General features: G+C 40.4%; 1 pseudogene across 3 annotated transcripts; it reads left to right on the forward strand.

Moving 5' to 3' along the window:
- Nucleotides 1-4,331: 4,331 nt before the first annotated feature.
- On the forward strand, nucleotides 4,332-54,603 carry LOC148031623 (mitochondrial import receptor subunit TOM7-1 pseudogene; annotated as a pseudogene). 3 transcript variants are annotated; one of them, XR_015692001.1, is made up of 3 exons: nucleotides 4,364-4,488; nucleotides 4,556-4,729; nucleotides 54,066-54,603. The product of XR_015692001.1 is annotated as a mitochondrial import receptor subunit TOM7-1 pseudogene, transcript variant X2 (transcript). The 3 variants fall into 3 exon arrangements; XR_015692002.1 differs by lacking the exon at nucleotides 4,556-4,729 and adding an exon at nucleotides 4,781-4,858 and having other exon boundaries at nucleotides 4,420-4,488; XR_015692000.1 differs by lacking the exon at nucleotides 4,556-4,729 and having other exon boundaries at nucleotides 4,332-4,488.
- Nucleotides 54,604-72,089: the final 17,486 nt, after the last annotated feature.

The raw sequence follows: 72,089 nt of genomic DNA on the forward strand, positions 1-72,089 counted from the left end.
TATTGCACATTTAGGAGGTTAGGAATTAATCATGAGTATCCCTTAAAGGACGTAACTACTAGAGGTAAAGGTAGATAGATGCCTTACTCATGCGTGCTAAAGTTTTGCATGCTAACGTGTTATATCATTTAAAGGAAAGCTTATGAGCTTTGAAAAGTATGAAGAGGGCTTGAGAAGTATCATACCCTAAACACTAGGGGACCTATCATGTATCACTTTATATGGTTGTACTGTCAAGAGAAATAAGTTGTGGGGATTGTATCTTCTCTTGTGAGATATTCAAAGGAAACTATTTTGTTTTTGATGAAATGTTTTAAGATTGTTGCTTGAAAAAGAGATGATTTCCTAGTTGGGAATAAGCTGAGATTGCCTTGTTTGTGGATTTTGAAAAATAGATATTGTGCCCACATGGGTGAATTCTTGGATATGCCCTAGGCCTCCCCCAAGGCTAGTGGTGGAGTCCTTCACCAAGGGGCTTAATTTGTCTGTTGCTAGGATTGGCCCCGAATGCAAGAGATCTCTGCTTTGGGAGAACGTTAAGCTAGGAGGCAACAAGGGTTCCAAGGAAATTGTGGCTATATATTACTTGGGCATTGAGGACTAGCCTAATCCCTATGAGGTCAAAATAGTATTCCTGAAGACCTTAATGCTAAATAAGGGTGGATTGGTGAATTGTGTCCATGGTGGTTGGATATGGATATCCAAATACTTTGGATATGGGTCTTAGTGTAAGGGATAGAATGTCTATATGACATTGCATCTTAGAGAAGGTGTGGATAAATATACCACTTGCAATTGTTTTCAAAAGATAGTTTGAAATTCTATTTGTGTTCGTGCCTAATTCACATGAATTAACATTGTTTAAATAGATTAAATAATAAAAGCTAATTTTTATTTAAATTGTGCTAGATTAATTAGATAACTAAAGAAACTATTTGAGGGAAGTGGGAGATTAGGTTCTTAATGGCATGTCTTTCCAATGACAGGGTGATATTAGTTTACCTGGAGGCTTCCATCACAACTCAAACATTAGATTACGTAAGTCTAGGAAGAGCCAAACTTTGACTATCCTAGCATATTGTCATTAGAACCCAACCAATGATATTTTAGGGGGCCAAGTTAAGACTCTACCCTATGGGTAGATCTACCCTATGGGTAGAGGGGTTGATCACTTCGCTTCCCCTTATCTCTTACTCTCTGTGGTTTGCTTCAGCTTGAGGGACGATAGCAATGTAGTCACCTTAGAAGCTGAAGTTAGATGGCTAATAGGAGACTACAACATTTAATTTAGGTTTCTGTTTTCAAGTCGATCCCTGTGGGTTTGAGGTGAATCTTTTCTTAAAAGGTAGGCTCAAATAGTTCAAGATTACAAATGTTTGATTATTCTAACAAGTTCCCAGTTGTAGTTATCTTGATTAGTTCTTGATGGGCTACTAAAATACATGCTATCGGAGTTTGTTTAGATAGGCATGTTACATTCTCCTAGATGTCCTCAAATGCTTCTCTAACTGGAGTTTCCTCTCACTCACTACACAAGCAATCTTGCTTTTCTTTCTCAAATCAATCTCACTATTGTGGTTGTCAGTGAAATTGAAAGGTGGTTATCCTTCCTAATAGAGGACTAAAGGTTAGTTTTTCCTCACTATGCTTGAATTTTAATGCCCTTGTGTGTTTCAATTAACGATTTGTCCTCTCACCACATTAGTTTCCTCCTCTCGCCTTGATTGGATACAACTTCCCCCACTAGAGTGCTTTCTTGCCCCAAAATGCCTCGAGTCCCATGCGGTAGTCCAGAGAGTTGAACTCCCACCAAAACTTCATCTCCACCCTTCTATTCAATATTGATCCAAGCACAAAATAGTAATCCATTCTTGTTCATTGTCATACCCACTCATTACTAATTCTTAGTAATCCCTTCTCATTCTATTTATCATGCATGTCATGGACACCAATAAAATATAGCATCTTCTAGAAACTTTTAGAATATGCAAGGAAGCCCTAAACAATTCTAACAAGGTTCTGGAATATTTCCTAGAGGATACTAGAAGGGCACTTGCATCAACACTTACATTAACATTACTTATGTGACCACTTATATCAATAATGCTTATGTCATCATGCTCATATCAATACTTATGTCATCTTAGATGAAGCTTCTCCTTAACCTACTCTAATATAAATAGGGATCTCGGGCTAGAAACCCTTTAGTCTTGCCAACACCAATTGTAAGGCTCTTGCAAGTCCTCCAATTCTAGTTTAAGCCTTGTATCTCTAGTTCTTGTCTTGTCTTTATCAATATCTTGCCTTGTCTTGTATCGTGAACCCAATCTTATTGCAAACATCATTGTTTTAAATATTTATCAATAAATATATTATTGTGCTATGTCATCTTAGAATAAATAATCAAGTTGTTGTTGTTGTTGATGTTGATGTTAATCCCTTGTAAGTCATGAGGCAACAATCCTTATCCTTTTCAAGTTCTTGTCACCCTCATAAGAGTTTGGCATGATTCCATACTTTGATCTTGACTTTTTGTGATGGATATGGTAATCAAAAGTGTCATGACCACCTTGCACATTTGAGAGCTTTGTAAAAGTAATGCACAAATACAAGTAGATAAGCCATGAGCCTTGAGTTAGCCATCAGAGATCTTCTAGATCAATTCTAAGAAGTTTGAGAGGCAAGTCTAAATTATGAAGGCCCTTCAACATCCTATAGTCACCCTCCTTGCTATAAAGAGGAGCCAAAGATTAGCCTACCTAATAAGTTTGATGGGACTAGATCAAGGTTCGAAGGTTTTTTGTAGGAGGTATAGTTGTTCATTTACATGTAGCCCAAGAGCTATCTAGATGATGCTTCTCAAGTGGACTTATTGGCATACTCCTCTTAGGCACAACCCTCTCCTGGTTTTGACTCTTAATTGAGAAGGGATCTCCTCCACCTCATGTTTTGAAAACTTTTGTGTAAGAATTCACAACTACCTTGGAGATACTAATAGACCTATTGCCAAGGCCAAAATAAAAAGTCACCTCAAGGATCTCAACCAACATCACTATATGCGTTTGAATTTTGGTAACTCACTTGTGATTTGACTTGGCATGAGGATTATTTTATTAGCCAATTTTGTTAGGGAGTGTGGAGGATCTCCTACTAACAATGCCAAAGGTTCACACATTAAGTGACTTCATTTCACAAACAATAGAATGTGACAATTGGCTATTTAACATGTGCCAAGAAAAACACCATGAGGCTTTGTTAAGTCTAGATACCATGACAACAATGGCTTTCCAAGGGAAACAATAACCGATTTCAAGCCTATGTAGATCACTTCAGCTCAATTCAAACCATTGACAACTGAAGAGAAGCAATGACAATGCTCTCATGGGTTAAGTTTATGTTACTCAATATTATCCCAATAAGAAGTTGCAAGTACATAGCTCTAAAGTGCCCTCACTTTTGAGAAACATGGATGCCTATCCATAGCAGGGACTATGTATTTGGATGAAAACCAAGAGTTCTTGGAAGGGCCCTTCTTTTTTGCTGAGGCTACTTCAAGCTTTATATTATCAGTAAGGGTTTATGCACCACATTGATAATTAGATGTTAAAGCATGTTTAGACTTTGGAGCATTTGCATGCTCTATGGATGCGAAGTTTGCAAGGTGACATCGTATCACAATCATGGAGAAATCTATCTATAGAAGTCATAAACGATTGTTCTACTTCAAGAGATGTCTAATATGAAACCCATCTTCTAAAAGTAACTTCAAATTGTACCTCACACTCCCGCACTTGCTCTCTCCAAGTGAATGGAATTACCTATTCTACCATCAAGGTATTTTACAATTTGTAGAGAATGAGCCAACTCTCACATGCACATTTACAAAATAATATTCATATCTCTTATAAAAAATATTTTGCATTGCACAAAGTGGATGGATAGTGCCTAAGATGATTATTCACTCCAAATTGTGTTCTAGTACTCAACTTTGCTTTTGAGGGCTAACAAATCTGTATCGATTGAATGTCATCTCATAAATCAAGACTTATAATTGAGGGGTGCTAGACCCTTGACTACCACTCAACAGGTGATCTCGTTACTACATCCATCAAGTCCATGCCATCCCAAGAATTCTCATGGAGAATTAAGATCCTTCCTTCATTACTGAAAATACATATTAGAATTGAAAGGACTCATATTAATTGAATGTCATGGTTGACATCAAGCCTTATAGTAGTGGAGGCGTGTCTAAACCCTTGACTGCCAACTCAACACATGGTCTTGTTACAATGTTCATCTTGGTGATTAGTCAAGTGGAGCCATAATCTCTTTTTTACTGAACATGTTTATGAATTGTTCATGTAGGCTTTAAATTAGATGGGATGGTTTGGGGGTTTATACTATGTTATGTGTGCTGGATAGTGCTCAATTCAGGACACCAACAACGATTCACGAGGAGTTTCAGAGTCGCCGGATTGACACGACAAGGTATCGCTCGACCTCCCTGCTCGAATTTCTGCTCTAAGTGACCTAAGCAATGGCTTCGGTGAGGCAGGTTTCCTCCTAGGTTTGCCTGCCTTTTCATGTTCATAGTTGCCTGTGTGCAACGCTTTTCTGGCGCTCTTCCTGAACAAACTATGGCGACAAACTGATAATCGTGCACAGACACCAGCTTATGCTATAGAGCATCGTTTTATTTGCCAGAATGCGAATTGCGCAGCGACATCAGGTGGTTTCTCTATGATAAATGAAGTCTGATTTTCTGCATGGTTGTTTCCAGCATAAGAACGTCGCACGTTTGGATGGATTCACCACGCTATAATGCGCTGCATTCTTGATGCTCTCGGAGATAAATGAAGTCAGTTTTTTTCGCACGGTTGTTTCCAGTATAAGAATATCGCACAGTTGGATTGGTTCTCTATGCTGTAATTCGCCGTATTGTTGATGTATTCTGCGAGGCGTTTCAATATAGAAACGATGCGTTGGCTTTACTCTGGACCATAGAAGACTTTATCAGCTTCAGAAAGAGGAACAGGACTAGAGAGAGGCATTCTGCAGTTATTTGTTTTGATTAAACCTTATCTTTGCTCGATATATGTTAGTTCGAGGTTTTCGAAGCAGAATTGCTTTAAGTATCTTTTCTTCCCAGAATGGATTCATTACAAAGGCCAGCTATTTGTGGTGGCGATGGCTTGTCCCAGAGGAAGACTAGCTTGAGGATTTCTGTTCGAAATGATCTTTGGCATATATTTTGTGCATTGAAAATGGTGAAAATGGTCATCTGCTGAAGATGCTATGCTGTTTGATGAACAGGATATCTAGCTTGAAGACAAAACGGAGCTATTTGTTGAGTAGGGCATCTAGCTTGAAGACAAAATGAAGCAACATACTTTCTAGTTATACATATAATGATCATTTGCCATGATTACATACTTTTGAGTTATACATACACTGAATCATTTGGCATGATTTGCGGATGCTCAGGTTTGGATAAGGTAGATTTGGGCATCCCGGCCATACAGCATCAACCATAATGGGCAGATTAGACAGGTTCAGAAATTAGAGTTAAACAATAATAATCACTGTACTAGGGAAAAAAGGATAGAGTGATGTGCATTGTGCAATCAAGTAGGAAACATGGGCAAAAGAGCATGGGCTAGGGGACAAAGGATGATGTGGTAGTGGGATAGAGGGGTGATGTGGTAACCGGAGGTGCTGAAGATGTGGGAAATTTGGGCATAGGTGGCCAAAATGTAGATGTGGCAGTGGTGATGTGATAGTTGGAGGGATGCCATGAGGTATACTGTGAGCTGAACTGATTGGCTGGTCAGCAAGTTCCCTAACCACCCAGACCCATCCTTTGCTCCTCCTCCCTTAAAAGGGCCACTCATCCTCCTCATCGAGATCAGTAGTTTCCCCAGCACTTATCCTCACGTTTGCTTAATGTAGGGAGTGAGTTTGTGGATTGTGGTTTGGAGATCACAAACATGAAGGTTTGTAGCTGATCTTGGACACATCTTGGACAAAACAGTTGGTCCATTCTGCAGAGATGGAGCATGGGACTGCAGGATTACATATAATTTAGAGTGTGTAATTCCCCCTTGTACAAATAGTAGTGACTAAGTAGATCTTATTCATGGTATTTTGGCTAAACCAAATCCAAAAGGATCAGGAGCTGGCTCCAATTTATACACTTTTTGGGTAAAAAGCACATGTTTCAAGTTAGCTACTCATTAGGACAAGGGGTGGGTGTATATGTGTGTAGGATAGAGATTATTAAGAGAATCTCCATTGCTCTCACCTTTTAGTATCCAATGGTCTCAATTCACCAACTTACTTGACAATCCACCTTACAATTCGCCTTTGGAGAATTTTGGCAACGTTGATTTGGGACAAGTTGGAATGTTCTCTCTTATTCTCTATGCTTGCGGGCTGGATTGTTAGTCCAAGAGCTATACAAGGATGATGTTAAGAACAACACATAAGAAAGTAACTTGAAGCTTGGTACCAAATGCTTATTTCTATTGTTGGGATACCCTTAATTGTAGAGATACCTTTAGCCAAGTCACAAAAGTAAATTGTCTAGTTGTATATGTAGCCACTCTACTTTTAATATGATGCAATACATGTATTACCATGCATGGATACTAGTAATTAATACTTGGTTAAGAAGTGTTTGTATTTACATTTTTTATCTTTGATAAGTAGGACATATAAAATTATGTAGTCATATGGTTGGTCACCCACAACATTACCTACAACATGTTGTTTTGTAATATATAAAGGGGTAATTGAAGGATTTCCCCTTGGAATTGAGGCTATGCTTGTGGAAACCAAGGTGGTGGACATGAATTGAGAGTTTTTAAGACACATTTTTGTCAAATTAGAGTGGAAGGCTTTTCATGATGCTATAGTTATAGTGAGTGAATGAATCATTAAATAATAACCATTTTTAATTTGTATTATGCTTCCAAGAAGAAATGATGGTTTTATTTTGGAGGATCAAACACATCTTTCTAATCATAAAATTTTAAATAAATTATTTTAGTTTTGAATTTCATTCCGAGTAAGCAATTGTGCAAGGCTCTAGCTTGTAGAGATAAACTCTATATACCATTTGTTGCAACTTGCAATGTAGCTTGGTGTGAACAATTTCCTTGAGCAAGTAGAGTAGTACAACCTTTATCAAGAGGAATTCCTCCATATCATCCATTGTATGTTGGTGGAGGTATTGGGAATTGTACTAAAGTTCATTAGCTTGATGTGATTCTAGTCTAAGGTTGTGATTGATGATGAATTTAGAAGGAGAAAGACAAAGATGCTAAAATAAAAGAGTTTGGCATTTATAGCTTGGTCTTGGTTAGCAACAATGAAAACTCATTTTACAATGAACTATAGGATATTGTTTGTTTTCTACAAAGGGTTTGTTTTTTCAAGAAGTAGTGTATCTCTATTGACTTGTAATGGCCATTGGTAAAATTTGGCTTAATCAAACCTCTCTTTTGTAGGAAAAGAGAGAATTTTGAGAGGAAAGTTAGTGATTGTCTTCTCAAATCTCACACCAGTTGGAGCTTGAAATTTCCTCATAGCACTTCAAAAAGTAGAAAACATGGAACTTGCAAGACTTGGAAGTTGCCGTTTTCAAGATTTAATCCGTTATTGCTACAAAAGATTGTCATGTATAAATTTCCTATTGAAGATACATTGAGCAAAGTCCAAAAATAACTCACCTCCCTCTGTGTTGTATTAAAGAAACAATTATATGCTAAGCCTCATTTTCATTCAGAAGCATGTTTGAAACTCCCTTATTTATTGGGAACCACCTACTAGTTTTAGGCAAATAAGTGTGTAACTAGCCTATCTCCTCAGATAGGGTGGTAAGTAACTTGATTAAGCACTATTTACAGTAATGAACAAATTCACAAAACTGAAAAGTACATGTGACCCATATAATCTTTGACATTGGACGTCTTGTTGGCCCCAAAATTGGCGCCCCTTTCGGTATTTATTTAACTTAGTTGAAAAAGAAGTTGATGTACATTGGGATTCCCTTTTGGTATTTCAACTCCCCTTGCTACTCAAAATGACCAGCAAGTGCACCATCTTTGACCATGAGATTAACGTTAGGTACCATTAAGTGCCAGTTCTCTAGTGTCACCAATTGACACTTATGGCCAAATGAATGACCTAAGCCAACAATTGGCACTAGATACCACCAAGTACCTGTGCAGCATAACTTATAGCAACTTTTGCCTTTGACATCCTGTGATTTCCTCGGGTCCAGGTTTAGCCTCTTTTGGCCATATATAGCTCACCTTAGCTTGGTGGGCGGATTGTCTCTTCTTTTGCAGGTTGCACACTAACATTTGCCTCATTGATGCTTTGGGCTGCATACAAGGACTGATTAGTCCATCATTATATTTAGAATTCATTTCAGATTCTGTATTGATTTCTCTTCCGTTCTTGCTGTCTCTCTCTTCTCTCTATCTCTCTGTGTTTGTGTTTCTCTTTTCTTGCACACTCTCACATGGTATCAGAGCATAAGTGAGGACTACAAGTGCTTTTGACAAAAGCAGGACATCCACAACTAATCTTTTGCAGATGTAGTTGATTCTTCTTGCTGTTTGGGCGCTTCTACAGCAAAAGGCAGCAGACTTAGTGTATTTGTAGGTCTATAGACATGAAAATCATGGGTTTCAAGGTTTTGATGACTCAGACGAGGAGTCTATTTATACATTGTGAACATTGCAAAGCACCTGATTAGTAGGTGTGGTTTTCAACTTCTCCCATATTGCCTTACCAATATCTAAGCGCTTAATGTCTGTCAAAATGTCATTAGTGGCACCCATCTTTATATAAGCCACAGCCTTTTTGTTGACTCTGGCCCAATTTGCATTAGACATTTGTGTGGGTTTATCTTCTTGCAAAGTATCCTGACAATCCTTCAAGAACAATATGCCCTGCATACGGTCTTTTCAAAGGTCAAAGCCTTGACCATCGAACCGTTTGATTTCCATCAATCTCTTAATGTCAGAACTGGAAGAAGTTGCAGCCATTTTTATAACAAACACAAGTGTTAGTGCACTAAACTGCAAGAGCACAAGCTGAACTAGCAAATACACTGCTGTTCTTGCCCAACCCGAAATAAACCTCTTCTGTTTTTACATAAACCAGCCACTTGCAGAAATTTACCAAAATCTGCACAAAATCCCAAATTTCCAGGTCCAACGGCATGTAAATGTTAGCCAATCTGACCCAACTGAGCAAAAATTCATCAGTATGAAAAGCCCCAATTTTTCAGGGTCCAATGTTAGGAAATTTTACTCGAATGATCAAAATTCCAACAAATTTGGTGAAATCCCCAATATGACTGAGGTCAACACGCAAAATGTTTGCAATTTCTGACACAAATGTCACTATCAAGCATAAACAACATCAAATTTGGGAAAAGCCCCAAATTTTCCGAAGCAGATTTGCACAGATTTGAAGACTGTGCTTCCACTTGCGAACTCTTGAAAGAGGAAAAAATAAAAGTAACTTGGAATTTTTGAAACAAAAAAACCAGAAAATTGGAGGGGGAAGGGGCCGCTGACCTGCCGTCACAACCCGTCGCGCTAGTCATGCAACATGGTGTGTCGCCACTGTCCTGTTGTGTCCCGTTGCCGCGTGCGCCTACCCGCTAGTGTCATGCTGGACCCCATTGCCACGCGCTAGCGCCTCCACGCTAGTCCCCTGCCTGGTTGTCGTGATTGACACTTTCCCGTCTTGACGTCGCTCGTCACCTGTCCCCGTTGGACTTGCCGTCTAGTCATGAGCACCCGCGCTAGTTCCGCTGGACTTGCCTTTGGTTGCCAGTGACATAGAGAGAGTATGATATAATTTTGGGTGTACCAACAATGTGTTGGTACACAAAGAATAAAATGTATTTATACTTAGGGCACGTAAGGGTGCATTCACATGTACAACATAATAATACACGTGTACAATACACGGAGGTTAATAAAGGACCTTTACATCCCAACACTTTTGGCCCTTGGATGAATGCCTATGATGACACCCTTTGTTCATGTGTTTATTCTTCCTTCTCTACCTTCCAGCCATTATTTGCTTATTGAAACCCTAATTTAGAGTAGCAATTAGGGTTTCTTAGCCACCTTGGAATCCATGCCTAATAATTGAAAACCTCATGCTTAGAGTAGCAACTGTGAATTGACAATCTACAGTTGATGTGAGGGATGAGCCCATTCCCATTTGATTTGGCTCGTATGCAAGAGCCTAAGAATTATTTTGGGCTCAATCTCCAGTCAAAATTATTGGGGCCAGTTTGGTGATGGGTGTTCAAGCTTTAATGGTAAATTTTACATTTCAGAATTTGTGGATTTCATTTCTTGCTGTAATAAGTGTTAAATCAGGTTATCTATCACCCTATATAAGAAGGCAAGCTGGTTTGAAGGTTCTATTGCTGGGATCACCTCAACTCTTGAGTAGGTGAGTGCAGCATGTCATCATACACTAGCGAAATGGGTTGAAGTCGCAATGATGCTTCACAAAACATCGAGGGAAATGCAATGCTTAATCTTGGAATGGGCATGGGCACAGGCAGCATATTGAGAATGTTGGTTTTGACCAAGAAATAGATCCCGCAAGGCCTCAAAATGTTGATGATTAGCAAGAAGAAGAAGAAGAGGATGATGATTAGTTTAAAGCACAGTCAAGGACAACAGCTGATCTTTTTGCACAATTGGGGAAAAATCCTTGATTTGTGCGATTCTTTAATGTTGCTTCTAAGGATAGCAAGGGCAAGAAGAAGAAGTCATCTTGCAGAGCTTTGGGACAACATGAGGTTTTGAAAGAAAAGCCACTTCAGCCACAAGATGCACACAATGTTGGTAATGACCAAAAGCAAATGATGCCAGTTGGGCAAGTACTGCAATTGCAAGGCCAACTTGGTAGTGCCAGTCCAATGAGTTTTGGACAGCATGGGGCACTTGAGATACTTTGGTGTGTAAAGAAACGATAGGGATTGCAAGGAGAAACACAGTGTATGGCAAACATAGTGACAAAGAAACTCGGAAACACAACAATAAGAAGAAGAGTGAAGAATGATGAACATTGAATCATGTTGAATAAATCATGCTGATACAATGGAGCAAAGCCCTAAGTTGACTCCACTATCCTAGCCAATCAGGCAGCAGCACCTGTAGGGAGTCTACATTGTGAAGGGAGTGAAATGCAGTCCTTTTGGCGATAGGATATCAAAGTAGATGCTGTAGAAGGAAGGATAGCCAGTTGTAGAGGGAGCAAAACAGTCCTCAAGGGCTGTTAGAGTGGAGAAGATGATCAACAGTAGTTGCTGTGTCCTCTTGGAGGTGAAAAACATCAGGACAGGCCACTATGACAGCAAACCTAAATCTAACAGGGTCTACATCAGCAAAACGCAGATTTGCCTGTTGGAATTGATTAGGCATGGAGATCGAGGCAGACAATCATTACGTGCAGTGAGAGAGACAGAGTGCGAGTGAGCAGAGTAGAGAGTGAACACGTTTTTCGGTACAATGACGAGTGTATCACTTTAGGTTTTTAGATAGATATATGTATGAAAGTACAATGTGCTAAGAGTGTGTTCACATCCGTGCACATATAAAAGGCACGATGGCCCTTTATTCCCAACAACCTTCCCTAAAGGCAATGTGCTTTAAGAGGAGAAAAGAATCAGCTAAGTCGAGGTATGTACAAAGCTGAAATAAATATATTTATCCAACTCCCATCATCTATCGGCAATGAGCAAACCGTTCTGCTGGAAGACCCTTCGTGAGAAGGTTTGCGGGATTATCATCTGTATGCATTTTGACAAGCTCAATGCTCTTACTCTTTGTGCCTTTGAGGTATCTCATAATACCTTTCACTGCATCCCAATGCTTTTTGCTAGGGGTTGCCATGTATCTACTAACCACTCCCACTGCAAAGGCAATATCAGGACGTGTAGCAACCATAGCATACATCAAACTACCAACAACTGAAGCATATGGTATCTTGGCCATTTCAGCCTTCTCATCATCAGATGTGGGGCTGTCTTTTGCACTAAGTTTCACATATGGAGGCAATGGAACCCCAATTGTTTTCCCCTCCTCCATATTGAAACGTTACAAAACTTTGGGGATATACTCTTGCTGAGATAGATAGAGTAAGCCTTTCGATATATCTCTAAGTATTCGCATGCCAAGAATGTGATTTGCATCACCAAGATCCTTCATGTCAAAGCTGCCATGAAGACTTTGCTTCAGTGAATCCAAGGCATGAGTATCCCTGCCAGCAATCAGTATGTCATCTACATACAAAACCAAGATAATCAGGCTGCCATCTGTTGCCTTCTTGGTGTACAAGCAGTGATCCACTTGACTTCTATGAAAGCCTTGGGACTGCATGAATGTATCAAACTTATGATACCATTCTCTTGGTGCTTGTTTCAGCCCATACAAACTCCTTTTGAGTTTACATACCATTTTTTCCTTCCCTTATTCAACAAACCCTTTAGGCTGTTGCATATATATGCCTTCATGTAGATCACCATGTAAAAACGTAGTCTTTACATCCATCTGTATGAGTTCCATATCCTCAACTGCAACCAAGCCCAAAATGGTTCTCAATGTAGTCATCTTGACTACAAGAGAGAAAATCTCATCAAAGCAATTCCATACTTCTGCTTCTATCCGTTTGCAACCAATCTTGCTTTGTACTTCGGTGAGGAACCAGAAGTGACCTTCATTTTGTAAACCCATTTGCATGGAAGGGTTTTCTGCCCTTTAGGCAACTGCACCAAGTCCCAAGTGCCATTTTTTTCAAGAGATTCCATCTCTCACAGCATGGCTTTATACCATTTCTTGTTGTCCTGTCTGTCCATTGCTTCCTTGAAGCAAGACGGTTCACCACAGTTTGTCAACACGACATACTCAGCCACATTAATTGCACCAGGAACAAATCTATCAGGTTGTCTAGTAGCCTTAGACGATCTCCTAACCCAATGGTCATGGTTTGCTGGTTGTTCCTGCAAATTTCCATTTTCAGCATGCTTTCCTAGCATTTCAGCTTGCAAATCAGCATTAACAGCTTGCTGTCCTGGCTGTTCCTGCACATGTAATTGCTCGTTTTCATGGGCAATAGCTGGCTGATCATTTCCAGCATCATTTCCTGCATTTACAGGTTCATTTACAGCAGGTATTTGCTGCTGTACAGCGGGCACATTTTGCTGTCCAAAAGGTATTTCTTCCCGGAATACAACCCTACGGACCTTTTGAGTCTTTTTGGGCTGTTTGTGCATGCGATCTTCCCGGAAGATAACGTCATTGCTGCGTACTACTTTCCTTTTATCGGGATCCCACAATTTATACCCCATTTCACCCTCGTCACCATATCCTAGGAAAATGCATTTACAGGACTATGGCTCAAGTTTGTTGCGTTTTTCTTTACGAATGTGCACTAAAGCCTTGCAGCCAAACACTTTCAGATGAGCATATGAAGGTAGCTTGCCTGACCACGCTTCTTGGGGAACCCCCTCACACCCCCCCCACACAACCCCTCCCCCTCCCCCCCCCCCCCCCAACACCCAAAAGACCTCTTTGGTGACCGATTAATTAAGTGAAGGGCTGTCATAACAGCCTCTATTCAAAAACCATGGGGTAATGCAGCATGAGACAGCATCGTACGGACCTTATCCTGTATGGTCCGATTCATACGCTCTGCAACTCCATTTTGGGGTGGATTATGAGGGATAGTGAGCTCCCTCTTTATCCCTTTGCTATCACAAAATGCCTGAAAGGCTTTGGACACATATTCCCCACAATTGTGAGAGCGAAGACATTTAAGTATCTTATCTGTCTGATTTTCAGCCAATGCCAATAATATTTTAAACTTGTCAAGCACTTCATCCTTGCTACGAATAGGGTAAACCCATACTTTCCTTGTAGCATCATCGACAAAGGTGACAAAATATTTATTTCTCCCAAAAGATAATCCTGGCATTTGACATACATCTGAATGTACTAACTCTAGAGGAGAAGATTTCAAAGAAAGAGACTTTTTGTGAGAAGTCTGTGCATGTTTGCCTTAAATGCAATGATCACAATGCTCAAAATCAGCATAATGAAGACAAGTCAAGTAACCCAAACGAGAAAGCACTTTCATTCCTGTTTGACTCATGTGTCCCAATCGGCCATGCCACAAAGAAACGCTTGGCTGCTCGGTCACGGCAACAACATGGTCACACATACGAGATGCATGAAGTGGATACAACGTATCGCTCTTGCAACCTCTGGAAATGACCCTAGATCCCTTATAGATCTTCCATTTTCCATCACCAAAGGTGGTATGAAAACCATCATCATCTAGCTGCCCTGTGTGCTAATCAAGCTCTTCTTGAGCTGAGGTACATGCCATACATGCTGAAGTGTAAAGATAGAGCCACGCTGAAACTCTAATTGCACACTGCCAATACGTGCAATCTTACATGCATAGTTGTTCCCAAAATGGACAACACCATGTCGACCCCTTGTATAGGCGGAAAACCACTCACGATGAAGGGTGACATGAAAGGAAGCATTTGAATCAAGAATCTAGGTATGCATGTCATCATTTGTATCTGCAAGTAGAGCATGTGCACCAAAATGTGAAGAGACAAAGAGTACATCACTCCCACTGTCACTGTCATGAGTGACTACATTCACCTCTTCAATTTTTACACTGCTCTTATTAGGCTGACTGTCCTTCTTTTCCTTGCAATCATTTGTCTTCTTGCCTTTTTCTTTCTCTTTCTTCCATTTGTAACAGTCACGTTTAAAGTGACCCTTCTTGCCACAATGATGGCATTCAACATCTTTGCCACGTGATTTACTGCGTCTCTTGCCATCATATTTACCCTTTTGTTGTGATCTGCCCCTAGTATCCAAAGCAGTGGAAGACTTACTGGATGCATTGTTTTGCCGATTCATCTCTTCCATAAGTAGAGCACTCTCTACAAGAATTGCTCATAGCAGTCCTGAATGTATCCCAACTCTCTGGTAGAGTGCAAAGCAAGAAAGTAGCCTTAAATTCCTCATCAATCATGAATTTCAAGGGAACCAGCGGGCTGAAAATGGAGTTAAACTCACTCAAGTGAGTAGACATTGCTATACCTTCTTTCATACGCAAATCCATAAGCTTTTTCAGCCAATACACTTTGCTTGCAGCACTTTTGTGTGCATACAGTTCTTCTAGTCTAGTCCATATAGCATATGCAGAATCTAAACCTTCAATGTTGAATATCAAGGCATCAGAAATCGATAGCTCTATGATTGAGCGTGCAAGCTCATTCAACTCATCCCAATCATCCTGATCCATGTTTGCAGGCTTTGCCCCTTTGGTTTTGATTGGCTTTGCCTGCTTCTTTTGTAATAGGATATTGTAGCACTGTTTTTGCCAAACTGCAAAATTATGTGCGCCTTTAAGCTTCTTTATGCACATCAAATTATTGTTGTCATTGCTGCCAGCCATGATTTTCAGCCCAAATGTGACAAAAAAACCCAGTAAATGTAGGCCCAAACTGTCACCCAAGTGACCAAGGTATAAACAAGTACCAATCAGCAATAAATGACCACGTAGAAGTACAGATTTCAGATCTGTAATTAAGTTTTTAGAAGCGCCAAACCAAGTGCTACAGCATTATCCAACTGATTACAGCTGTTCCAAAGGGCATGTGCATCACATTACATGAGAAATCCCAAAATTTTAGCTGCAATTTCTGTTGTACATGTACCCACGGGCATAAAATTCGACACGAACGGTCAAAAGCCCCAAAATTTTGTGCTCAAAGCATCAAACACACATCTGCATTTCCTCTGTCATGCATAGAACTGTCCAATTTTGCCAAAAGAAAGCAATTTCAGCAAAACCCCCAAATTTTACCAAGTGTTGATGTCCAAATTGCGCGGAGTTCAATCTGCATGTACATAAAATGACCAAATGCTGCACAAATTTTGCCCAAACTGCAAAAGCCCCAAATTGCACGGGGTCCAATGTGCCTCAATGTCAAGAAATTGGATAAATTTCAGCCCAATTTGTGCATGTACATTAAAAGCCCCAAATGTCGGAGGCAAGATTTCACAAATTCCTGCAATTTCTGAGACAAATTTGCTTGTCCTGCATCACATTCTCCAAATCTGGGAAAAGCACCAAATTTTGTGGGCCAAATGTTGAGAAATTTCACTCAAATGAGCAAAATTTCAACAATTTTGGCGAAATCCCCAATTCAAATGCGCACAATGTCTGCAATTCCAACGCAGATGCTTCAATGTTTCACAAACAGTGCTCAGTCCTGGTGAAGCCCCAACTTTCTAGGCCAAAATTGCACAAATTTGACCTTTAGTGCTTGTGCGCGCAAACCCCCCTGTTAGGCCAAAGGAAAAAAAAATTCTAGAAGATTTTGAAAATTGTGGCCCCATTGACCTATATGGTGGGTTGCATGACCTGCCCACATCAAGGTGCCTGCTTGACCGCCGTCCCATGACGCCACATGCTGACGCCTCGTCGCTGGTGTGGTGTGTTTGGTGCCCGTGCGCCCTCTCACCTGGTCGCTGTCAATCGTGGAGCCCTGCGTGCAACCCTTCGTCAGTTGTTGCAGTCGCTGTCAGCTGCTGCTGGTCGCTCGTCAGCTGGTGCACCAGTCTACTGCCTCGGGCCTATTGTTTGCTGGTCGTTGCATTAACTGCTGACCCAGTTTGTAGAACCCAACTCCAGTTTGGTCACAAACTCCAGCCGACTCCCTGCTCGACACGAACTCTAGTTGTCTGCACGCCTAACGATCGTTTGCAGCACCTTATGCTCTGATACCGGTTTGTTGGAATCGATTAGGCACGAAGATCGAGGCAGACAGTCATTACATGCAGTGAGAGAGACACAGAGAGTGTGAGTGAGCAGAGTAGAGAGTGAACATGCTTTTTGGTACAATGATGAGTGTACCACTTTAGGTTTTTAGATAGATATATGTATGAAAGTACAATGTGCTAAGGGTGTGTTCACACTAGTGCACATATAAAAGGCACGATGGCCCTTTATTCCCAACACTGCCTAGGTTATAGATTGCCTGTAGAAGCCACGTGTGATGCTGGTAGACAGCAAAATGCAAATCTGCCAGCTTGGAGAATGGTCACCGGCAACAAAACTGGGGTCGCTAGCATGGAGTAGAGGGTCATTAGTTAGTTGGAAGTGGAACGGCAGCTGGATGGTTAGATTTGCCCTAAAACATAGACTGAAAGAGGTGGAACAAGGTGCCAACAGTAGACAACACCATAAAATCCTCCATGAACTGCAATGTCCTCTGTGCCGAGGTGTATGCAACGGTGGAGAGATTGAGGAGTGAAGGGGAGAATGATAGAAGAAGAGTGTTTGATGAAGAGAGAGTGATTTGATGGATGTGTAATGAATGAAGTGTGTGCCCTATTTATAAGCAGTAGGTAGTCTTAGAGCAGCGTTGTAGAATACGGGCACCTAGCCTTTTTGGCCATAAGTGTGAAACCAAAAGGGAATTAAGGAAAATAAACACACTTAATGACTAGGTTTCTCAACATCCCCTCTCAAGCTCGAATAGTGTCCAAAGAGGTGTGAGAGAGAAGATCCACCTTGTAATACAAAATTCCATCTGAAAGGAGACTTGTAGTGAAGAAAAGTAGATAGGATGAGTTGATAGTGCTTGAAATGTGACCTTGGGAGAGAAGCCACAAGCTTTGTGTCTCCATGCTGTTAGGAATTTGAAGGCCTAGCCACCAAGTCATGGTTGAAACATCCAAGGCCTTGAACTAGATAAAACTTGTAGATCCTAGGTATCATTAGGTTTCTCTTTTTTTCTGTTTAGAGTTTAGAGCTTGATATTCTTTCTAACTCTTTCTATTGTCTTTTTGTAGAGAGGGTGTTGTTGAAACTAGCTTTCCTTCTATGGAGGGGTGGTAATAACCTGATTGTAACTTAATTACAGCAAGCAATAATTAATGAAATGCTGAAACACAAACATTTACCAATTAATCTTGGATATTGGACACCTTGTTGGTGTTAGTACATATGTTAGTTCATGGTTGAGTTTGTGCATGTAATCCAATGGGCTAGGGCATCATGTTATTTCCTAGATTATTTAGGCATTTTATGATAGCTATTTTAGCATTTTAGCTAGACGACCAACATTAAACGTTGGCCAACGTGACATCATTTATGGCATTATTTCAGCTTATTTATTAGGTGCTCCTCCTCCACATTTATCATGCATCATTTGTCATTCATCATTTGATAGTTTCTGGTGGAGCGAGAGGAGCAGGTGCTAGTGCCTTCACAACTGGTGACTCACATTGGTTCTGTATTGTCTCATAGCTTGGTATATGGATTCCATTTCCTGAGTATCTCTTTGCTTTTGAGTCCTTTGTGTAGTTTTTTTTTCTTTTGCAATGTTCCTCTTTCCCTTTCCTTTGTCTCTTGTGTTCAACAGTCTATTACAGCAGTTTTCCATGCTTCCATCACTACATCCACTTTTGACATGGTATTAGATTGCAAGATCTTTGTTCTTGCTGCTGTTTTACAATGTTTCACGTTTGACTTTTGACTTTTGACTTTTTGTGTGCTATTTGGACTTGTTCTTGTTGGTGCAATTGATTTACATTCTAGGAGACCTTCCTCTGCTAATTTTCGGTTTGTTCTTTTGCTATTTTCTCAGTGTGCATTCAGTTTTAGAGAGGGCTTTAGAGAGGGATTGTGTGCATTCAATTGTCGTGTTTTCATCACTTCACTCTGGTTATTATTGTTGATCTTTTCTCTTTGTGCTTTTTTTACTGCTTTAAACTCGTGCAATTCTTGCGAGTTTGCATTTCTGGCATACTTTTCTCCCTAAAGATCCATTATCTTTCTTCATCTTCTTTGTATCTCCCTCATCATGGTTCCTTCGGTATCTCTTCCTGATGGTCAGCATGCAGACATTATTTCCTCATCTACTAGCTTTCTATTAGAGACTTCTTGTGTTCAACTTCAAGTTTATGTGAAGATGCTATCTCTTGGTGCTTGTGATGTTCCAGTTTTAGAGAGGGGTGCCCTACGATAGAAGAAGTCTTAGTGCTCTTATTGTGGCAAGAAGGGGCTGTTGAGCTAAAATATGCATTACTTGCTGATTAGCCTTTTAAATAGCCCCAAAACACATTAAAAATGCTATTTTAGAGTAAAACCCTAAAACGGGAAGCGGTTCGAGAGAGTTCAGTGGAAACCCTAAAACGGGGAGTGGTTCAAGAAAGTTTAGTGGAAACCCTAATTTTTGGGACGCCCTTCCACATCTATAAATAGACAGGCTGCCCCTATTTAGCTATAATCCTTGTTTTGTAGGTTACACTAGCCCACACACCCTCTGCTGCTGTTGGCGCCCAGTTTCCAGCCTGCAGCTCGCCTCCATCTGCTGTCCAGCCATCATCGACTGCAGCCACATCATCTTCAGCCTGTCCATTGCTATAGGCAACAGCTCTCAGTTGCTGGCGATTGCACCAAACTGTCCCAGACTGCTGTTCAACCTGCTGTTTATCATCTCCAGGGTTAGCCAGTCTGCGTTTTCAGCATTGCAGGCCCTGTCACTCTCAGACACTGTTTCAGCCTGCTGTTTATAGCAGACTGTGCACAGTTTCAGCCCCTGATTCGTGGTACACTGCTGCGTTTACCAGTTTCCAGCATCCAGACTCCTGCGTTTTGGTGACCAGCCTGCTGCCATTCACTATTCAGCACTCCTACACTCCGACTGGTGGTCACATACTTGGGATCCGTCTTCGGTGGACGTCACACTCCGACATTGCTCTGTCCTTGAGCACATTGTACACTCTTACATTCATTTACAGCATTCATTCACTTCAGAGTTGTGTTCTCTCTCTCCCTTCTTCTGTTTGTGTTTGAGTTTTTGTGTTTAAGTTTTGAGTTTTGCGTTTTAGGGTTTGAGTTTTTCCCTTTGTGTCTGTGTCTTTGTGTTTCTATCGTGGTTGTACACTCTGTGTGTCCTCAGTGCAAACCCTAGCAGTCTTCTTGACAGGGACGCCTCCAAATGGGTTGTAGGCCATTAGCAGCTTTACGGTAGAAGCAGGAGCAGACGATGACGCAAGGTGTCGACTCTCTTGGCAAGTCTATCTCATCTCCAAGTCCAAGTTTAGGCTTCGGCTATGTGGCCGTGGCGATGGCTGTAGGGCCTCCCTTCCAGGTTGCTAGTACAAGTGATGTGGTCATCCCTCACAACTCTCCAGTGCAAAAGAGAGCCTTGAAAATTCAAGTCTTGAGGCTTTAAATCTCTTGGTACGCCTCTCGAGGTTGCTATCAAACCTTAGTTTTTGTTGTAAATTAGGGTTTATAGTAGAGAAAAATATAATTTCTCAACCTCTAGGGATTAGAATACTAAATCTTCAAAGCATGTTTGGGAAATGGTTGGATAATGTGAGAGAATGCTAAATAGAAAGAAAATTTGGACTTCCATTGCAAGAAAATGGAAGAAATCAGTTGCTGCCCTGTCTAGACAGCCATGAAAGCTATCTCCATTGATTGGAACATACCAAATATGATGTTTATTTGGTTGAAACAACCCTCAAACAATTGTCATCTATTGTTATAGTCACTCTCCCTCCCTCCCTCCCTCCCTCCCTCTCCCCCCCCCCCTTCTCTCTCTCCCTCCTTCCCTCCCTCTCCCCCTAGCCTCAAACACATCTTGCATGGGCAAGTTTTGGCACGTGGCAGTTTTCCAAACTCAAAATTTAAGCATTATTTGCATTATTCGATTAATTTCAGCTTTGAACTTTTGAAAATTAATTTAATAATTATTTTATTGTCCAAAAAATTAGTTTGACTAGAGGAGCCTAGAATATATAGACATGAATAATGTCATAAAATATGTTAGGTCGGCCAACATTAATGCTGGCTGATTGGCAGCAATAAATGCCACAAAGCATAAAATGCTACACAATAAAAATGCCTAAAATATCTACATAATGTGCCTAGCCGATAATACATGCTCAAACTCACACATGAGCTGACATACTTTGCTAATACCCTCTCTAAGATCATTGGTGATTTGATACAATACAATGATACAATGATAAATGATTCATCATAGTCCGTACAACAGAGAACCACTAAGTAGAACTATGGATACTCAGGCAATGGGTGATCAGGCCACCACCAAGGTGCCTCGGAGAGAATTTGAGGTCGATGTCTATCGTACCAACTCTAGAAAATAGAGAAGATCATAACAACTCTCAATGTTTGTCAATAATGCCTCTGATGTAGCACATGTGATCATCTTGTCACCAATGCTGTAGCGCATAAATGACCATGGATCCCCCTCCCTTTGTCCAGATCACCAAAGTGTCCCCTCATGTGAGCTCTAGAAGAAAGCCACCCGCTCTCTGTCAAATAACCAGCCCATCTTGAACTTGGATGCCAATCCCAACTCCAGGATTTGAACCTGCTAGACTCCGGTCAATGCGTCAGGGAAGTCCCTCTTTGGATCCTGTGCATCTGTATATTCTATAGATGTATAGATGAGGCATGGCTGCCCCATCTTACCACCCTCTCACACTCCCTCTCTGGCATTGGAGAGTCATGAGGGATGACCTCATCACCACCACTAGAAAGCAGCTGAGAAAGGGGTCATCAATCCTTTCCCGTGATCTGTAGAAGCTGATCCTTTCCATGCCTTGGAATTCTCCTTGGCCGGAGAATTGGAGTTCGAGTCGCAGGCAGATGATGACTTGTTGGAGAAGTCTGCATCCCGCTTCGTCGTTTGCTCCATCTTCTTGGAAGCCGCTAACTCTTTGCAATCCTTTCGTAAATGACCTTTCTTCCCATAGTGGTAACACTGGGCCTTCGACTTCTTCTTCTTCGAATCCATCTGTGAAGCTGCAAGAGCCTCACTAGAACTTGATGAAAGCCTCCCGTGTAATTGCTTCTGTATAAATCAAGCCTTCATCATAGCACTCCATGTAAGATAATCAGATCAATGTAACTTATCATCAGTGGATGTGCATGGAGGAGCCATCGGTAGAGGATTTAGGAGAGAAGTAGCGGAAAGAAGGTATTTGGAGAGGGAACACAGCCAAAACACGAGCACAGATTGCAAAAAGCAAGAGTTCACATATAGTGTAATCCAAAATTTGACCAAAACAAGAAGAAAATTGCTGTGAAAAGTTAGGAGAATAGCTAGAAACTGCATGAAACAGCAAAAACGGCCTGATAATGCAAGTGCCCAGCGAGGAGGAGATATAGAGACACCAAAGCGCAGGCTGAAATGGACACGCAAGCTGTACAGATGTTGATGCCGGTAAAAAACGTTGGTAAAATAGGTCGCTTGGTTGGAGCAGCAGTCTCTTGATTAGCAAGGGTGAAAGTAGTCCTGAAATCAGCAAGAAAACACAACAGGAGTAACAATCTTGAAATCTGATACCATGTTAGAAATGGAGCAACAATGGAAGCGTAAACGTATGCTGTAATAAACTAGTGAAACACAAGACAAAAGAGAAAGGGAAAGAAAGAACACTGAAGAACACAGTACAGATGAGAACTCAAATGTATGCTTGGGAAATGGAATCCATATATTAGACACGAGATTGTCGCATACATTAGCGAATCATTGGCTGTGTGGGCATTGGCATTGGCTCCTCTCTCCACAGGACCTCAAGATGGTGAACTAACTAATTGAGGATGAGCCTAGAATATTTAGGCATGAATAATGCCATAAAATATGTTAGGTCGGCCAACATTAATGTTGCCTGACTAGCAGCAATACATGCCATAAAGCATAAAATGCTACACAATAAAAAGTCCTAAAATATCTACATAATGTGCCCAGCCCTTAATACATGCTCAGACTCACACATGAACTGACATGCTCTCTAATAGGTGCCCACGTAGCTAGTGACTCACTGTTGTATGCAATAGTCTCGCGTTTGATAAATGGATTCCATTTCGTGAGCATACATCTGAGTTTTCATCTGTATTGTGTTCTCTCTTTCTTTTCTTTTCTCTTTTGTCAGAAGTGGTGCAGCAATGGAGGCATAAACAGGTGCTGAAATAAACTGCTGAAATAGTTACTTGGAACAGGGAATAGGAACGAGAACGCGAACCCTTGCAACGGGGGGAATGACACACATCCTAAGTGCCCCAAATATGCCTTGCATGACCTAAGTTGCCCCAAATTGCCCCAGTAGCGCCCCAATGTTACAAATCGCCCAAATTGCCTTAAATGCCCCAATATTGCCCCAGATTGCTCTCAATGCCCCAAAAATACCACAAATTCCCAAACGCTCGAATGTCCCTCTAATTGCCCCAATGGGCCAATACCCCTCAATGCTCCAAATTGACCCACATGTTCCAAAATTGACCAATTACCCCCATAGTTCCAAATTGCATGAATTGCCTCAATTATTCCAATTTCCCTTGAAATTAGACAATATAAATGGATGATTACCTTGGAATTGAGGATAGGACTGAAATTTGATTGTGATTTGCAAGAGTTGATAATGCATCAAATTTGTACTTTGCATGGACTCATGATTGGCTTGTGGCAATGGAGATGGGTGAACATGTGGTAGGAGTGTGACACAAGGAATAAGGAAAAACTAGAAAAAACGTCATTTTGGTCAGTAGGCTTGAAACAACTGTTCCAAACAGGGAATGACAAGGGGAACAGTAGGGAATGGCCTTAGGAACGGCAGGGAATGTTCCTTGGCCGTTTCACCTCCTTGGAGGGTTTGAAATGCGTTAGGCCATTCCTATAGGCCGAAACAACTGTTCCTTGTTTTTGTGCTGTTAGCGTATCTCCTTGAGTAGTATCTCTTCCACCAACACTTGAAAAGCAAGTGAGTAGGGCAGGCTACCAAGTAGGCTTAAATAGAAGGAAATGAATACAATAAAATAATGCAAGCGGCTAGCAAAGCTGGCCAACCTGATCAAAAAGCTGCTGACTGCATCAATGATAAATAAATTAATTAGCAGATTGATCCTCCAGCCGCCATCTGGACGGAATTGCCTGTACATTGTGCTTGCTGAATATGCCCACTTATTGATAAGAATAGTGAATAATGACCTCCGAGAGTACCTCCGAGGGAACTGACTGCACCAATTGTAACTTGAGAAATGCTATTCCAAGGGTGACTAATTTCTAGCACCCCCTCTTAGATCTTGACCACAGCCCAAGGCTCAGGGATTTGGAGTGTTGTTAGAGAAGAAGTTGAGGAAGCGCCTTCGTAAACAAATCTGCGAGATTATCCTCCGTCTTGTAGTAAACCACATCAATGGTCTCATCCAAGAGCTTCTCCCAAATGAAATGGTATTGAATCTCAACGTGCTTCAACTTAGCATAAAACACTGGGTTCCATGCCAAAGCAACGCAGCTCTCATTGTCGCAATGAAGTGTCGTAGGACTTGTTTGAGGATAGCCAACCTCTCCCAGTAACCTCGGAAGCCATATCGTCTCAATGTGGCAGAAGACGCTGCTCAATACTCCACCTCTATGGAAGAAAGGGCAATAGTTGGCTGCTTCTTGCTACTCCATGAGATAATACTTATACCCAAAGTAAAACAATATCATGTTGTTGACCTCTATTGGTCAACATCTTCAGCTCAATCGGAATCCGTTCAGCTTGGGCCCTATAAGAATCAAAGGGAAATCTTGAGTACTTGCTAGATAATGAATATTAAGATCGAGGGTCCCTATGAGGAATTGCAAAATTTGCATAGTAGGCTGCCAATGTACCATCTTGGGTTCACTCATGAACCCGACTATTAGATCTATAGGAAAGCACAAATCAACCCTAGTATTAAGAAGCTAAATCAAGGACCCAATCAACTGCCTGTAGTGGGTAGCATTTGCTACCAGAGAAGTTGCATGGGCCGTAATCTTCTAGTTCGGATCCATAGGAGTAGAAATTGGTCTTATATCCCTCCGTCTTAAACATGGCGAAAAGTTCTTGCACATATCGTTGCTGGAAGATAAAAATCCCCCTCGGATTTTGGTAAATCTCATGACCTAAAAAGAAATGAAAAGGGCCCATATTCATCATCCCAAACACCTCATCTAGTGTTGCCTTAGTCTCCTTGACCTTTAGGGCATGGTCACCTGTCAAAATAAGATCATCCACATAAAGCACAAACAACGCATACCCTTCAGCTGAGGTGTGGACAAATAAATGGGGATTAGAAGACGAATGTTGATATCTCAACTTCTCTTGGAGGAACAAGTCTATCTTTTTGTTCCAAGCGTGTGGAGCTTGTTTGAGGCTGTAAAGGGCCCTCTTCAACCTCTTCACTTGTCCATTTGATGAGGAAAAGCTAGGAGGCTGCTCCACATAGATCTCCTCCTTCAATTCACCATTTAGGAAGACAAACTTCACATCAACCTGATAAGCCGGCCATCTCCTATGGTTGGCTAAGGCAAGAACAACTCTAATGGTAGCCATTTGAGTTGTAGGTCTAATGGTAGCCATTCGAGCTATAGGTGCAAAGGTGTCATGGAAATCCACCCTTGGCCGTTGTGTGAAGCCCTTTGCAACGAACTGTGCCTTGTGCTTATCCAGAGTATTATCATTGTGATATTTGGTCTTAAAGATCCATTTGACACAAATCACCTTCTTAGGAATGGGCCAAGGCACAAGATCCCAAGTGCCATTTTGCCCAATAGCATTGAACTCCTGCTTCATAGCCTTCTTCCAATGTTGACTGCAAGGTCTTCTTCACGGAGGTGGGCTCCCTATCTTATATAGATAAGCTCTAAAGTATGTGCTTGGTTCCTCCAAGACCGTCGCGGTCCTACGACTGCCACTTCTCAAGAACTCCCTCAATTCTTGAATCACGGAGTGTGTCTTGAGCCCAAGGAGGAGGAGTTCAGAACTCTCCTCAATGTACACCATCTGTTGAAGTCTCTGGAACATCCACCGGCGGTGGCCCAATTGGGGAAGTTGGTGGGGAAGTAGTATCCTCATTTGCAGAGGAGGCATCTCCACGAGGTGTGGGCTCCAAAGGTATAGTTGCTGGTGCTCAACTCTCTCTTGGATCTCCAAGCATAGGGTAAGGCTGGAACCTCCATGAATTGAACATCTTGACTCATGTAGACATCCTGTTTGATAGGATCATATAATTAGTAACCTTGAGAGTGTGAGCTGTAGCCCACAAATACCTATCTTCGGGAAGCTACTTCAAGTTTATCTCGTTGTGTCTTTGGGATGTGGACAGAGGTGTCACACCTAGAAACTCTAAAATAAGAAGCATTATGCTTAGACCCGAAATTCGCCTCATAAGGTGTCATACCAACAATGGCTGAATTAAGGATGTGGATTGTAGTACCCACAACTTCGTCCCAAAGACATTGAGGTATCTATTGATGCTCCATCATGGTGTGAGCCATCTTAATCACACTATTGTTCTTTCACTCCAATATGCCATTTTCTTGAGGTGTGTTGGTGTTTGCAAACTCGTGGTGAATACCATGATTTGCACAGAACCTAGCAAGCTCATTAGAAAGAAATTCTGCTCCCCTACTCGATCGTAATGTCTTCAATTTCCGACCTGATCGGTTCTCCTTAAAGAGTAACCAATCCTTGAAGTGAGAGAAAACCTTTGATTTCAGTTGCAATCAATAAGCCCATGTTATCTTGCTAAAATCGTCCACAATCAGTATGAAATACAAGCTTCTCTTAAGGGACTTCTTCCTCATAGATCCACACAGATCTGTAGAAACAAGCTCCAAGGGTGTTGAAGACTGCCTCAATGCCTTATTGGGAATGGCATCATGACGCTGTTTCCCACGAATGCAAGATACATATGGTTGCTGGCTCACCACAATATCCAACAAGTTGTCCCCTAGAAGCCTTCCGAAGGTAATCATAATTGAGGTGGCCAAACCAAGCATGCCAAAGCTTAGATTGTGTTTGAGAGGTAAGAAGAAGAGAGGTCAAGGCAGAAGGAGACCTTAGCTTGTAGACTTCATTCTTCTCATAATTGGAAGTAAGTACCTCTCTTGATTCACAATCAAGAATTTGAAAGGAATCTTTGTCAAACTCAACCAAGTGGTAGAGGACACAAATCTTGTGTACCGAAAGCAAATGGTAACCCAAACTTGGCATATAAAGCACCTTTGAAGTGTGGGCACCACCTTGCCCATCTGGAATAAGTTGCATATTACTCTTACCCTGAATAGGGATAGAAGAGCTATTGCCGATGAGAATGTACATGTGAAGGCCACAATTATGCAACACCTGCTATTGAAGGAGTCATGTGTTGAGAGGCACTATTGTCAACAATCCACTCACATGGGTGTGGGGTCGTCAATGCAACATTAGAAGCTTGAGGGGGATGTCTCAATCACCTCCAAGTGGAGGAAGGTAGCTGATTAGGGAGCAACAACCACTTCAAAATCCTTTGAAGACTTTTCCTCCTCCTCCTTGTTGAGGCGATCCTTCTCCTAGTGACTTGTCTTGCCATAGATGTGACAAGTGGAATTCTTCTCTTTGTCCTCCTTCAATTTGTCCTCTTCCTCCTTCTCCTCTTTGTCCTCCCCCTTCTTCTGAGAGGACTAACCTATCAATGCCTTCGATTTGGAAGTATTTTGTCCTTTCAATTGCTCCTCTTGGTCCAAAACCATAGGAACCAACTCTTCCCAACGGAGAGTCTTTGACCACCTTGAAACAATCAAGGTGGAGCAAAATGCACCGAATCAAGGCGGTAATTGAGAAAGAAGAGTTATCACCATGTTCTCCAAGGTAATTGCATTCCTTGCGTTTTGGACCTACATCTGCAATTGCTGAAGCTTATTAACATGCCCTTGCATAGAAGAAGACTTGTTAGGACTGAAAGTCCTCATCTGAACCTCTAGAGATACCATTGGTTAACCGATTGTACATCTAATCAAGCTCTAGCCATATGTGCCGAGCCAGCCATTTGTCCCAAGCCTCGGTCAAGTGCTCGATGTGAGCAATGATGCTTAGAGTGCAGGAGAGAAAGAGAAAAGAATGGATGTGGGCATTTAATTTATCCCAATGTGCATGTACCTTCATCAACTCGGCTTTCTTATCTGTAGAAAGCTTGGAGACATCATGAGTTGTAGGACGGCTCACCCACGACCTCTGCCAAATCATAAGACTCCAAGATGACAAGCATCATTACATGCTAGATGCGGTTATTCTCCCCATTAAGCTTTTGAGTTGAAGGAAGAGTGGGCAACATAGGGACCTTACGGTCCATGATAGCTTGAAACTTTGCGTCAAATTTCGGTCGACATTGTAAATAGAATGACTTACACAAAAACAAGGACAGCCCCCTTCAACTCCAGGCATGGTGCTGGTGCCTGCTAGAGCTCCACTCATCCTCAAAGAGTTTTACCCACGAGAGGCGATGAAAATTCAAAATTTGCAGCAAAAGGCTGAAAACACAGCCTTTCCTCCTTCATGAACAGCAAGGACCTGCAAAAAACAGCAACTTCGCTCCTTCTCCGTGCACAACCTATTCATTGCAGCCTCCAAAGGCTGAAAACTCATACTTTTGTCATGAAGAATCCTCCTAATCAGGTATGTGCATGATCAATCAGCCCTTCTACGTTGCTTTGATACTATGTCAGAGTGCAGCGAATGTGGAAGCATATGGACATATTGAAAGAAAATGAACATGAGAGAAAGGGAGAGAGAAAAGAGAGAGAAGAATGCATAGATCTGTAGTCAATGAATGCTGAAATGAAGAGGGCAGATATACAGGAGCTATTGACGTATCCCCTCAAGTCGTCTCTTCCAATAGCACTTGAAAAGCAAGTGAGTGGGACAGGCTGCCAAGTAGGCCTAAATAGAAAGAAATAAATACAATAAAACAATGCAGGTGGCCAACAAAACTGGCTGACCTGATCAACAAGGTGTTGACTACATCAATAATGAATAAAATAATCGGCGACTAATCCTCTAGTTGCCACGTGGCATCGTCGTTTTGTTGATGGAAGTGCTCTACATTATGCCTGTTGAAAATGCCCATTGATTGACAAGAATAATGAATAATATCCTTCGAGAGTATCTTCAAGAGAATTGACTGTACCAATGGTAACCTCAAAAATGCTAGTCCAGGGGATGACTAATCTCTAACATATACCACCTAGTATCTATGCAACATTACTTAAGACAACTTTTGCCTTTCACATCCATTGATTTTCTTAGGTCCTTGGCTTGTAAATATGAAATAATCTTATTTGCACTTCATATGTGCAACACATACTTAAACATTTGATTAAAAATTAATCCAAATGTCAAGTAAAGTAAGCAAGATCTCACGTCCTCATGACAGTTGTTCATCTCACAATCTTTCTGTTGGGAATAAAGGGCCATCGTGCCTTTTATATGTGCACGGGTGTGAACACACCCTTAGCACATTGTACTTTCATACATATATCTATCTAAAAACCTAAAGTGGTACACTCGTTATTGTACCGAAAAACGTGTTCACTCTCTACTCTGCTCTCTTGCACTCTCTTTGACTCTCTCATAGAGTGCAACGACTATCTACCTCGATCTCCGTGCCTAACCTTGCCCTACAAACTGGTATCAGAGCCACAATGGTTCGCTCAGGCCACAAGCGTTAGTCACCAGTTGCAAGCCTGACAGACGAGAAGTTGTAACCAAAGGCTATAGTCGCAGGAAGAAGTCGCATTCAGAAGACCAAGGTACAGGTTGTGCAAATAGCCAACGAACAGGTCGTGAAGAAGACCGCGCGGGTGCTCACGATTGGACGGCAAGTCTAGTAGGGACCAAGCGACAGGAAACGACAGTGGGAGTATGCGGAAGCTCAGGAGGCTCGCGTGACGAGTTGGCAGTCTAGCTGGGGCGACGTGGGCTTCATTTGAGCGAATGACAGGGTCTAGTGGGGGACCAACATGGGGGCGCATATGGCGGATGGGCAGGTGAGTTGACGCGGATTGCATGGCCCGACTGTACGCGTAAAGACGAACAGGCGCACGACTGACGGGTCAACGTTGACGGGTCCATTGACCCGTTAGGTATTTTCAAAAATTCAATCTTTTTTTTGAAATTTCTTTCACCCACTGATGGGTTTCGCGCGTGAGCACAAGATCTTAGATCTGTGTAAAATCAGCTCAGAAATTTGGGGCTTTTCCTAGATTTTGGGAAATTTGATGCAGGACAAGCAAATTTGTCTCAGAAATTGCAGGAATTTGTGACATTTTGTCCCCGACATTTGGGGCTTTTCATGTACATGTACAAATTGGGCTGAAATTGACCCAATTTCTCGACATTGAGGTACATTGGACCCCGTGCAATTTGGGGCTTTTGCGATTTGGGCAAAATTTGTGTAGCATTTGGTCATTTCATGTACATGCAGGTTGAATTCCAGGCAATTTGGACATCAACACTTGGTAAAATTTGGGGGTTTTGTTGAAATTGCTTTATTTTGGCAAAATTGGACAGTCCTATGCATGACAGAGGAAATGCAGGTGTGTGTTTGATGCTTTGAGCACAAAACTTTGGGGCTTTTGACCGTTGGTGTCAAATTTTATGTTCGTGGATACATGTACAACAGAAATTGCAGCTGAAATTTTGGGATTTCTCATGTAATGTGATGCACATGCCCTTTGGAACAGCTGTAATCAGTTGGATAATGCTGTAGCACTTGGTTTGGTGCTTCTGAAAACTTAATTACAGATCTGAAATCTGTACTTCTGCGTGGTCATTTATTGCTGATTGGCACTTGTGTGTACCTTGGTCACTTGGGTGACAGTTTGGGCCTGCATTTACTGGTTTTTTGGTCACATTTGGGCTGAAAACCATGGCTGGCAGCAATGACAGCAGTAATTTGATGGATATAAAGAAGCTTGAAGGCGCACATAATTTTGCAGTGTGGCAAAAACAATGTTACAATATCCTGTTACAAAAGAAGCAGGCAAAGCCGATCAAAACTAAAGGGGCAAAGCCTGCGGACATGGATCAGGATGATTGGGATTAGTTGAATGAGCTTGCACGCTCAACCGTAGAGCTATCGATTTTTGATGCCTTGCTCTTCAACATTGAAGGTTTGGATTCTGCATCTGCTATATGGACTAGACTGAAAGAACTGTATGCACAGAAGAGTGCTGCAAGCAAAGTGTATTGGCTGAAAAAGCTTATGGATTTGTGTATGAAAGAAGGTATAGCAATGTCTACTCACTTGAGTGAGTTTAACTCCATTTTCAGCCAGCTGATTGCCTTGAAGTTCATGATTGATGAGGAATTTAAGGCTACTTTCTTGCTTTGCACTCTACCAGAGAGTTGGAATACATTCAGGATTGCTATGAGCAATTCTAATGTGATCCTTTTTTATACTGATGTAGAGAGTGCTCTACTTACGAAAGAGATGAATCGGCAAAACAATGCATCCAGTAAGTCTTCCAGTGCTTTGCATACTAGGGGCAGATCATTGCAAAAGGGCAAATATGATGGCAAGGGACGCAGTAAATCACGCGGCAAAGATATTGAATGCTATCATTGTGGCAAGAAGGGTCACTTTAAACGTGACTGTTACAAATGAAAGAAAGAGAAAGAAAAAGGCAAGAAGATAGATGATTGCAAGGAAGAGAAGAAGGACAGTTAGCCTAATAAGAGCAGTGTAAAAATTGAAGAGGTGAATGTAGTCACTCATGACAGTGACAGTGGGAGTGATGTACTCTTTGTCTCTTCACATTTTGGTGCACATGCTCTACTTGCAGATATAGATGATGACATGCATACCTGGATTCTTGATTCAGGTGCTTCCTTTCATGTCACCCCTTATCGTAAGTGGTTTTCCGCCTACACAGGGGGTCGACATGGTGTTGTCCATCTTGGGGACAACTATGCATGTGAGATTGCAGGTATTGATAGTGTGCAGTTACAGTTTCAGCACGGCTCTATCTTTACACTTCAGCATGTACGGCATGTACCTCAGCTCAAGAAGAGCTTGATTAGCACACAAGGCAACTAGATGATGATGGTTTTCATATCACCTTTGGTGCAGGGGGTCGACATGGTGTTGTCCATCTTGGGGACAACTATGCATGTGAGATTGCAGGTATTGATAGTGTGCAGTTACAGTTTCAGCACGGCTCTATCTTTACACTTCAGCATGTACGGCATGTACCTCAGCTCAAGAAGAGCTTGATTAGCACACAAGGCAACTAGATGATGATGGTTTTCATATCACCTTTGGTGATGGAAAATGGAAGATCTGTAAGGGATCTAGGGTCATTGCCAGAGGTTGCAAGAGTGATACGTTGTATCCATTTCATGCATCTAGTATGCGTGACCATGTTGTTGCCATTGTTAGCAGTCATGTTTGTCATGCCTTGTCATCTCCTACCTGTGAGCCTCAGTCTTAGTCAGACAAGGACATTAGAAGCTCTGACATGTCTGTCATGTGTTATGATGGGGGAGGCTAGTCACTCTTGACTGGCTGTCTTAGGATGTGCATTTCTTTTTGGCCTCTTTTAGTGGGCAGCCATTGGCTGTCCGGCTACTTTTTTGGTCACAGATGTGGGGCGCCCATTTTAGGGCATTTTTAGGGTTTGCACCCATTTTAGGGTTAGGGTTAGGGTTTGTCCTTTTGCCTATTTATAGGCAGCTCCCCTCCCCACTTGATCACTTGCCTTCTTGCAGATTCCGACACTCCTTTTCCCCCGTCGTGGTGCTGCCATCATCATCAGCCTGATCTGGTGCCCTCACTGATGCTGTGGGCTACGTGCAGGGACTGATCAGTCTCCTTCCGTCTTCCCGTTTGTATTCAGCATTCATTTCAGTCAGTGCAGATTTCTCTTCCTTATTTTCTGCTTTCTCTCTCTCTCCCTCTCCGTGTTCGTATTTCCTCTTCCGCAACGCACTCTCACAGCCGTGACCGAGCAGCCAAGGGTTTCTTTGTGGCATGGCCAGTTGGGACACATGAGTCAAATAGGAATGAAAGTGCTTTCTCGTTTGGTTTACTTGACTTGTCTTCGTTATGCTGATTTTGAGCACTGTGTTCATTGTATTTATGGCAAACATGCACAGACTTCTCACAAAAAGTCTATTTCTTTGAAATCTTCTCCTCTAGAGTTAGTACATTCGGATGTATGTCAAATGCCAGGATTATCTTTAGGGGGAAAGAAATATTTTGTCACCTTTGTCGATGATGCTACAAGGAAAGTATGTGTTTACCCTATTTGTAGCATGGATGAAGTGCTTGACAAGTTTGAAAAATTATTGGCATTAGCTGAAAATCAGACAGATAAGACACTTAAGTGTCTTCGCTCTCACAATGGTGGGGAATATGTGTCCAAAGCCTTTTAAGCATTTTGTGATAGCAAAGGGATAAAGAGGGAGCTCACTGCCCCTCATAATCTACCCCAAAATGGAGTTGCAGAGCGAATGAATCGGACCATACAAGATAAGGTTCGTACGATGCTGTCTCATGCTGCATTATCCTATGGTTTTTGGACAGAGGTTGTTATGACAGCTGTTCTCTTGATTAATCGGTCACCAAAGAGGTTGTTATGATAGCCGTTCTCTTGAATAAGCGTGGTTGGGCAGGCCACCTTCATATGCTTATCTAAAGTGTTTGGCTGCGAGACTTTTGTGCACATTCATAAAGAAAAACGCAGCAAACTTGAGCCAAAGTCCTGTAAATGCATTTTCCTAGGATATGGTGACGAGGGTGAAATGGGGTATAAATTGTGGAAAAGTCTAACATGGGGATAAGAGATAGTAGGATGAAGGGAGATTCAGGGAGAGAAGTAGACGGAAGAGGAGTTTAAAGAAATAGAATATGTAGAAGAATATTCATAGAGGTGAAACATGTCAATTTATTTTTGCATCCTAAGAATATAAATATCTTGTAAAGACAGAAAACGTGCATTAAAAAATAGTTTCGTCTCTACTATTGAGATCGCAAGAAAGTAGTACGCAGGATCGTATGTAGAAACAGCCCGAAAAGACTGAGGAGGTCCGTAGGGTTGTATTCCGGGAAGAAATACCTTTTGGACAGCAAAATGTGCCCGTTGTACAGCAGCAAATACCTGCTGTAAATGAACTCGTAAATGCAGGAAATGATGCTGGAAATGATCAGCCAGCTATTGCCCATGAAAATGAGCCATTACATGTGCAGGAACAGCCAGGACAGCAAGCTGTTAATGCTGATTTGCAAGCTGAAATGCTAGGACAGCATGCTGAAAATGGAAATTTGCAGGAACAACTAGCAAACCATGACCATTGGGTTAGGAGATCGTCTAGGGCTACTAGACAACCTGATAGATTTGTTCCTGGTGCAATTAATGTGGCTGAGTATGTCATGTTGACAGACTGTGGTGAACCGTCTTGCTTCAAGGAAGCAATGGATAGACAGGACAGCAAGAAATGGTATAAAGCCATGCTGTCAGAGATGGAATCTCTTGAAAAAAATGGCACTTGGGACTTGGTGCAGTTGCCTAAAGGGCAGAAAATCCTTCCATGCAAATGGGTTTACAAAATGAAGGTCACTTTTGGTTCCTCACCGAAGTGCAAAGGAAGATTGGTTGCAAAGGGGTACAAGCAGGAGCATGTAGTTGACTTTGATGAGATTTTTTCTCTTGTAGTTAAGATGACTACATTGAGAACCATTTTGGGCTTGGTTGCAGTTGAGGATATGGAGCTCATACAGATGGATGTAAAGACTGCGTTTTTACAAGGTGATCTGCATGAACATCTAAATGCAACACCCTGAAGGGTTTGTTGAACAAGGGAAAGAAAAAATGGTATGTAAACTCAAAAGGAGTTTGTATGGATTGAAAAAAGCACCAAGAGAATGGTATCATAAGTTTGATACATTCATGCAGTCCCAGGGCTTTCATAGAAGTCAAGTGGATCACGGCTTGTACACCAAGAAGGCAACAGATGGTAGCATGATTATCTTGGTTGTTTTGTATGTAGATGACATGTTGATTGCTGGCAGGGATACTCATGCCTTGGATTTACTGAAGCAAAGTCTTCATGGCAGCTTTGACATGAAGGATCTGGGTGATGCAAATCACATTCTAGGCATGCGAATACTCAGAGATAGATTGAAAGGCTTACTCTATCTATCTCAGGAGGAGTATATCTCCAAAGTTTTGCAGCGTTTCAATATGGAGGGGGGAAAAACAATTGGGGTTCCATTGCCTCCATATGTGAAACTCAGTGCAGAGGACAACCCTGCATCTTATGATGAGAAGGCTAAAATGGCCAAGATACCATATGCTTCAGCTGTTGGCAGTTTGATGTATGCTATGGTTTTTACACGTCCTAACATTGCTTTTGCAGTGGGAGTGGTAAGCAGATACATGGGAACCTTTGGGAAGAAGCATTGGGATGCAGTGAAAGGTATTATGAGATACCTCAGAGGCACAAAGGAGTTGTGCATTTGCTTTGGAAAGCAGAAGGCATCTGTTGTTGGCTTTACGGATGCAGACTATGCTGGTTATGCGGACTACAGGAAGTCCACGCCCATGCAAATTGAAAAAACGTTTTTTGGGCTCGGGTCTCAGCCATTTAGTTAGTTACAACTTCGGCCGGGCGGAGGGGGGGGCGGAAGGGGGTTAGAGAGAGAGAGCTACTAGTCCATTTTCTACTTAGAGGACAACAATTTGCTGCAAAAGATAGCCATCTGGGGCCTCAACACGCACGGGACAACAAGGAGTCACCAATAGCATTGTTGATCAGGTGAGAGCATTTTAGAGGTGTCTAGCAGTAGGTGACTGCATTAAATGCAGATTGGAGCCAGGCAATAAGCAGAATTTAGGGCTTTCTCATGAAGAAAATCAGATTTCTCTCTCATCTTGGCTTTTTCTCACCTTCTCCAACCCATGCGCAGGAGATCTCGGCATTTCTCAGCCATTTAGAGTAGATCTCAACCAAATTTGGTGGACAACAAAGAGATCTCTGCAAAAAGTAGGGTTTGATAATCACCTCGAGACCCGTGTCAATTGGTGAGGGCATTGTACATTGAATTCAACACCTGAAATTTGTGTAATTGTCAGGGAATTCAGATGCTAGCCCATTTGTTGTAATTTGGGGTAGCATTTGACTAGTTGGAGGTTCCATTTTTGCAATTCCTAGGCAAAAATCAAGGGGTAATTGGCCCAAATTGATTGCTGATTTTTGCTAGGGCAAATAGGCTTTTTGGAACACCAAAGGAGATTGTGAATCTTAGCTTGTACTCATTCCATTAGCAATCAAGTTAAAGAATTATTAATTGATTAATTAATGCTAGTCCCTAGTGTCACCACCAAGACTTGTTGGCCAAATAACTATCCTAGGGTCAAAATTGACACTAAGTGACCCCCAAAGTCTAGTTGCATAACTTATCATAAATTTTGTCTTTGACACCAACTGCATCCTCGGCATCCTTGGCCTGTTACCATGAAATAATTACTGAGGATAATTTGCCAATTACACAAACATTTTAGTTGCTATCATCAGTTGATCTTTAAAATAGTCATAAAATTTCTCTTGCTGTTGTCAGTCATCAGCTTCTGAAGGCCTAGAAGGACCCACATCTTGGTCTAAATCAACATTCTCAGCTTGCTGTCCATGTCATGTACCTTGTCCAAGATCGGGCATTGCATTTTTCCCAATACTTAGTGAATTTCAGATTAAGAGGCATCATCTGTGCTTGATTCCATCTCACTATTTGAAGACATTCTTACCATAATGCTCAATTGAATTCAGTACTAGAGCAAAGCTTTTGACCTTCAATCAGGTGCCTTGGGTCCACCGACTCAAGGGATTGAGTAGTATCTTGGCAATGGATCCTTGAATCTGGCCTTTTTCCTCAAATAGGGTGGTAAATAATGTGATTAAGTACTAATTACAGCAAGCATAAAATTCACAAAAACTAAAAATGCACACCTTACCACTTTAATAATTAGGCATTGCATATCGTGTTGGCCCCTAAAACTGGTGCCCCTTTTGGTATTTCTTTAACTTGATTGCTAATGGAATGAGTACAAGCTGAGATTCACAATTTCCTTTGCTGTTTCAAAAAGCCTCTTTGTTGTAGTAACAATTAACAATCAATTTGGGTCAATCGCCGCGTGATTTTCGACTAGGAATTGCACAATGGAACCTCCAATTGGCCAAATGCTGCCACAAATTACAATGAATGGGCTGGCATCTGAATTTCCTAACAATTACACAAATTTAAGGTGTTGGGTTTAGTATACAATGCCCTTACCAATTGACACGGGTTTCAAGGTGGTTGTCAAACTCTAATTTTTGCAAAAATTTAGGGTCGACAGCAGAGATCTCTTTGCTATCCACTAATTTTGGTTGAGATCTGCTCAAAATGGTCGAGAAATGCTGATGAGGGAGAAATTTGAATTTCTTCGCGAGAAAACTCTAAAATTTACATGCTGCCTACAGTCATGTGATCAACAATGCTGTTGCTGGCCCTTGGAAGGTGAATCCTTGCTGTCTTGTGCCTATTGAGGCTCGAAATGGCTATCTTCTGTAGCAAATTGCTGTCCTTTGATTAGAAAATGGACTAGTAGCTCTCTCTCTCTCTCTCTCTCTCTCTCTCTCTCTCTCTCTCTCTCTTTCTCTCTCTCGCCCAAGCTATAAACTAATTGAATGGCTGAGACCCTGCTCCCAAAAACGTTTTCTAAGTTTGCATGGACATTTTTGCCAAGTAGCAGCCTTCTAAATCCATTTTTAAGCATTATATAGCCATTTAATTAATTTTTAGAACTAAATAACCTTGAAAACTAATTTCAATTCTTCTGACCTTGCCCAAAATTAAATGTGCCTATCTATTATTAAATTGGCTAGGCCATTTGCAACATGGAGTGGTCCCCAGCCTTTGTTGACCCTTAGATTGATATTAATTAATTAATTAATACTAGTCCCTAGTGTCACCACCGACACTTATCGGCCATATAACTATCCTAGGGTCAAAACTGACACCAAGTGACTCCCAAAGCCTAGTTGCATAACTTATTACAACTTTTTCCTCGGACACCAATTGCATCCTTGGCGTCCTTGGCTTATTACCATGAAATAATTGTTGTGTGCATCACATGTGCATAAACAACCTTCCACATTTCATTAGCAACTTAATCAAATGTGATCAACAAGATTAAAGCATCTCAAAATGTCACGTCCTCGTGACAGATGATCACAGAGAATCATCGTGATCTTGGAGGTGAAGAATAGTAGGACAATCTACGATGACGTCGAACGTAGCTGCAAGAGGGTCTACATCCGCTAAATGTGGATTTGCTTAGGGTGTAAACTGCTTGTAGGAACCACGTGTGGTGCGCGGAGGAGGGGAGCGAGGGCTAGACAACAAAATGCAAATGTGCCAGCTTGGAGAATGGTTGCGAGATTCAAAACAAGGATTGCTAGCATGGATAAGAGGGTCGCCAATCAACAAGAGGTGGAATGGTAGTTGGGTGGCTAGATGTGTTGGGAAAAAAGAGCCATCGTGCCTTTTATATGTGCATGGGTGTGAACACACCCTTAGCACATTGTACTTTCATACATATATCTATCTGAAAACCTAAAGTGGTACACTCGTCATTGTACCGAAAAACGTGTTCACTCTCTACTTTGCTCTCTCGCACTCTCTCTGTCTCTCTCACTGTGCGTAACTACTGTCTGTCTCGATCTCCGTGCCTAACCTTTTCCTACAAATTGGTATCAGAGCGTAAGGTGCTGCAGACGGTCGTCAGGTTGAGGTAGAAGACTATAGCTGGCAAGAGACATCTCAAAGGCCAACAGGAGAGTTGTAGGCAGGCCCGTGTGTTGGAGAGACAGGCGACTGGTGCAGCAGCTAATAACGACTGCAAGTGACAATTGACCAGCGTGGTCCAGCAGGCGACAGCGTGGCAGGGGTAGACTAGTGGGTGCGACGATTGCAGGGAATAGTGACCTGGCAAGAGGGCACGCGGGCACCAAATACGCCATGCCAGCAACGAGGCGTCAGCATGTGGCGTCATAGGACGGCGGTCAGGCAGGCGCTGTGACGTGGGCAAGTCACGCGACCCTCTTAATAGGTCAACAGGGCCACAATTTTCGTGACCCTCTTAATAGGTCAACGCGACCCTCTTAATAGGTCAATTGGCCTAATGGGAGGTTCGTGCGCACAAGCACGAAAGGTCAAATTTGTGCAATTTTGGCCCAAAAAGTTGGGGCTTCACTAGACTGAGCATTGTTTGTGAAACATTGAGGCATCTGCGTTGGAATTGCAAACATTGTGCGCATTTGAATTGGGGATTTCGCTAAAATTGTTGAAATTTTACTCATTTGAGTGAATTTTCACAACATTTGACCCACAAAATTTGGGGCTTTTCCCAGATTTGGAGAATGTGATGCAGGACAAGCAAATTTGTCTTAGAAATTGCAGGAATTTGTGAAATCTTGCCTCTGACATTTGGGGCTTTTAATGTACATGCACAACTTGGGCTGAAATTTACCCAATTTCTTGACATTGAGGCACATTGGGCTTTTGCAGTTTGGGCAAAATTTGTGCAGCATTTGGTCATTTTGTGTACATGTAGGTTGAATTCCGCGCAATTGGACATCAACACTTGGTAAAATTTGGGGGTTTTACTGAAATTGCTATATTTTGGCAAAATTGGACAGTCCTATGCATGACAGAGGAAATGCAGATGTGTGTTTGACGCTTTTGAGCACAAAATTTTTGGGGCTTTTGACCGTTCGTGTCAAATTTTATGCCTGTGGGTACATGTACAACAGAAATTGCAATTGATTTTGGGATTTCTCATGTAATGTGATGCACATGCCCTTTGGAACAACTGTAATCAGTTGGATAATGCTGTAGCACTTGGTTTCGCGCTTCTGAAAACTTAATTACAGATCTGAAATCTGTACTTCTGCGTGGTCATTTATTGCTGATTGGTACTTGTTTATACCTTGGTCACTTGGGTGACAGTTTGGGCCTGCATTTACTGGTTTTTTTGGCCACATTTGGGCTGAAAATCATGGCTGGCAACAATGACAGCAGTAATTTGATGGATATAAAGAAACTTGAAGGCGCACATAATTTTGCAGTTTGGCAAAAACAGTGCTACAATATCCTGTTACAAAAGAAGCAGGCAAAGCCAATCAAAACCAAAGGGGCAAAGCCTGCGGACATGGATCAGGATGATTGCGATGAGTTGAATGAGCTTGCACGCTCAACCATAGAGCTATCAATTTCTGATGCCTTGTTGTTCAACATTAAAGGTTTGGATTTTGCATATGCTATATAAACTAGATTGGAAGAACTGTATGCACAGAAGAGTGCTGCAAGCAAAGTGCATTGGCTGAAAAAGCTTATGGATTTGTGTATGAAAGAAGGTACAACAATGTCTACTCACTTGAGTGAGTTTAACTCCGTTTTCAGCCAACTGGTTGCCTTGAAGTTCATGATTGATGAGGAATTTAAGGCTACTTTTTTGCTTTGCATTCTACCAAAGAGTTGGGATACATTCTGGCTTGTGCGATTTTGGAGAAATTGCAGAGAATTCTTGGTGTTTTGGGGTTATCATAAGTTGATACGAGCACATATGTATGTAGTACACATGTTGGGCAGCTCCCATTGAGTTGATGTATTGCTGATTATTCATGTTGCAGCAGTCTTAGTGATCATTTGCAGATCTGGGATTGGTGCATATGTATTTATGGTGATATTGCTGAAGTGGGAGTTATCTGGCAGTGATGTATGCATTTATTGTATGCTGAAATTGCAGTTATAGTGTTGAAAGTCATTCATTCTACTGCTGTACATGTACTTGGACTGAATCTCGCTATTATTTGCTGAAAAATTGGGCTGAAATCAGCTGAATATTCAGCTTATTTTTGTTGACATAAATTGCAGCATTGAATTTCTGGTGTATTGCTGAAAAATGGCTGCAAATGCTTCTAGCAGTAGTGACACAAAATCCCTCTTTGAAATCAAGAGGTTTTATGGCACTGGCTTTGACTGGTGGAAGGATAGGATGCAAGGCATTTTGTTTCTCAAGGACTGTGAAGATGCTCTCTTGGAGACTAAGCCTGTAGCTATGACAGATGTTCATTGGGCTAGACTTAATAAGAAGGCCATTGCATACATTAAGATGGCAGTGTCTGATGATGTACTTACAGACATCAAGCGTCTTGATACATGTTATGCTATATGGAAAAAGCTTAAGGATACTTATGAAAATACAACTCCTGTTAATCAAGTGCATCTTACGCGTAAACTTGTGAACATGGAATTGGATGAGTCTAAGCCAGCATATGAGCATTTGAGTGCTTTCACGGGGGTTTTGAGTCAGTTGCAGGACTGTGGTTCGACTGCTTTCGATGATAAATTGAAAACTATTTTCTTATTGATGACTTTGCCTGACAGTTGGGAATCCTTGGTTGTGTCACATAGCAACAACCCTGCTTTGACTTTTGATGGTGTTAGAGGTTCAATCCTCAATGAAGAATTCAGAAGAAAGTCTAGTGGTGAAAGCAATGGCTCAGCTTACCATGTAAGAGGCAAGTCTGAAAGGAGAGGTAGTACAGCCAGTAAAGGGAAAAGCAGAAGCAAAAGCAAGGGCAAACAACAGGATGTCACATGCTATCAGTGTGGGCGCAAAGGGCATAAAAAGCCCGATTATTGGTACTTCAAGAAAGAGCAAGAAAGAAAAAAACAACAGGGTAAGAAAAAGAAAGATGATGACAGCTCTTCCTCAAAAGAAGTTGCAAAGGCAAATGTTGCATCCAGTGTGGTCATTGAAGAGCTTCTTGACACTGAAGAGATACTTGTTGTAGCCTCATGTAATGATGCAGATATTATGGCAGCAACAGGTGATATGCACATCACCAAAAAGGAGGTAATTGATGCCTTACTTTCAGCTCATGATGGGCTGTCACAATCATGGATAGTGGACAGCGGTGTTTCTTTTTATGTTACCCCCTCTTTGGAGTCATTATTTGAATATACTACAGGTTGCCTAGGCAAGGTTTACTTGGGTAATAACTATGCATGTGAGATAGAGGGTGTTGGCACCATTCACTTGGCTCTTGAAAATGGCCAAGAGCTGATTTTGCAGGATGTTAGATTACTTGGCATAAAGAAGAGTCTACTATCAGTTGGGTAGCTTGATGCTAAAGGGTACTTTACTACATTTGGTGGTGGATCTTGGAAGGTCCATAAGGGCTCTATGCTGATTGTTAAAGGCAGCAAAAGGGGGACTTTATATTAGTTGCATTGTAAAGCATTACTTGGCAAGTTCTTGGTCGTGGCTGAAGTCCATTCACAGATGGAGCTTTGGCACAAAAGACTTGGTCGCATGAGCCAGAAAGGCCTTTAGGTTCTCTCCTCTTTAGGGAGATTTGATGTAAAAGGCTCTGGTCTTGAATTTTGTAATGATTGCTTATATGGAAAACAAGTGAAGTCTCCTTATTACTCTGGTGTCGTGAAGAAGTCTAATGCTTTTGACCTAGTGCACTCTGATGTGTGCACTATGCCTGTTAATTCGAATGGGGGTGCACGGCACTTTGTTACTTTCATTGATGATTTGGGTAGAAAGTCATGGGTGTATGCACTTAAGAGCAAAAAGGAAGTGTTGGATTCTTTTAAAAAATTTCATACTTTTGTTACCACACAAAAAGGGCTTAAGTTGAAAGCCATAAGAACAGATAATGGGGGTGAGTATGTCTCAAAAGAATTTAACAAGTTTTGTGAGATGCATGGCATTAAGAGGGAGTTGACAACCCCTTATAATCCTGCATCAAATGGCATGGCTGAAAGATTTAACCGCACACTTTGTGAGAGCGTCAGATGTATGCTGTCCACAGCTAATCTCCCGCTGCAATTTTGGGAGAGGCTCTTAAAACTATAGTTCATGTATGCAATCGCTCTTCCAATCGTGCATTGGAAAATGGCATTCGTGAAGAGGTTTGGTCTGGCAAACTTGCTTCATATGATCATTTGCGTGTCTTTGGCTGTGATACCTTTGTGCATGTATTTGTAGAATAGAGAACCAAACTAGACATGAAATCCATCAAGGGCATCTTCATGGGATATGGAGATGAGGGAGAGATGGGTTATAGAGTTTGGCTTCCTTAGGGCAGGAAGATAATACGCAGCCGAGATGTAGTATTTAATGAGGCAAAGTTGCTGAAAAATGTTAAACATGGTGATCTTGACAAAAAGAAGGTCAAATTTCAGCATGAACAGCCAGCCATTCAGCAGCCATTGGCTGAAAATTCTGTCCCTTTTGATGCTGAAAATGAGCAGCAACCTATTGTGCTACAGCCAGAAGATCATGGACAGCAAATAGATGCATAGGATGAAATAGGATAGTAAGAAGAACATGCTGAAAACAGATTACAGCAGCAAGAAAATGCTGAAAATCAGCCACCTGGTGATGGTGTGCACATTCCTCAGGATGTAGGTCCATTGCCTAATAATACAGATCATTGGGTAAGATGGTCTACACGTGTCAGAAGGTAGCCACAGAGGTTTCAGCCATCTTTGGATTGCATTTTGTTGATTGATGAGGGTGAGCCTCTGACATTTAAAGAGGCACAGTCATGTGAAAGCAAGAGAAAGTGGGAGCTTGCTATGCAAGAAGAGATGAAGTCTCTATATGCAAATAACACATGGGAGCTTGTACCTTTACCCAAGAATAGGAAAGCTATTCCTAATAAATGGGTTTACAAAGTGAAATGTATTGATGGGAAGCCCAAGTATAAGGCACGGCTGGTTGCTAAGGGCTATACACAAAAGAAAGGCATAGACTTCCAGGAGGTCTTTTCACCAGTGGTGAAGATGCTCTCATTGCATCCTTGGATTTAGAGTTGGATTAGATGGATGTGAAGACTGCTTTTCTTCATGGTGACTTGGATGAAGAGCTGTACATGAAAAAGGTAGAAGGATTTACTATTCTAGGAAAAGAGCATTTAGTTTATAAGCTGAAACACAACTTATATGGGCTGAAACAAGCCCCTAGACAATGGTACAAAAAATTTGATACCTTTATGCTCAGCCATGGATTTAAACGCAGTCATGTAGATCACTGCTTATACACTAAAAAGGCTGATGATGGCAGCCTTATTGTGTTGGTTATATATGTGGATGACATGCTGATTGCAAGACAGCATAAGAGTACTTTGAATGCTCTTGAAAGGCAGCTAAGTTCAGCCTTCTCTATGAAAGATTTGGGGGCAATTGAACACTTTTTGGGCATACGTATTAAAAGAGACAGAGGGTAGCATTTGTTATTTCTCTCACAGGACAAGTACATCAGCAAAGTACTTGACAGGTTTAATATGGCTGATGCTAAGCCTCTTGGTGTGCCTTTACCGCCACATACAAAGCTTAGCAAAGCTGATTGCCCTAAGGATGATGCAGTTGCTAGTGCCATTAAGGGTATACCTTATGCATGGTTGCAACTCGCCCTGACATTGCTCATGGTTGCAACTCGCCCTGACATTACTCATGCAGTGGGAGTTGTTAGCAGATTTATGTCTAACCCTGGCAAGCCACATTGGGAAGCAGTGAAATGTATCTTCAGATACTTGAAAGGTACACAAGAAAAGTGTATATGCTATGGAAAGGGTACACTAGAGTTGCAGGGATTTTGTGATTTAGACATGGCAGGAGATCTTGACACTAGGAAATCTACTAGTGGGTATGTTTTTACTTTGGCTGGTGGGGCTATCTCTTGGTGTTCAAGATTTTAGAAAATTGTGGCACTGAGTACTACAGAGGCTGAATATATTTCAGCCATAGAAGCTTCCAAGGAAGCTATTTGGCTTAGCCGTCTGGTCAAGGATTTTGGTCTTTCTTCACGTACACCAGTGCTTGGTTGTGATAGCCAGAGTGCAGTATGTCTGGCTAAGAATGCCATATTCCACGGTATCACTTTATTCAACAGGTCTTGGATGATGGTCTTGTCACACTGACTAAGTTCAAAACCCAAGACAACCTTGCAGATGTTCTCACTAAGTCTCTTGCAAAGGCTCAGCATGAGCATTGCATTCGTTTAGTGGGAGTTGGTTAGTTTAAAGGTACCACTTCGGGCCTTTAAGTGGGAGATTATTGGGTGTAAAGTCCCTTCGTCTCCGTGTAAATAAACTTATGTGTGTGAACACACCCTTAATGTACCCTAACATATAAATAAATTCTTTTTATTCTTTGTGTACCATCACATCAGTACACCTATCTTTGCGTTCACTCTTCCTCTAACTCTCAGCTCATCTCTATTCTTTAGCTAACGCTTGACCTTGCACGCCATTGCGCACTCTCACACGCTTCACAAAGATGTTGAATGCCATCATTGTGGCAAGAAGGGTCACTTTAAACGTGACTGCTACAAATGGAGGAAAGAGAAAGGAAAAGGCAAAAAAGATAGATGATTGTAAGGAAGAGAAGGATAGTCAGGCTAAGAAGAGCAGTGTAAAAATTGAAGAGGCGAATGTAGTCACTCATGACAGTGACAGTGGGAGTGATGTACTCTTTGTGTCTTTTCATTTTGGTACACATGCTTTACTTGCAGATACAGTTGATGACATGCATACCTGGATTCTTGATTCAGGTGCTTCCTTTCATGTCACCCCTCATCGTGAGTGGTTTTCCGCCTATCCAGGGGGTCGACATGGTGTTGTCCATCTTGGGGACAACTATGCATGTGAGATTGCAGGTATTGGCAGTGTACAGTTACAGTTTCAGCATGGCTCTATCTTTACACTTCAACATGTATGGTATGTACCTCAGCTCAAGAAGAGCTTGATTAACACAGGGCAGCTAGATGATGATGGTTTTCATACCACTTTTAGTGATGGAAAATGGAAGATCTGAAAGGGATCTAGGGTTATTGCCAGAGGTTGCAAGAGTGATACGTTGTATCCACTTCATCTATCTAGTGTGCGTGACCATGTTGTTGCCGTGACCGAGCAACCAAGGATTTCTTTGTGGCATGGCCAGTTGGGACACATGAGTTAAATAGGAATGAAAGTGCTTTCTCGTTTGGATTACTTGCCTTGTCTTTGTTATGCTGATTTTGAGTATTGTGATCATTGCATATATGGCAAACATGCACAGACGTCTCATAAAAAGTCTCTTTCTTTGAAATCTTCTCCTCTAGAGTTAGTACATTCGGATGTATGTCAAATGCCAGGATTATCTTTAGGGGGAAAGAAATATTTTGTCACCTTTGTCGATGATGCTACACGGAAGGTATGGGTTTACTCCATTCGTGGCAAGGATGAAGTGCTTGATAAGTTTAAAAAATTCTTGGCATTGCTTGAAAATCAGACAGATAAGACACTTAAGTGTCTTTGCTTTGACAATGGTAGGGAATATGTGTCCAAGGCCTTTCAGGCATTTTGTGATAGGAAAGGGATAAAGAGGAAGCTAACTGCCCCTCATAATCCACCCCAAAATGGAGTTGCAGAGCGTATGAATTGGACCATACAGGATAAGGGCCATACGATGTTGTCTCATGCTACATTACCCCATGGTTTTTGGGCAGAGGCTGTTATGACAGCGGTTTACTTGATTAATTGGTCACCAAAGAGGTCTTTGGGGGGGAGGGGGGGAGTTTCCCAAGAAGCGTGGTCGGGCAAGCCACCTTCATATGCTCATCTGAAAGTGTTTGGCTGCGAGGCTTTTGTGCACATTCGTAAAGAAAAACGTAGCAAACTTGAGCCAAAGTCCTGTAAATGCATTTTCCTAGGATATGGTGACGAGGGTGAAATGGGGTATAAATTGTGGGATCCCGAGAAAAGGAAAGTAGTATGCAGCAATGAGGTTATCTTCCGGGAAGATTGCATGCACAAACAGCCCGAAAAGATTGAGAAGGTCCGTAGGGTTGTATTCCGGGAAGAAATACCTTTTGGATAGCAAAATGTGCCCGCTATACAGCAGCAAATACCTGCTGTAAGTGAACTTGTGAATGCAGAAAATGATGCTGGAAATGATCAGCCAGCTATTGCCCATGAAAATGAACCATTACATGTGCAGGCACAGCCAGGACAGCAAGCTGTTAATGCCGATTTGTAGGCTGAAATACCAGGACAGCATGCTGAAAATGAAATTTTGCAGGAACAGCCAGCAAACAATGACCATTGGGTTAGGAGATCGTCTAGGGCTACTAGACAACCTTACAGGTTAAATCCTAGTGCAATTAATGTGGCTGATTATGTCATGCTGACAGACTGTGGTGAACCGTCTTGCTTCAAGGAAGCAATGGAGAGATAGGATAGCAAGAAATGGTATAAAGCCATACTGTCAGAGATAGAATCTCTTGAAAAAAATGGCACTTGGGACTTGGTGCAGTTGCCTAAAAGGCAGAAAACCCTTCCATGCAAATGGGTTTACAAAACGAAGGTCACTTTTGGTTCCTCACCGAAGTGCAAAGCAAGATTGGTTGCAAAGGGGTACAAGCAAGAGTATGGAATTGACTTTGATGAGATTTTTTCTCCTGTAGTCAAGATGATTGCATTGAGAACCATTTTGGGCTTGGTTGCAGTTGAGAATATGGAGCTCATATAGATGGATGTAAAGACTACGTTTTTACATGGCGATCTGCATGAAGACATATATATGCAACAGCTTGAAGGGTTTGTTGAACAAGGGAAGGAAGAAATGGTATGTAAACTCAAAAGGAGTTTGTATGGGCTGAAACAAGCACAGAGAGAATGGTATCATAAGTTTGATACATTCATGCAGTCCCAAGGCTTTCATAGAAGTCAAGTGGATTATTGCTTGTACACCAAGAAGGCAACAGATGGCAGCATGATTATCTTGGTTTTGTATGTAGATGACATGTTGATTGTTGGCAGGGATACTCATGCCTTGGATTCACTGAAGCAAAGTCTTCATGGCAGCTTTGACATGAAGGATCTGGGTGATGCAAATCACATTCTAGGCATGCGAATACTCAGAGATAGATTGAAAGGCTTACTCTATCTATCTCAGGAGGAGTATATCTCCAAATTTTTACAGCGTTTCAATATGGAGGGGGGGGAAACAATTGGGATTCAATATTGAGTTTCAATATGGAGGCTGAAATGGCCAAGATACCATATGCTTCAGCTGTTGGCAGTTTGATGTATGCTATGGTTGCTACACGTCCTGGCATTGCTTTTGCAGTGGGAGTGGTTAGCAGATACATGGCAACCTTTGGAAAGAAGCATTGGGATGCAATGAAAGGTATTATGAGATACCTTAAAGGCACAAAGGAGTTGTGCATTTGCTTTGGAAAGCAGAAGGTATCTATTGTTGGCTTTACAGATGCAGATTATGCTGGTCATGCAGACTGCAGGAAGTCCACTTTTGGGTATGTGTTTACTTTCACAGGAGGAGCAGTCTCTTGGATCTCCAGTCTACAAAAGTGTGTTGCATTGTCTACTACAGAGGCAGAGTATGTGGCTGTCACTGAGGCATGCAAGGAGGCTTTATGGCTTTCACGTCTGGTGGGAGAACTTGGCATCTTAGAGTTATCTGTTCTCCCTTGTGATAGTCAGAGTGCTATCATGCTAGCACGGAATCCTGTCTTTCATGCAAAGGCAAAGCACATACAGGTGAAGTAGCACTTTATTAGAGATGTACTTGACAACAAGAGCATTGAGCTTATCAAAGTACATACAGATGATAACCCTGCAGACTTTCTCACGAAGGGTCTTCCAACAGAGCGGTTTGCTCATTGCCGACAAATGATGGGAGTTGGATAGATATATTTATTTCAGCTTTGTACATAGCTAGACTTAGCTGATTCTTTTCTCCTCTTAAGGCACATTGCCTTTAGGTGGGAGATTGTTGGGAATAAAGGGCCATCGTGCCTTTTATATGTGCACGGGTGTGAATACATCCTTAGCACATTGTACTTTCATACATATATCTATCTAAAAACCTAAAGTGGTACACTCGTCATTGTATCGAAAAACGTGTTCACTCTCTACTCTGCTCTTTCGCACTCTCTCTGTCTCTCACATTGCGCGTAATGACTGTCTGGCTCGATCTCCGTGGCTAACCTTTCCCTACAAGATGTGCCCTGAAAGCACAGCTTGTAGGAGGTGGAATAGGGCGCCAGTAGCAAACATTTGTTAGCAGTCATGTTTGTTGTGCCTTGTTATCTCCTGTTTGTGAGCCGTAGTTTGTGTTAGTAGACGAGGACTTTTGGAGCGCTGATAGGTCTCTTTGATGGGGGAGGCTACTCATTCTAGAGTGGCTATTTGGGTGCATTTCTTTTGTTTGTTAGGTTCCAGTATGTTTTCCATGAGTAGTTTCTGCATTTCCTAGGCTGTCCACACCTGTTGGCGGACATTGTCCTTGTTGGTTCGATTTTTTGGTGGCCATCTGGCATTTTCTGGGCATTTATTATGCCACGACCAGCATTAAATGCTGGTTGGCCAGCATTTATGGCATTTTCGGATTTCAATCGGCGAGGTTAGGGATTTTGTGGCTATTTATAGCTATTCCCCACTTGGCAGTTAGACACATCATCATCTTTCTTCTTCCCTAGCAGGTGCATACTCCAACTCTGTCATCTTCCTCCGTCTCTGATGCTGCCGTCATTATCAACTTGATTTGAGATGACCACTCTAGAGTATAGGTGACCATCCTAGACTGCTCCAAACACCTCCGAAATCTGCGTTTTGCTGTCACGCAGCAAGTTCCCCTGTAGGCAGCCCATTTTCTCCCCTCTTTTCTTATATTTTGCTGCTAGCTAGAGTCTGCATCAGCAAACGCAAACTTTGGTGGCACACGTGACTGACCAGCTTCACAGGCAACAGGTTTCTGCATCCTTGTTTTCAGCAAACACAACCTTTTTGTGTGTAGGGGATAGTTATTTTCCTGTAGGCGGACCATCTACATAGAACCCTTTGGGATCCTGTAGTTGCTTTCCACTATTCAAGGGCTTGTCTCGTCCAAACACTATTTCTGTGGGTGTTTCTCTTGCAGGATTTTGAAAATGTCTTATCATCAGTTCTTTGCTTACTCAAAGGATGAGATCTTTTATTTTTTCCTTTGAGAGATGGAGAAATTTTCGTGCTAGTTCATGTGACGAATGGAGGTCACCTAGCCCGTATATTTGGGAACCCTCTCCTCCCCATTCTCTCCATGTTTCACAGAAGGCCCGCTTTGCTGACCTTCATATGCCTTCCTTTGCCCCCTCTATACAGGTGCCTGTACTCCCTTCTTTGCCTGACTGGCTTGATGGTTCCAACTATTTGGTTTAGTCATGTAAAGTGGAGTGTACCCTTTATACCTTCGATCTTTGAGAGTTTGTTACCCACCCTATTTCCCGTCTAGTGGAGGATCCCACAGTTGGATCATTGATGGATCATGCAGCCTTATGGGATTGGCTCAACTCTAGAGCCTCGATCTTTCCTCTTTATGAGCTTATAGTATTCTGTCCTAGTGGATGTGCGCCGGTTGTGGAAATCAGCGGAAGTATGGACAAAGCTTGCTTCTTTGTACCATCAGAAGATATTTGCCCTCCAGATATAAATTATGGACGTTCGTTGTTGATGATTCTCCTTCCACGAAGGATCGTAAAAACAAGTTGGAGGACATGAGGAATGAGCTTGCATCCCTTGGGAGGACGATCTCTTCAGAGGATATAGCTACGATTCTTTTGACTGAGCTGCCATCTCCTTGGTTTGATGTCTTCTACACCAGCCTTCTTACACCAAGGACCCGTAACAAGCTTCTATGGGAGGAGCTTGCTCCACTTGTTTTGGAGCATAACGAGCGTGCCAAAGTGGTTGCCAGTGGATCCACCTGCACTAAAGTTTTTGTTACAGTTTTGGGCAGGGGGAAGACGAAGAAAGGGACGTTAAAGGCTAAAAGATAGGAGAGTTCTTTAGGCTTTGACTCCGACTTAGAGAAGCCTAAATGCCCATACTGTGAGAAGGGGAGACATCCAGAGGAAAAATGTTGGAAGAAGTACCCTCACCTTCATACAGGAGCAAACGATGGCGCTAAAACATCCAAGCCTTGTACCTCTACTTCAGCAAATACCCATGAGTCAACGTTCCTTCATATTGTTGTGTTGGAGGAGCCTTCTTCCGTGGTTGCCTCATCTTTTGAGAGGCCTTCGTTGGTTGATAGTGGAGCTTCTAGTCATATGACTCCACAAGGCGATTTGTTGCAGGATCTATGCCCTTCTGAGGGTTCGGCCATTGTTGGTGACATTGTAATGCACAACAAAGATATAAAGATGGACCAATGTCCAAGCTTGCCAAATGTGCAGTTGCATCCCTTGCATTTGTTGAATTTTCAGCGATACTCATGCTCGATTGAATCTTCTTTTCACTTGCCGTCCTCTTTGTGTATTCTTCAATAATTTGCTTCTTTATTGTTATAATAGTGATACCAATATATCAAATGTGTATGTTTCATCATCTCCTTTTACAAGTAAACCAAGGGTAGTGGCAAAGCTTTGATAAGTATTAGGTAGACCAGCCAAGACTATAGATACAAGAGAGGCATTAGTAATTATTTTATCAATATTAGCAAGCTGCTTTGTAATGTCCTTGACACGTATAATGTATGCATCCATAACATCACCTTTTGTCATGTGCTCTATTGCAAGCTGCTTATGACAAATAGGCTACATGAGTCTCGTTACGTACGTGATACAATGAATCAAGCTTATCCCAAGCATCCTTGGCTGTTGTGTACGATTGAATATGTGGGATGACGTGTCTCTTGCACGAAAGTGCAATCAAAGCATGAGCTTGCGCATCATGCCTATGCCATTTTAGTTGATCTACTATGGGAGGTGCAAGAGGAGTTGGAGCTGAAGATCCACTAGTGATAGTGGATGAGCTAGAAGAACTTGTGACCTTTTGTGTAATCGGGCCTGCAAGCCTAACTTTTGAACCACATACATAACCTCAAAGTTGTTTGGCAACAAGTACATGCTTCATCATGTATGCCCACATTGGATAATTAGTGCCATCCAATTTGTTGGAGTCCCCAAACATGTTGAGCAAATCATTTTACCATGCCATTGTTTGCTGAAATTTCTGGTTTTTTGTAACTACTTGATGTCCAAAGTACAAGTGCAGGTGCAACACAAAAAGAAAACCAAGAAAAGGCAAAAAAATTCACAAGTTTTTGAAAAACCGATGGTGTTGATGAAGAATTTGCAGCTGTAAGGGCTCTTATGTGCGCAAATGTCGATGTAGAAGGTGTGAATAGCCTTAATGTCAATGGATTTGGGGAAATTTCACAAAAACCCTAGATTTAATTGGTAAAATTTGGTGAAATTTGAGCTTGAATGTGAAAAGCTCCAAATTTTGAGCAATTTTTGAGCACAAAATGCGAAATCTCCAAAATTCTAGTGAGATTCGGGGTTTTTAAGTAGAAGCCTCAAAATTATTGAAGAAATTGGGGGAAATTTGTGTCTATGGTAAAATCCCCAAATTTTGTGCTTTTGAGGGGCAATGTGCTTGAGTAGAAGGTATTTATGTGGCTAAATGTTGATCAAGGCTGAAGGGTTGATTTTTTTTGAATATAATTTGTTGGGTAGAAAGGAACCGTGTGCAGCAAATCGGTGGCAGGCTGTTGGGGCAGTTGTGACGTGGTGCAGCCTGTCGAACTTCATGGGAGCAGTTGACAGGCAGTGTGCCGAACTTCATGGGAGCAGTTGATGGGCAGTGTGCAGCTGATGGCGACCTATCGGCAGGGAAAATGGGGGTGTTGGGGCAGAGTCGACAGCCCGCAGACTGTCAAATTGGCTAACAGTGGTGCACAGGGTGGGCGAAGTAGGTGTCAGACAATCCACTAGGAAATGGAGTGTCGAGGGCAGGGTGGCTGGTTGATGAGCAGTCAAGTGCATGATGAAAGCAATTTGCTGGGCAGCCAGTGAAGAGGCTGCTTAGGGTGTCATGTTTCACCAGCAGGGGCTGCGTAGTAGATTGCCAACACAGATATACCATAAATAGCGAAGCTAAGCTCGAGACTCCATGGCAGCTGCCGCACTGGCGGCTTGTGAGCAAAGTGGCAGCTGCTGAGAGGTATGGCTCTGATACCATTGTTAGGTTAGGGTTTAGCAACACATGCACACTCACACTCACAACGAACAAGTGAACAGCAAGAGAGAGGAGAGTGTTGGAAGTCACATCCACTATGCAAGAATGAATATGAAAGTACAATCCCTAAGGTATTAAGTATCACATCCACTGATGGGTGTTCACATGGGAAAAAACCCTTCTCTAGCTAGAAGATAAAAAGTGCTAGTGGATAAGGGAGTGTTCACACCGGAACTTAAGAGGAACATGATAAGTATAACACCACCCATGGTCATGATCATCTCCTCTATGCTAAAATTGCATCCTACTGTGCAGCCTCTTGGTGAAAAATTTGCCGCTTCTCTTGGCTGAGATTCTCACAAAAGAGCACCTGATGGCCTGATTTTCTCAAAAAATGGGCTCTTAATTTGTTTGCCCCACTCGTTCTTTCATAGTGACAAAAGGTGCATTGTGATCCCCCTCCTGATGTTGGCCTTTCAGCCTTAACCTGGCACCACCACAACCAATCATCAGTTCGTCTGCCCCTACCACACGTACGAGGGGTAGGAGCTCGAGAAGATGTTGCCAAGGGGACCTAAGAAGATGATGCCATGGCATTGGGTGAACTCGAGTTGGATTTTAGAGAGAGAGAGCGGGCGGGGGGGAGGGGGGGGAGGGGGAGATAATGTTGGCAGCTTGCTAGTATTTTGGGACAATCTACATGGTAGGCTTCAAAAAGCTGGAACTTGGGTAGAGTTGGGCAAACGAACTGGTTCTTGATTTCAAAGGGTGGTGCAGAGGTGGAGGCTGGAAGGAGAGATCTGCTTTAGCTTGATAATTTCCCTATGCATTGCACAGCAAAGTGTGTTGTTTACATTGACTCTCTCTCTCTCTCTCTCTCTTATTTTTGAATACTCTGTTAATTTGAAGGTGCTATTCTGCAAACCACATGATTACCTGTTTGTTTCTGGCTATGCTTTATTGCTAAGCATTTTAAATGGTTAGTCCTATTGCTGCAGGACTGATGATTTGACGTGTGACTTGTTGTTTGTTGTATAGGCATAAAGGGTTGGAACCATGGCTCCACGTGCTGATTCTAAGGGGAAAGGAAAGGCTGGCAAGGCATTGATTGTTGATGAACAAAAGTCATGGAGCAAGGCTGCAAAGGAGTGGTCGACATGGATTATGAAAAAGGCCAAAGTGGCTACCCATTATGGCTTCATACCTCTGATCATTATTATTGGCATGAACACAGAACCCAAACCTCACATTTCACAACTTCTGAGTCCTGTATAGGCAGCCTTTAGTGTTTGGATCTGATAAAACATACTTTTGCAGTCAATTGTGTGTAGGCAATGTCAAATGTTTAATTGGTGTCACCAGGTTGCATGCTTTTTATTTCTGTGGTATTGTGCAATCTTATAAGAACCATATTCTGTATTATGGGCTTTTAGTAGATATCTTTTCGATTCGAAGCATATTGAACAATACGAGATTGCATCATCTCCTTCCACAGGGAAGTGGTACTGGTCTTTGTATGCTCAAACAGTTGATAGTCAGGCAAGTTCTTTCAATGCTCGACCAATTTCAGGAGAAAGGAGGCTCAGTTTTCTAGATTGACTTCTCAGTTGAATATGATTTCCAGTGGGCACTTGAATGCAGATATGCCATGTGTACTGTAACTTAGTTGTTGAGTTTGGATGTGCTTTCCATACCATTTTCTTGCCGGTCCACTATGTAGTCTGTTGTAATGATGGGCTCAAGTATGCTATGCTATTCTGGAGATGGCACAAATATTGAAGCAGTGCCAAACATCACATACTTTCCAAATGCAGCAACATTTACAAATAGAAATAGTTACCATCAGCTAGCTTGCAGTATTTTACAAGCCCCAAGATCTGCTGTGAAACGGGCACTTGCAGATCTGTTACGACAGTACTCCGATTTCTGTCATGCACTCCAGAAGTCTCTGCAAAATTTTATGTCTATCTATCTATCTATCTAACTGGCCCCTAGTTGGTATGATGCAGTGATTCTATCAGTCTTGTAGCTTATGGTTAGCATGTGCAAATTTCTTTACGGAGAAAGTCCTTCTTCAGTCACACCCAGTCAACATTGAAAAGAGGACTATGGAGTTTGTGATGCTAACTGCAAGTAGTGTCCCTGATCTTCTTCAGGCTTAGTCTTGCAGCAGGTGACAGGGGACTCGGTCCATTCGGATTTAATTGCTCGTCAGACTCTTTTTTAGTAAAAACAGTGAAATACGACTGTTTCATTATGATGGTAAATATGTATACTGCCTTTTAGTGAAGGACAGCAGTCTGTTACATAATGCTTTAGAGCTTGAGTTCTTGGAACTCGAAATAAACTTGATAATGTAACCCCTATTGCTAGGCTGAATCTTCTGTTGAGGCTAAGAGACCATGAGGATTGGGTTTCAAAATTATTCGTTCTTATCTTCTGAATAAAAGCAACATAGCTACTTTGATGACCTTCCAAGCTCCCTTAGCCTCGAACAGGGACAATTGATTTAAATAAACTTCAACTTCGAAGATAAAAATGATCCTGAGGTGAAAGGGTTTTTGACAAGGTTTGGTTAGATGAAGGTGAGCGGGTCCTAACAATGAAGGGAAACTGAGATGCTAGCTAGGACTGCATTTCATAATAGCCCTACTAGGCCCTCTCTTGAATTGTTGTGATCTCCACCTCCAAATTCTTTGCCAGCAGAGTAATCTATTATGTATTTGGAAGTGTATGTAAAACTTCCCAATAAAGGATCCTGAGGTGGGGTGCATTTGATAGGCTTTCCAAAGCTTTTCATCGAGTAGTTTGAGTAATTTTCTCCGTCTGAAAGGTAACAGTAGCCTATTGAAGGATGGTTCTTTGTTTAACGTAGAAGTTATTAAGACCACATGGCCCCATAATTCATTCATGGTTATGTTTGAAATGATATTTTTCAAGCCAGGTTCCTCTCTCATCTTTGGGTATTTTATTCTAAATGCCATGATCTAAGATCTTCATGTGTCTGACAAGAAATTGAATTGATCTTATAGTATCTTAATATTCCTTCTACAAGTCTTGAAGTGGTCCTTGAATGCTGATCGATGTCTGCAAGTTGAAGCACAATGGCATCACCTTGTAAGCTGCTGCACTCCTCTGTTGGAAAGGTTGCCTTATCTTGCTTTTCATGGTTTTCTTGAAAACCCATCTAAAAAGGTGCAAGTTCCCTCTTATTCAACTTGCACCAAGTCTAAGCGTATATAGGAAGCAATAGTGACCATTAATAGTGGTAGTGCTTAGCTTCTTTAGATCTACAAAGCCCTAACCCTTTTGGTTTTTTGAAGTATTATTGAAAAAGGATATTAAGGAAACATGAGTTGTGTGTTCAATCTTAAGAATGAATCCTCTTTACGTGGCTTCCTCTTTTACTTTGACTGCAATATTCAGTGCATAGGACAGCTCTTATGTTGTTTAGTTTGGTACTCTCAATGTGGTGGAATCATGCTTTCTTCTACTTAAAGATCCAAAGTTGTAGTTATTTGGAACTTCAAAAAATTCACGTGCTCTCTACATTAAAAAGCTTGAGAAGAATGTAGTTGACAAAGGGCACTAGTAGGGGAAAAATAGTAGGGTTTTATATAAGTTGGAATGTGAATTTCGTAATGGCCACCATTAATTCTAGTTTGTAGATAAGAGATTGGGTGTTCCGAACATAAAACATATTGCGAAGAACCACTAGTTCAAGTGGTAGTAGAATGGTGTGTTAAATCCAACATCGCGAGTTCCACTTAAGGCACCTTGTATGATGTAAAAATGTGATTATAGCTCTACTTGGTTGATCACCAAGATGGATGTTGTAATGGGATCACCTGTTAGGCCACCTATTGGGTTGGTGATCAAGGGTTTGGGCACCTCGTGACTACAAGTATCAATGTAAGCCTTGATATTTAATTGGTATAGAACCATTCATGCTTTAAAAACATATCATATTGTTTAATGTTGAAAAATGGATTAAAATTACTTTATATAGGTCACATTTTTCTCATTGAAATAATTGTAGTTAAAAAAGAATTATTGAACTCTTGTGAGTAGCTAGAAATAGCTTTTAATACTATTTTGAGCAAGTTAGGTTATTTACAAGAGTAGTATAGTTTATTTTGATTGCATATTGTAGGTTTATATAGCCATGGATTGGTCTTTGTTTGATGGTGAGGTGAAATGCTTGCTTGAAGGGTTCTCTCATGTCTTCATACACAGAGCAATAATATCATTGAATCCCTTGTGCTCTTAGTGCCTACCTTCATGACTTTGGTTGGTAGCATGTTGGTTCAAGGAAGTCACTCTATTTCTACTCAAGGGCTTTCTTGCTTAATGTTGATTTGATACCCCCCTTTGGATTTTAGTCTAAATTTTAGGGTACTCCATTCAACATGGCATCCTCTTTCTTAACGCTCGTATGTTCTCTAAGTTGCTTTGGTACTAAATGGCTACATTTGTGTGTTAAGGATTATAAGGTTTGGTGATTCAATAGGCTTGGAGTCTTTGACTAATTGGTTTTGCTAATTTTCATCTAGGGTTGAGGTACGAGCTTCATATTGTCAAGGTCCCAATCTATCCAATTCTTTTTTAGCACCATGGTCATGACATTGATTGGAGAATATTGTCACTTTTAAGGTACCTCTTATGTGAGGTGGTGAAGCATATTCACTTCAGTTTTGAGAAGTTCTTTAAGGCACATGCATTGCCACATCTTATGTTATTTATGTATTCCAGTTGCCTTGCTTGCATTGCATCACATGGGTCAATGTTAAATGAGTATCTTCAATTGATATGAGGAAGATTCATTTCTTAGTTTAGGGATCAATCTTTGTAGTTTTTAATTAGCACAATAAACATCTTAGTGGGGTAATGTGTAATTTATTTAGTTGAAATAGCTTGAAGATATTGAAGCCATATTGCTACACCCTAAGGTGGTAACCATGGTGGTGCTTATTAGAGCATGAGATCGTGTTGAGGTCTACTTTGGCTCTTTTGATGGCTTAGTTTAGTATTTATTTTGGAATATATTGATATTGTATGCCCTCACATGTTGCTAGTCGGGACAAGTACAAGTGGGGAGAGGGAATATTGATGCTCTTTTATATGCTTGGTGGATTTTATGTGTCATTTTGTTCATATCTTTTGATGCTTCCAAACCTTGGAATGATATAGGGAGTGCCAAGCTTGTAATGGGATGTGCAATAGGATATGTTTATGTGGTCTTGTGTGAGGGAACTTGGGGACAATAATACTTATGCTCTAGTGAAGGAATCTTGGGCTCACAATGTGTTATCATGGACCTTTTGTAAGCTATAGGTCTTGCATGGTGGCTAGCTCGAGTTGTTGAACTTCAAAGAGAGATTGTAGCATTCAATGATGACTTCACGATACTTTCATACTAAGATCCATTGCAGTGCATGCTACGAGAGTGTCCAAGGTGGATCTTAGTTTTCCTTATGCTTTAAAAGATGGTATTTGAAGTTGTTTCCTATATTCATATGCACCCAAACCTACTTTATAGGTGGCTTTTCTTGAATCTTGGTCCACCCACTTTTTATAGGTCATTTAGCCCTTCAAGATGAATAATCTAGTCAAAATAGGACAATTTTGCATGCTATAAATCAAGCTTTTGTGGCTAGTCAAAAAGTTAAAGGAAAAGCTTTCTTTTCTACTAGTAAACATAAATATAAAAATGAGAGATTTTTTGCATTGGTGCACAATATAGTTATACATTTTCTTTTCATGATTCTTGCATGTCTATTGTGGATTTAAATGTATGGTATTTTGATAGTAGTGCCATGGAGCATTTTATTTCTTTGTGTAGATGTTCACTTCTCTTGAGCCTGTTATTAAGGGCAATACAATGACATGTGGCAACTCCTCTTCTGCTGTTAAAGGAGTTGAAAAAATTATGCTTATTGTTGTTCATGGTAGTACTTTCATACTTATTGTAGACTGATTACTTTTTTGAGACGAACATATCTATGCTATTGAAAATTTTCAATTTCAATATTAAATATTCAATTTTAAAAATTTCAATATTAAATAGTCCATTTTAAAATGTGTGTTTTTCTATCTTTTAACATTGACTTGAAATTTTTGATTTCACTTGCATTTTAACAATATATAAATGTGTTAGAAATTCACATTTCATTAACAAAATTACTTATTCAATATTTTGTGTATTACTAAACTTGTTTTGAAGCTCACATTATTTTATCAATTTGAACTTATAATAGGGACATTATATTCTCTCTCCTAGAGAAATTGAGATGTCATCTTGAGAGAAACTGGGAATATTCTTTCAAAAGAGTTGCATTGTCAATCCAAAAGATATCATTTTTGGGGTAATCCTTTTAATATTGTACAAGGTATTCTTCTAGGATTTGACTTCGTAGAAGTTTTTTAATTATGTAAAGGATTCTCTTGTGTTGCATTTTTAAAATCCCTTGGGCATGCATAACTATTTGCTCATATTATCAAGCACATGTTTGGGACAAGGTACATAGGGCTCGAGTAGGCTTACATGAAATACATTATCAACCTTGAGATGGGGTGGCAGTTTGAGCTTGTAAGATTGTTTTTCCATTAACTTGGTTACTTCGTAATGTTCATAGTATCTTGGGCTAAGCTTCTTTAGTGAGCTCTTTTGGAGTCTCACCCTTAGGAAAACTATGTCGCATTCTAGGTCTATATAGGATTTCTTCCAATCTTGGATAGCTTTGATATCATGATCGATAGCTTGAAACTATTGGTCCATATGTTCAAGCATAGCTTTGGATGCTTCCACCTTGAGAGTGGGGTTCAAAAGGTTCGAGTGTGTGACACTCTTGTTCATACAAGGCTTGAAAAAGGGGGTATCTTGATTGTATGTTTTTGATAATCAGTATTGTAGAAAGTTTTTGGTATAACCCTTGCTAGCTTCAAAGATTAATATCTCTCTATTAGTTAATTTCATGAGATAATTAGGATATTATGTGACCAATATCTCTAACTATCTTAACTTTCTTTGAGTTTTGATCCTAAATATTTTCTTTCAAAGGCAAGTGTTAACTATATTTTTTAATCTTACTATTGAAGCTCACTCTTTAGAAGCCAAGACTTTCTTCTTACTCAACCCCAACTACTCTATACCTCCCTTAGATCTTATCCTTCTACCTTGACAAGCCTAGACTCACAAACGCATGAGCCTTAGAAGACAAATGAAGACCCAAAGGAGAAACAAGACAAGGAATATACTAGGAGAATTTGTGTGCATAAGATGGCTTCAAAACGAAGAAACATCAGAGATGGGTGAAAAGTAGCACACAAAAACTGTATTTCCATCACACCAACTCAAGTCCAAGTGTCCTCCTTGTGTTTTGAAAATTATTTTCAATATGCAAATAATAGAAATATTAGTTAAAAAATGATAACAAATTAGAACACAACTACTTGAGTCCAATGATCCTCGTGTGGACACCTTGGGAGTTAAGTGGATGGATGAAGTATAGGTGCTTAGGAGGGAAGTTCCAATAGGAGTAACCCCTCCTATGATGGTATCTAGTCCATTCATAAAACTTTCTAAACAATTATATATTTATATTGCAATGATGAAATGGTTGTTTACGTAAAGTATAAGAAAAAAAAAAGTCAAGGATGAAGGTGGTAATGGACAAAATAGTGATACGGAATGGAGAGGGGAAAGTTTTCTTGACATTTTAACATGCTCTCTTTCACCCTTTGGCAACTTAGGGATTTAGTGATATACTTATGTACATCGCATCCCTCTAAGATTTCCCAATGATAGCTTTTCCTAATTCCATTGAGTGTGTTGGCATAGCCAAGATGCCTTGAGAATAGAGAGTCATGAGCTTCCCAAAGTATCTTCTTCCTCAGTTCACAACTAAAAGGAATGCATAATCTTTTCTTATAGTACATAAGTCCTTCCTTAATGGAGAAGTCTTGGTACTTAACTTGCAACGTAGACTCTTGATTCTTAAGTTGAATATGCCTTCTTAATTATTGATATTTAAGGTCATTTGTAGCTTCTTTTTTTGTCAATTAGATGATGGGATTACTTGGCATTGATACTATAAAAGCCAACGGTTTTGCCCTTGAGGGTCTTCAACAATGAGACCAAATGCCTTGGGCCTTCAAGCATCTGGAACTATATTCTCCTTGCTTTGCCCACATTTAGTCTTCAAGTCATACTTTTGTAAGACTTTAACCCATCTTCGTTGTCCCATATTTAGATCTAGTTGGGTAAAGATCCATTTGACACTTTTACGATCTATTACTGAGGTGAAAAGAAAGTAATGTCTCCACAAGTAGGAGAGCACGAATCATAGCTAACAACTTTAAGTCATAGGTAGCATAGTTTTTTTCATGTGTCTTTAGCTTTCTTGATGAATAAGCAACTGAATCGCCCTTTTGTGTATGTACACAAACCGATGGGAGAGAGCTTGCATATGTCACAACCTTAAACCCTTGGTTTAGGTTGAGAAGCTTGAGAATGGGGACGGTTAGTGAAGTTTGCTTGGGTCTTTCAAATCTAGATTGCTCAATTAAGATCCATAAAATGTAAGTATGTTTCTTTAGCAAGTTGATGAGGGGTGTAGTAGTCAAGGTATAATCCTTAATAAAGACTCAATACCATCCAATCAATACGAAGAAGTTGCACACTTTCTTGACCATCATTTTTGGGGGTGGCCATTTTTGCACATGTTACAACCTTAAACCCTTGGTTTAGGTTGAGAAGCTTCAAAATGGGGATAGTTACTAAAATTTACTTGAGTCTTTCAAATCTAGATTTCTCAATTGGGATCTGTACATTGTAAGTTTGTTTCTTTAGTAAGTTGGCGAGGGGTGCATCAATAAAGGTATAATCCTTAATAAATACTCAATACCGTTGGATTAGTACTAAGAAATTACACACTTTCTTGATCATTGTTAGGGGTGGACATTTTTATACATCCTTGAACTTGGCAAGATCTATTGCAATTTCTTCTTTTGATACTATAAACCTAAGGTACTCAATCTATCCTTTGAAGAACGTGTACTTCTTTTGAGCATAAATCTTATATGTGCCATTGTTTCAAGAATAATATGGAGTTGTGGCTCACGTTCCTCATCTTTCTTGGAACATGTCAAAATGTCATGAAATAAGATAATAATAAAAACATCCAAATAAGGTTAAAAGATATAAAAAAATTAATCTATTGAAGGTTGTAGGTATAACAATGAGCTCACAATGGCCATATCTTGTATTAAAGGTAGTTTTGGAGACATTTTCTTCTTTTATCCTTATTTGATAGTATCTAGACCTTAAGCCAATATTTAAAAAGATATTCGCTTCTTGAAATCTATCAAATAGCTCATGAGTCATAGGCATTGGTTACTTGTTCTTGATTGTGACATGGTTTAACCCATGGCAATTAATGCAAAGATGAAGGGTTTGGTCTTTCTTTCTCTAAATAAGATTGGGGCTTTCCATAGTAAATTTCTTGGTTAGGTGTATCCTTGATCCAGTAATTGCTTGAGTTTTTTTTTGGGTTGGATATTTAATAAGGCCCTTTTGCAATCAGAGCAACTCTTGGTACTAGCTTGATTTCGTGGCTGGTTTCTCTTAGAGATGAAAATATAGTTAAATATTTTGGAAAAGTGTCTCTATACTTCTTTCTCCGAGAAGGCTTCTCTTTCGATTTTGTCTTTACTAATTTTATTGAGTTTAATTAGTGTGTACAAGAAATCATTTTCTTAATCCTTGTGCTATTCGTGAAGCTTGGGCTAACTAGATTTTTAGCTTACTAGCTTTACCTTAGGTCACTTGATGTCCTTGTAGGTTTTGGAATGAAACTTGGCATCTTCTACAATGGATATGAGTATCATTGGGGATTAGCTATAGTCCATTCCTAATAAGTAGTCATAGGCACCCAACTTCATGATACTGAACCTTACGATAGTTTGCTCATTACCTATATCAAACTATGCATTCCTAGTTTGTTGTGATGATACAATTTCCTTTCCATTTGCTAGCTCAACTAAAAGTTTGGATGTTGGTGCACTCTCTATGTCTAGTTTTTGTGTACACTTTGGAGAAATAAAGAAATCAGTGCTTCCATAGTCTAAATCTTGAAGGATTTACCTTGATGGTTCATCGATATTTGAGTCGCCAAACAAGAACTAGAGATTCGGTTCCTTCTCATTGAGAGTGGCATGAAACATTTCCCTTTTCATTTTAGCTCCCATTTTTCTCTTCATCATCTTTTTCTATGAGGGTCAATGTAGCAGCCTTTCCTCTTCCTCTTCTTGTTGTACCTCTATTTTTCCCATAAAGTTGCCCTTGTCAAGAAGGTTTCTTTAGCTTGGGATATGGTCTTTTATAGTGATTGGTTCATTGTAGTGGAAACACCTTTGAGTGCCATTGCTTCAGTTTAATGGGATAAAGGTACCAACTATATTAACCTTAGCCCTCTTTCTTGCATCAATTTGCTCTTGCCCTCATGATCTTTTTATGAAGGCACATGATCCTTGACCCCAATATCTTTTGTTTCTTGATTTCACTTGGAGGCTAAGTGGCTTAGCTCTCATCAAAGTATTCTAAAGATCCGTGGGTTACATAGCTTCCAATTGAGTAACCAAGGGAGGATTTAAGCCTCTAAAAAACTTGGTCACCTATTGAGTGATATCCATGGGTGGAGCATACTTCTTGAGGGTCAAAAAATGGGAGTAGTAAGCCTGGCAGAGTTAGAAGAACTCATTCATCTTCAAGGCACGATGGGAAGGTAGAAGATATCTTCCATGGTGCTTGTCCTTACGGCTAAAAAACAATCCTCCATGGATTCGATCTTGACTTCAGCATTTGTCTTTACATCTTTACCTTTCCCATCAAATTTGGGGGGCTTTATTTGTTTGAGAATGGATTTTTTTCTCTTATAACTCAATAAGATTAATGTTAGTTGGAATGTCCTAGTTTACAATGCACAAAGGACTAGTTTAATATATGTAATTAAGATACCATATAAACCTTATTATATTTCAATGTAAGAATTTAAGAGTTACTGACCTTGCACAAATAGAAGAGAGAGAAACATCTTTTATTTAAGAGTTACTGACCTTGCACAAATAGAAGAGAGAGAAACATCTTTTATTTAAAAAATTTCCAATAGCTAAGAGGGGTTACATCATTGTAAGGATTCTATTATAACGATTTATCCACGAAAATTTGATACATCAATAGTATGGTTGAATATGCAGGTTTAGAAAAAATATCTAGAAGTTTGTATTGGAAAGAAAGGTCTAGATAACCTTCTTTATAATACTTTTGTTGGTGAGAGAAGCCCAAAATAACAAGTATATTAGCTAGGATATTTTTATTTACTTCATTATAAATATAAAATTTAAAACATATTTGTTGTCCCCTTGTAAAAAGAATAGGAAGGATTAATCTTATATTCCTAAAAAATAAACATATTAAAAACTTTTAGGTTTTCCATCCATTGTATCCACTTAAGCTTTGCTCGAAGATAGGAAAGATGTTTGACATTGATGTCAAAATACATGCCATTCCCCATCCAACATCTTTCACAATACAATGGAGAAGGGTCATAAAGTCGATCTATAGTGTGTATAAATTGTAAAATAGCTTAGAATACTAGAAAATGCTTCCAACCTTCATCATTTTGATACAAATTCATTAATCATTATTAGAAAATTGAATCATAAAGTATTTCTTCTCAGTTAGATATTATTTAATTTTAATAATTTACGAATAATATTTAGGTTCACATCTAAATTTTTCTTTTAACATGCTTGTCTAACGAATCTTGATGGCACAAAATTTTGTAATATATCATGAGGTAATTTAGGTAACTTTCATTCTCCGAAACTCCCTCAGAATAATTAAATTTTGTAACCTAGAATTGATTGAGCCTATCTAGCAGGGGAAGCTCTACCTTTACCCCACAAGGATAAACTTGAAGTGGAGCTAAATTATTGCTAGGATCTCCTAGTAGCATTTTAGTTTGAGGTGGCTGTTTTTGTATTACCTCTGAAGCTGAAGCAAACCAATGCCACACTTGGTTCCAAAGAGAGTGAGAAATGAAGGGAAGTGATACATGCCAATCTCTCTACTCATAAAGTATATTCTTGAGTTCAGCTCCTTAAAATGGTATTGGTTGAGATCTAGGATGACACAGTAGGATAATTAGCATTCAACCCTTCCTAACTTGTCCTTATATAGCATTTCGATTTTTGTGTGAAAGCCTCTTAGCTAATTGAGACCACCTTGTCCTAGGAAGGATTTGTTGGGCATCTAAACACTTGCTTCCCTCGAGTAGTAGTTTTAATTTTTAAATTAATATAACATATTTTAGTTTGACATATAAAATCACATTTATTAATTAATCCATTAAACAATATTTCTTCACATAATTTTTAAGCATGAACAAAAATACAAGAAAAAACAATCCTTTTGAAAAATACAATATGTATTCAAATTCATTGTCTTTATTCTTATTATAATAAAAATTTCAATCCATATTAGAACTCGAAGGCAAAAAAAAAAAACCACCAAGTTCATTCTCAACTAGCATCATGCTTCTAAGAAATCCATATTGGGCTTGTAGAGGTTGGGCTATCCTAGAATACCCAAGGAATTATAGACATAGCCCCCCTTGGCTCCTTGGTACCTCCTAGCTGATGAGAAGTCCCTACGCAAAGAGACCTCTTGGGTCCCGTAGTACCAACCCTAGTAGCTAGAGTGTAATGTAGCTCCTTGGTGAAGAGCTAGCACAACTAACCTTGGGGGAGAAGTAGTGTGCATATCCAAGAGTTAAATTATGTTGGATAAATGTTTTCTTAAAATCCACAAATAGTTAATATATACTTTTCTATGTCAAGCAATATAATGACTATACTCGTGCAAAGTTATTTTCGAAGGCTAAGCCTACAAGAATTTGGTCTGCTTGATTCAAGTCATGTTTTTTATCTTGGGTCTTAGGCTTTACCAATGAGATGCCTTTCATTGGTCTAGTTCATTTCCAATCTAAGTAACAAGAATGAGATGATGCTTTTATTTCAAGCATTGAAGGACTTCCTTCTTCAAGTTATCTATTGTTTTAATTCCATGTTCTTTAATTAAGATTTATTTTCTATTTAAGAATGGAATTCTCATCAAGATATTTTGCTAGAAATTTTCCTAGTAAAGAGTCAATGTCTTATTAACCCTTTCTAGCTTAAGAGATCTTGAGTTGGTGTGAAGGGAGCATCCTTTGTACATGCTACTTCTCACCCAACTCTTGACATTCCTTCATTTTGGGGCCAACTTGCACCACAGATTTTCCTAGTATGTCACTAGTCTTGCTTCTTCTTTGGGTCTTTGTTAGTCTTCTAAGGCTCGTGCATGCTTGAGTTAAGGCTTATTAAGGAAAAATAATAAGATTTAAGGGAGGTACATAGTTGGGGTCAAGTAAGAAAAAAGTCTTGGCTTGTGAAGAGCAAGCTTCCATAATAAGATAAGAAAAGGGGTGATGTGATGCTTCTAGGCATTGTATTGGAGGTTTTTGATGTATTCTTGGGTGGATTTAGGATGGAGAGTAGGAGATGTGACAAGGGTGGAAATGGACAAAAAAATGATAGAAATGAAGAGAGGGTTACTATAGGTAGCTGGGAAGTCACTTGGATTGATTTGGAAGTATAGGGATGTATCATGAGAGTGATTTACAGAGGGAAAGGAGTTCTACAAGTAGCTTGATCCTTCAAGACCTTGGCACACCCTCTTCTCCTTCTCTCTCTATCTCTCTATCTCTCTCTCTCTCTCTCCCCCTCTCCCTCGCTCCACACACACACACGTAAAATTATTCTTGCTCTCTATCTCACCTCCCCCTCTCTCTATATCTTCCTTCTCTTTCTCTCCCTTTCTCACAATGATGACCATTCTTTTCGTGATCATGGTTTCTTTGTGGATTCACAGGAGTAGAAGTTGGAGATGATGTTGCAATTGCTGATGTTGCTGATGATGGTGGCAATAGAGATGATGGCAACATCCAAACAAACATCCTTTAAGCTTTTATTTTTATTTAGTCTAAGGTTATATATAACATTTCACACGAGGTAGATGCTCAATCGACTCTCTCAATTCTCTACCATAAAATTATATTAGAATATCTTCAAAGGTTTGGTTCACTCTCATAGTTTGGCTATCATTTTGTGGATGACAGGTGATACTAAAGCATACATGAGTTTCAATGGTTTGGAAAAAACAAGTCTAGAACTTTGAGGTGAACATGGAGGTTCTTTCATTCACTATACTCCTCGGCAATCCATGAAGTATGAACATCTTGTCGATGAAGACGCAAGCAATATCAAATTATTTATAACTAGTCTTGACTAGAATCAAGTGAGTGACTTTGGTCAGTCTATCCACCACTACCAAGTGAGCGGCTTAGTTATTCTATGCACCACTACCATGATGGAATCACATCCACCTAGCACAGTCTCCCATTTCTATGTAATTTCTAATGATTGTAGTTCTCCAAGCGTCTTACATATTTTTTCCTTAACCCTTTGACAAGTTAGGCATTGAGGAACATATTATAGTACATCTCTTTTAGGCTTGGCCAATGATAGCTTTTGCAAAGTACATTAAGAGTCTTGGCATATTCTACTAGTCTTGCATGGGCCTCCCATAAGATCTTGGCCTCAACTTTCAACCCCTTTGAAACACAAAGGTGGTCCTCATAGTAGTAAAGACACCCATTGCTTGCATGATAGTTCTTTATTTGGTTTGTTCCTTGTCTGAATTTTCACCTTGGAGGACCTTGGCTATGAGCAAATAATCGTTGTCATGAGAAATTGCTTAGTGTATTGTCCATCATTTCTACCTTATGTTTGGGTTGGCTTGTGTGAAAATGATGGGACCTAAAATGGGCCGGCATTGGCTATAGCACTAGCTGGACCTCTGACATGCACAAGACAACCCCACGTCCTCGCGGTCAGGAGCATCTACAGGACACATTGCCCTGCCATTGTACGTACATTTTGCGTTTGTATCGTTACTCTCTCCAACATGGGTCATTTATAATTAAAACCAATTGCTGTGCATATTAGAAATAGATACCATGTGTATATGATTCATGAAATAGTGAATGATTGTGGATAAACAATTATGGTTTAAAATCAGCCTACGTGTCGTGCAAAAACAGCCCTTTTAATGAATTTCCACTAATACGCAATGCTGCGTTGTAGGAACCTAGCACCAAGGCAACCCTCGTGTTGCTAGATCCATTATTTTCAAATAAACCGCATCCTAAATGTTATGCCTAAAGAGAACAATTAGACTTTTTATTATTTCAACATTTAAACTATTGTATAACATCATCCTCCTCCTCATTGTTTAAATTTTGTTGCGGTGCATAGGTGTAGAGGGTTTTGTATACCATTTTTTTTGTATGTAAAAGCAATAAATACACACTTTAACACAAAGGACAAGGCCAAACTGAGGCTTAATCTCATGCTTCAGCCCCATCAGACATTCACATACATAGATCTTACTTTTTTAAATTTTTCTAGCGCAAAAAGTCATTTTTTTCCATTTTCTCTATTTTTCTTATTTATTTTTAATAAAAAATAGGTATTTTTTGGTTTTTTTCTGATGACTGATCATTTGAACTGAAACTCAACATTTTTTCTTATTTTATCCCACTCAAAATCAAAGAAACTATCAATTTTTATCAAAAATAGTGTTTTTTCAGGGTTTGAAAATTTATAATTGCTGTAAATCAATACAGGTTCTACATAACAATGATTGCATCCCTCAAACATAATGCAAGGAACATTCAAATAAAATTTCAGTCCATATGCACACCATTTAGACCATGGACGATAAAAAACAAGCAAAATTCTTTCATAAAATAGAGCATACCGCATTTTTGCATGTTTCGAGTTTCTTGAATATTTAATTGGGACTGTGTATCGACTAACCAGCCATGGATTTCAGCATAGATCTTCAGCCTTCAACCTCCTCTGCCTCTTGGAATAACCCGGTGCCTCTCAGACAAGTATCCATCACCCGATTCTCTTCTTGATTCTTGCCACATGAAGTCCCTCTATGCAGGAGAGAGAGGGAGGAGAGAGAAATACTAAAAATCAGAATTTCATTCCCTTCATCATATTGCATGTGGTTACCATCAAAATCTTGCACTTTCTGCATAGATCAGGGATCTCCCCTACATGATTGAGCATCCAAGAGGCACATACATCCCCAATGCCCCTCCTTGCATCATGACATGTTTTTGCATGTTTTTTTAATTTAAATTTTCATTTCATTTCATTTATAAAAGGTCCACTTAAAAAAAAACCATACTATGGAAGGGTTTTCGACCTGTCTGGGGGTGCAAACGGACTTCGACTCGCGATCTGAGTGGACGGCTGGCTTCTTGACGTTGAAATCTACTTGGGCAATGTCACACACTTTTTGGCTCCCGGATCCAGTAGCTGCTTTACAATGCCAACCCTTGTGGGGATTAAATGGGGGGTCAAACGACCTCCGATCGACAAACTGAGACTTACGTTGGATTCTTGACGCCAAAATGCATCTAGGAAAACTCTAGCTTGGCCATCCGCCACCATTTGATTTTTCATGAAAATTGGCTCTTTACCGCCTCTTGGACACTTTCGGCTCCAAAAACGGGCTCCATCGCTTCAAGAACGGGTCCAAATTGGGTCCTAACCCATCTCTCAAAAAATCCACTTAGACTTTTGTATTTTGTTACTAAAGTAAAATGTATTCCCAATGGATAATGTCTCCACAAATTTTGAGGCATGGAGCACTATGAGCAACTCACGATCATGTGTGGCATAATTTGAATTGTAGCATTTTAGCTTCCTTGAGGTGTAAGCCACATGTCTTCCTTCTTGTACTAGTGCTATGTTGATTGCAAGTCCACTTTCATCAATATTAACCTTAAAAGTTTGAGTAAAGTGCAGGAGCTTTAGTATTGGATTGTAGTTATTACTTCTTTAAGTTTATCAAAGTTCTCTAGATGTTCAATTACCCATATGATGACAATCTTCTTCCATATGAGATTAGTCTAAGATGCTACTATGGGGGAATAATCCTTGATGAAGGTTCAATGCCATCATGTAAGTTCCAAGTCTCCTCTGTGTCCTTCACCTTTGCAAGGTTTAGCAAAGATTTGATCAATAAAAATAATATGTCTTAGGTATTTATTTTTTCACAAAAGAACATACAATTGCTCTTCTTAGCATAAACTTGCTAAAAAAGATATGCATTTTCTTAAGAAAAAAAGAGCACTTTCTGTTCTTGGCATATAGTTGATTTTCTTAGAGGGCTTGTTATGTAATTCTTAAATGAACTTCATGATCCTTGAGCAATTTAGAGTATACCAATATATCATTAAAGAAATACGATAGAAAATTGTCCAAGTATGGTTGAAAGATATCTTGCATGAGTTGGTTGAAGATTGTGAGAGCATTAGTTAATCTAAATGGCATGACTAAGAATTCATAATGACCATATCTAGTACTAAAGGCAGCCTTTGTGATATCCTCTTTCTTTGATAGGGATTTGATAATATCCGGATCTCAACTCTACCTTTGAAAAGATCTTTGCTTCGTGTAATTAGTCTAGGAGTTCATCAATTCTAGGTATATGATAGTTTTAAAAATCGTCACTTGATTTAGCCCTTTGAAGTTAATGCAAAGTTTGAGGGATCCAGCTTTCTTCTTCTAGATAAGGACAAGTAGGTCTTAATTAGGTACATTACTTGGATGGATGAATCCTTGCTCAATCAATTGTCTTCACTATTCCCTTGAGCTCAATGGCTTCAAGTACATACATATTTTATGGTTGTTTTTGGATACTAGTTCAACTCTAGGAGTTATTTCTATTTCATGGTCAACTTCTCAATTCAGGGGTAGTTGAGTCATCTCTTTTGGAAAGACATCTTTAAAGCGATTGGTCCAAGAAGGTAATGTGTCTTCTTTAGTATTTTTTATATTTTTATATAGATAGCATAGTTAGAAACCTTATGTTTTGAAGATTAAATACCTCTAGGGTTTTGGCGTCTCTCATGAAGGTTGAAATCCATGGTTTTTTTCCAAAAGGGGAAGGTTTAGATAGATGTTTCTGGAAGAGCATAACATGCTTTTCTAGATGTTTTTGGAAGAAGAGCATAACATGCTTTTCTAGCCTTTTTATTTTTTCCACAAAAGCAAAATTCAAATGTTTATTATTGCTCCAATCTTTTTTCCCTTCTCCCATTATTTTATTGTCTCAAAAGCACATTTCCTCCCTATTTCTTGTAGGCAAGGCCCATTGTGCTCCCATTGTCAAATTAATATGCCATAAATTTGTGTCATGACTAATTTTTTGAGACTAGCGTGTCTACACCATTATTTTTTAAATTTTAATATTAAACTATTCATTTTAAATATGTGGATTTTTAATCTTTTAACATTATGGGTTAAGTTTGCTCAAATTTTCTCATGTCTAGCAATGTGCAAATATATCAAGAATTCACATTGCATTGATGAAATTACTTATTCAATATTTGTTACATACTAATTAACTTATTTCAAAGCTCACATTGTTTACTGATTTGAACTACATACTGGGGACATTACAAGCAACGTGCCTTCTTCTGGCTTTCTTTTCTTCCTTTTTTCTCAACAACCACCCTCTCCTTTATAGCTAATCTCATCTCTCATTGATTGGTTGCATAGGGGGTTAGTGGTAGAGTTTCTTCTAGTGCCCTCTATGTAGCCACATATTCTACTTCATTGTAAGGCATCACAATTTGTATTTCAAAGAAGTTACACAATTCTCATATTAGGTTTTTGTTCCATTAACCTTGTAAACTAACTTTGAGAAATTTGTATAGATGTATTCCTATCAAGCAGTGTGGAGTGGCAACCACTAGAGTCACTCACAAGTGTATTCAACATCATACATGTTGACTTTGGAAACTTTATTTACCTTGATTTTCCTTCATAATTTTTCATTTAAACAATTTATTTTTTCACTCTTCAACTTACATTGTT

This window comes from Lygodium microphyllum, chromosome 9 (genome assembly GCF_053477565.2).
Source record: "Lygodium microphyllum isolate KBCC chromosome 9, Lygodium_microphyllum_v1.1.10, whole genome shotgun sequence".
NCBI lineage: Eukaryota > Viridiplantae > Streptophyta > Polypodiopsida > Schizaeales > Lygodiaceae > Lygodium > Lygodium microphyllum.